General features: G+C 41.5%; 2 protein-coding genes across 4 annotated transcripts; both read left to right on the top strand.

The window, feature by feature from the left end:
• Nucleotides 1–26,991: 26,991 nt before the first annotated feature.
• On the top strand, nt 26,992–37,208 carry SERPINB12 (serpin family B member 12). Its single transcript, XM_047086173.1, has 7 exons — nt 26,992–27,159; nt 29,937–30,071; nt 30,836–30,976; nt 32,524–32,641; nt 34,547–34,689; nt 35,665–35,832; nt 36,804–37,208. Exons 1-7 carry the CDS (start codon nt 26,992–26,994, stop codon nt 37,206–37,208), a joined length of 1,278 nt encoding a protein of 425 aa, XP_046942129.1.
• Nucleotides 37,209–52,016: 14,808 nt separating this feature from the next.
• SERPINB13 (serpin family B member 13) lies at nt 52,017–61,748 on the top strand. 3 transcript variants are annotated; one of them, XM_047086488.1, is made up of 8 exons: nt 52,017–52,098; nt 52,261–52,442; nt 52,945–53,001; nt 56,942–57,070; nt 57,486–57,603; nt 59,008–59,150; nt 59,360–59,515; nt 61,335–61,748. In XM_047086488.1, the coding sequence occupies exons 1-8, from the start codon at nt 52,017–52,019 to the stop codon at nt 61,746–61,748; spliced, it is 1,281 nt and encodes a 426-aa protein (XP_046942444.1). The 3 variants fall into 3 exon arrangements, with proteins under 3 accessions (XP_046942444.1, XP_046942445.1, XP_046942448.1); XM_047086489.1 differs by lacking the exon at nt 52,017–52,098 and adding an exon at nt 55,460–55,462 and having other exon boundaries at nt 52,278–52,442; nt 52,945–53,028; XM_047086492.1 differs by lacking the exon at nt 52,017–52,098 and having other exon boundaries at nt 52,278–52,442; nt 52,945–53,013.
• Nucleotides 61,749–71,907: the final 10,159 nt, after the last annotated feature.

Below are 71,907 nucleotides of genomic sequence, written 5' to 3'. Positions count from 1 at the left end.
CTGGGTGTCGGTGGGCTTCTCTCTTCACTCGCTGTCGTGAGATGCCTTATTGCTCGTCTAGGAATATGAGAAGTTTTGCATGTGTCAGAATCTGCTGGGAGCCTCGTGGAAAGTGCACGTTGGACGTGCCACCCCTGTGGGTTCTGATTTATCATCTGAGGCGAAAGCCAAGAAGAAGTATTTTGAAACAAACACCGCCTGTGACTCTGAGGCAAGTTTCAAGGATCCCGCATGGAGAAGCTGTGTTAGCCCCGTGGGGTCGGCGCTTCTTCACAGACGCCTGGCGTCTCGGGTCCCCGCGGTCCCTAAGAGTGGTGGTCTACACCAAGCGGACCATCAGGGGGCCGTCTTCTAGTCCTGGGGACCTTCTGTCGTCTCTACGAGCGTCTTCCCTTCAGCCGGATGCTGGTGTCAAGTTCTATCGGTCAGTATCGTCAGTCAGCAAGTACTTATCAAGTTGCTGCAGATGACGTAACACATCACGCTCCTAGACTCAGGCCCTCGCTCAAGGATTTGCAGAGACAAGTGTATAATTAAGTGAATTATGTTCACAGAAGGGCAATAATTGGAGCAGTAGTTTTCAATGGGAGGGGTAGGTTAGAGAAGGGGAGAATGAGTTGGGAAAAAAAACGGAGGTATACACTCTCAACAGTTCGGAGACTCAGATCATATTTAATAAACATTTGCTGATTAGCCTCTAGGAGCCAGGCACGTCCATACGCGTTGCTTTTGTTCTAAGAGATAGAATGAATACTGGGGTGCCCGGGCGGCTCAGCTGGTTAGGTGTCTGACTCTTGATTTCTGCTCAGGTCATGATCTCGCGGTTGGTGAGTTTGAGGCCTGCATCGGGCTCTGCGCTGACAGGGAGGAAACCTGCTTGGGATTCTCTCTCGCCCTTTCTCGCTACCCCTCCCCTGCTCACACTCTCTCTGAAATAAATACACTTAAAAAAAAATACATAGAATTATTACTTAAGTCCCTATGAATAAAACTCATACTTATGAATTCATAGTCTTCCCATTGGCAGAAACAGCCGCTAATTCTTTATAATCATTGGGGCTCCACAAAGCACTTTAGACCTAAGTCTTTCATTACAAAATTGTAGCCTGAAGGGCATAGCATGCTTGCCCAAATATGCAGTGGTCTGCAAGGGCTTTGCCAAACCCCCAATACTGGGGGGAGTTCAATGTTTGTTGGTAATAATCCATGCAGACAAATAGATTAAGAACATTTCTCCTTTGTCCTTCGATTTTCTCTCACCTGGAAGATCCTGGGATCTTTCAGCTTGGATGCTGAAGCCTTTCTTCAATTCTAGTCAACACGCAGGTTAGTAATTTGTGCCGACTTGACAAGGAGAAGGAAAAACTTCCAAAGATCTAGGCTGGGTCTATGGTTCATTCCTGAACAGTATATGATTTTCACTATTAAGTAACACTGTTTTATGGATGCATAATGCAGGCATATGGTTTTTGAGGCAAGACAGACTCTAGAGTAAGAAAGACATGAGTTTGAATCACACTATTTGGAGCTCACTATTTAGACACCTTTAGCAGCTCCCTTAACTTCTCTGACCTATCATTTCCTGACCTGTAACATACAGAGAATATTCCCTATCTCTCATGGAGGGTTACATGAGATGAACTAATAAAACACCTCGTTTAGTGCCTGAGGCTGGGAAACATTCAAGAAATATGTTAGGGGTACCTGGGTGGCTCAGTGGGTTGAGAGTCCGACTCTCGGTTTCTGCTCAGGTCATGATCTCATGGTTCATGGGTTCGAGCCCTATATTGGGTTCTGTGTTGACAACATGGAACCTCTCTCTCTCTCTCTCTCCCCCTCCCTCCCCTTATACTCTGTCTCTCTCTCTCTCTCAAAATAAATAAGCTTAAAAAAATTAACAAATAAAAAATGAAAGACATAAATGTTACTTCTTTCATTTGTCAAAATTAAATACCATTTTATCTATTTCTGACGTAAATAACCTTCAATAAATGACAGATTTAAGAAATTATGTAAATCGTATCTATTAATATTTTATTTCCTTGAATGGGGGAAATGTTATTTAAGTGCAGTTGAGGAACATTTTGATCCAATTTGTGGCACCCAGGACACCGTGGGAGCACAGTTTGAGAACCTCCAGCCAGTGTGGTTTTAGGAATGGTGTTTCATGTGATACGGATATTTGCTTACTCTCCAGTTTTGTCTTTCACCCCTCCCTGTCTTCATCCTCAAGATTAGGGTTGTTTGAGATTGAAGAGATTATCTCCACGGTAGATGCAAATATTCTTGCGGCCTGGTATGAACGAGTTTGCTAAAGGGCTGGTGCCACGAAAAACACTGTGCTACCTCTAAGGTGGCACAAATTCTGCCTTCTGGGCTATGTTTGCAAATGAGGATGATTGCAAAATAAGGACAATGGCAGCAACAGAAATAACAGCAACAATGGCAAACCCTACCACCATTCTTGCTTTTTTACCAGGATATGTTTGCAGTGTACCCCCAACCCTTCCTGAGCCTGAAAAAGTTGACCTTGGGAGTAACAGAAGCTCCTTATAACACAAATTCTTGGTATAGAGTGAGTCTTCATGCATGTTTATTAAATGAATGAATGCAAATTTGAGTTCTCATGGTGGAGGGTGTGTAAGAAGGTTGAATCATGAACATGGCTTTTGATGAGATCTTTCAACCCTGACATCTTGGTATGATCACTGGTCGATCCAGTCATTGTCCTCACATTACACTCCCATATAAACAAATATGACACCCTATTATACTTCACCCCGACTTCAATTTCAGGTCTGAAATTACAGAATGTCAGGGCTGAAGTTCCCATTGCACAAACCCTTAATTTCACAGATAATTAAATAGAAGCATAGTTTTAATCCTTTTGAAGACATGTTAATCCAGATACCTCATGGCTCTAATAATGAATAGGTGCTGGTCTTCGCTGTTGACCCAGAGCTGGGGTTGTAGAGGTTAGTTTGGCTAACTCCATCTACAATGGCATATTCATAACTTTGGGAACCTCCTACCTCCCCTCTGTAAAATTGGTGGTTTCATGTATTTAATATATATTTATGCACCTTATGACATATGTGACATATGTCTTTTTTTTTTAACCAAAGAAACACTAAGGTTTGGGTTTATTTGGATCTATATAGTAAACACTTACTGGAAAAGCAAGGCCTCTAAGTGCCATTTCAGATTCACTGCTCTGCTTTCCTCTTAGTTACTTGGTTGTCAGGTTCATTCTGGGAAACTCCAGAGACTGCAATATACCAACCACAACTACTGATGATTTTTACATTCTTTTTTTTAATGTTTATTTATTTTTGAGAGAGAGAGAGTTATTTATAATTTCTTAAATTTTTTTATTGTTTATTATTTATTTTTGACAGAGAAAGACAGAGCACAAGTGGGGGAGGGACAGAGAGAGAAGGAGACACAGAATCCGAAGCAGACTCCAGATTCTGAGCTGTCAGCACAGAGCCTGACGTGAGTCTCAAACCCACAAACTGGGAGATCATGACCTGAGCCGAAGTCGGACACTTAACCGACTGAGCTACCCAGACGCCCCTCTTTCTCCCTTTTCTTTCTTTCTTTCTTTCTTTCTTTCTTTCTTTCTTTCTTTCCTTCCTTCCTTCCTTCCTTCCTTCCTTCCTTCCTTCCTTCCCTCCCTCTCTCTTCTTTCTTTCTTTCTTTCTGTTTATTTGTTCTGAGAGAGAGAGCATGTATGTGAGAGTGTGAGTGGGGGAGAGAGCAGAGAGAGAGAATCCCAAGCAGACTCCACGGTCAGCACAGAGCTCGATGTGGGACTTGATCCCATGAATCATGAGATCATGACCTGAGCCGTGATCAAGAGCCAGACGCTTAACCAACTGAGCCACCCAGGTGCCCCTTTATATTCTGTCTTGTGTTTTAATTTTCTCAAAGCCATTGTTGAGGTCAAGCTTTTGCTTTATATTTCCATTTTAAACCATTCATCTAAATTGTGATTTGAAATTTTAAATTTCAAAGCATTTTGTTTCCAAAAACTATTTGAAAAATGATGCTAAAGTTGTAAAAATATGGTTTTGAAAAAATATTTTGATATAACTGAGAAACTCATTGGAGACGTGAGAAATAGTGATCTGAAGACCTATTTGACTGAACATAATTCTGGAAGCAGGTGAACTGATTTGTAGGACCTTGTGGTTCTTTGTGTCATCAAAAGCAACTGTAAAATTCATAGTAACTTATACTCTATTGCATAAGGAGATAACTCATTAGAAAGCAAAACTAGTGTGGAGACCTGTAGGGACTTATCAAGTGAGAGTACTCTGAATTTTTCATACTATGCTCTCCCGCCTTATTGTGAGTTTTTTTTTAATTATTTATTTTTTTTGAGAGAGAGAGAGAGAGAGAGAGAGAGAGAGAGAGAGAGAGAGAGTAGGGGAGGGTCAGAGACAGAGGGAGACACAGAATCTGAAGCAGGCTCCAGGTTTCCAGCTGTCAGCACAGAGCCCAACATGGGGCTCGAACTCGTGAACCACGAAATCAAGACCTGAGCCACCCAGGCACTGCCCTTATTGTGCTGTTAATTACACAAAAGGATTAGATTTTCCAATCATTTACTACTCAAAACAAAAATTGTTTTGTTCTGTGAACTTTCATGAACAAGCATGGTGTTGGCCAGCACAGGAGAGCTGGACTCTGTAGACTTTGATTGTACTCTTGTACTCTTGTAATCTGAGGATTAACTCTATTGGAATTCACAAGCTTTCTTTCCCCACTCTTTCTTCTAGCACAAAGAATAGATGTTGAGGATATACACAGCCAAGTAAAATCTCCAGTAATTTGTACTCATTCATATTCTAATACAGAATCTTTGTACTTAGTCATCCGTATTTGTCTTTTGAATTTCTTTTCCAGACTGGTTAAGACTTTGCAATCGCACATTTGTCTTACTGGGCTTCTCCTGCTATAATGACTGGGTGGTTCAGGAAGGTAAGTGCCTCTGATCAAGCTGATTTGGAAACTGAAACTGTAAAACATAGATTCATCCATACCACATTATGACCAACAAACCAGAATAGGCCAGAGTCACATAATCATGTGGGACACCCTTAGATTTTCTATGAACAGAGGCAATGTCTCAGAGAAATGACAATCTTTTTCTTAAAAAATTTTGGATGAGAGGTTGAAACAAAATGTAGATAAGCTATGCTCAATTAGGTTTTTTTTTTCTTTAATGGTTTACTGATTTTAAGAATGGCTTCTTGGAACACCATCTTATAAATATAGATGAAATACTGAGTAGAAAAATCACTATTTTGAAACAGTTACTGTAAAAATTGATCCAAGCAAGAATCACTAATGGGTGCTAAAATTTGAAAATATTTGGTGAAGACCAAGATAGTTATAGTTTCAAAAGATCTCTTTCCTTTCTGTTTTTATAACTGTAAGAGATGTCATTTTTCTTAAGAATTATGTACCAAAATATTTAGGAGCAAAGGGGCATGATGTATGCAGCTTATTCACCCATACTTCAAAATAGATGTCTGTGTGTATATAAGTATATATACAAGAGGAAAGCATTATAGAGCAAATGAGATGGAAAGTTAATGATTGGTAAATCTGGGTAAAGTATATACAGTTATTCTTTGTAACATTCCTACAACTTTCTGCAAGTTTGAAATTAATTCTAAATAAAAGTAAAAAAAAAACCATTTTCCTAGAAAAGTTATAAAGAAAAAACAGACTTGATTTAATAAAAATTAAAAAATCTATACTTTGAAAGTATAATCAATTAAAGGTCAAATGACAGCAATGGAAAAACACAATAGATAGAGTTCATATATGTTTCTGATATCAAATGAATATCTGTAAATTAAGAAAATATAGGAGCACTTGGGTGGCTCAGTCGGTTAAGCGTCCAACTTCAGCTCGGGTCATGATCTTGCAGTTCGTGAGTTCCAGCCCCATGTCGGGCTCTGTGCTGACAGCTCAGAGCCCGGAGCCTGCTTGGGATCCTGTGTCTCCCTCTTTCTCTGTCCCTCCCTCCTTGTGTTCTGTTTCTCTCTCTCTCTCAAAAATAAATAATAAATAAAAAATTAAAAATATATAAATAACTCAAATATTAAATGTAATGCATACAAAAATGCACTTAACAGAAAAAAATAAATGCCAATGAATGTGAATAGATGCTTAATTTATAATGAATCAAAGAATTAAAACGAGGGTAATTTCATGCTTACCACTGTTAGCCAATTTATAAAAATTGATTATGTTAGGGAAAATTGAAGGCTTCTTTATTTTATTTATTTATTTATTTTATTTTTGAGAGAGAGAGAGAGAGAAAGAGAGGGCAAGAGCGCATGAGTTGGGTAGAGGGGCAGAGGGAGAGACAGAGGACCCCAAGCAGGCTCCACACTAACATGGTGGCCCATGCAGGATCGAGTCAGCCACTCAACCAACTGAGCCACCCAGGTGCCCCCCCTAGGGCTTCTTTTTCTTCTACTCTCATGAAGAAAGCACGAATGGACTAACACTTCTATATTTTTCCACTCCTGACTCATTCTACTCAATGAAGATTGGTTAGATTGGACAGAACCTGATCTGCATTGGGCTAAGCTAATCACTATATTACATTGCGAGCTCCCATGAGCTAGACACAGGGTGGAGTACATTATATACATACATTATTTCAGTCAGCCCTTAAAACAGTTCTATAAAGTTGGTACTATTATTATTTCCATTTCATCAATATTTTAGCTTTATCATATATTAAAATTAATTAACCATAAGAGAAGTAATTCCAACCACAGGAGAAAGGGTTGGTAATTTACCAAATAGTGCTGGACACACTGGCAAGGTAGTTAGGGGTTTTGAGTATTTATTCATATTCCTACCCTATATCATAGACCAAAATAAATTCTTGATGGACTAAAAATAAAAGGTGGGGGGTGCCTGGGTGGCTCAGTTGGTTAAGCATTTGACTTTGGCTCAGGTCATGATCTCGCAGTTCACGAGTTCAGGTCCCTGTCTGTGCTGACAGCTTAGAGCCTGGAGCCTGCTTCAGTTCTGTGTCTCCCTCTCTCTCTGCCCCTTCCCCACTCATGCTCTGTCTCTCTTTCTCTCTCTCTCGCTCAAAAACAAATAAACATTAAAAAAAGTTAAAAAAAAAGAAAAGGTGAAGAGAAAAACCTACAGGAAAGTGTAGGTAAGTTATTACCTATTCTCTGGAAAGGGAAAGACTTTATAAATAGAAACGACAAGAAATTATCAAGGAAGAGATACACTTATCACATTAAAAGACCTATTTATCAGGGTCAACCGATACCTACCAACATCACGGACTGACTACCAACTAGGACTTATTTGGAGAAAACACCTAGGGCGATGTTAGAAAACGAGCATGCTGAGGTATGCAGGGTGACATCGAATGTACTCTTGAGTCTCTCCTACCAAATGCTGGGCTCCTCCAGGGAAGAACTGTGTATTCTGCTCATCCGTGTGTCCCTGGTGTCTTGTGCTGACTTGGGCCACCATGTGCATTCTGTTCTGTGTTTTCAGAGACTGGGAAAACAAAGGAATGGTATTCATGTGTGGCCAGAGAAGCATGACAGGAAGGTACAATAGCGTGTCCTAGACCAGTGACATAGATGGGTCATGAGAGCGCTGGAACAGTTTAGTGCTCTGAAGCACTTTGATTGACTGAGTTCTACGCCCATACTTCTAACTTCCCTAGGAATGTGGATGGATTGTGGGATTATTCTACTGTTCCCAATAAATTGTCATTAAATTTTGGGAGACTAAAGCAACTCAACAAAAGTCTGCTTTTCTAGACAGCCAACTAAAAACGATCAAGTCACCACATCATCTGAATTACATATTATCATATGGAAACCCCCTTGTGCATGGTTTAGAAAAAAAGCCCGTGAAAATAGATTACATTTGTGGAATTACATTTACATATTATCATATCGAAACCCCCTTGTGCGTGGTTTAAAAAAAACCCATGAAATAGATTACATTTGTGGAATTATATATAATGACTAATCTTTAGTAATGTTTTATTACTATTATGTAAAAATAGTATTGTGTCTTTGCACTTAAAAGATGAGGTTTAGAGCATGTGGCAGCCCATTTGGCTGAGTCGAGTGAAGAAGAGGGATGAGCCACGGAGTGGTAATGTCACTGGGGTTTGCATTTGCCCTTCCCTAATGACTAGTGATGTTGGGTGTCTTTTCACGTGCTTACTGTTCAGTTTGCATATCTCCTCTGGAGGAATTTCTGTGGAAGTCATTTGCCCATTTAAAAACTGGGTGATTTATTTTGTTATTGTTGAGTTGTAAGTGCTTTCTGTACAAATCCCTTACCAGATAAGTGATTTGCAGACATATTCTCCCATTTTGTGGCTTGTTTTTTCCCATTTCTTGATGGCGTCTTTTGCAACACAGAAGTTTTTAATTTTGGTGAATTCCAGTGCAGCTGTTTTTCCTTTTGGTGCTGTTTGTGTGTGTGTGTGTGTGTGTGTGTGTGTGTGTCACATGTAACAAACCACTGCCTAACCCAAGGTCATAAAGATTTATTTCTATTTTTCTTGTAAAAGGTTTTTTTTTAAAGTTTATTTTGTTTACTTATTTAGAGAAAGAGAGAGAAAGAGTGCACATGAGTCAGGGAGGGGCAGAGAGAGAGGGAGACAGAGAATCCCAAGCAGGCTCTGTGCTGTCAGCAGGGCTAGAACCCATGAACCATGAGATCACGATAACCTGAGCCGAAACCAAGAGTCAAAGTCTCAACCAACTGACCCACCCAGTGCCCCTCTTGTAAGAGGTTTTTAGTTTTAGCCCTTACACTTATGTCTGATCAATTTTGAATTAATTTTTGTGTATGGTGTCAGGCAGGGTCCAACTTCATTCTTCTGTTTGTGGAATGCTCTGGATTTAGTTTTGACTAACAAGAAAAGATCTCATTGGTATGATGGAAGCCCCGGGCAAGCCCTCTTGTGAGGGCAAAAGTCAAAGGTCAAAGGTAAGGAATGCAAGGACTCTGGGAGTATGGAGCCAGACTTTCTAAATACATATTTAAAAACTCAACAAAATTATATCCTTTGCTCTGAGACATTAAAAGGGATTGTGGCTCCAGAGGACTAAAAATGAAATTCTGACTCCATGAGAATCAGGAAATCTGATGAAAGGAGAAAGAAGACAACATTTAAGGAAACATGCACAGCTACAAGTTTGGGTGATGAGCTCAGATTTTAACGCATCATGTGCAACAGAAAATAGGCAGCACATATAATCCAAACTGAATGTTGTGTAAGCTAGTGAGAAAAATTCCAAGAAATCTAATGCCAGAATGAAGTAAAGCTTGAAGAAATGAGGGAAGAGTGAGGCTGAAGTACATTCCCAGAAAAAGTGCAAAAGACTGTAGTTTGTTTGCCTTTAGGAAAGGAAGTGGTGGATTGTTGGGTCACCCAAGAGTTTTCTAAGAACAAAATCTAGTAAACAAGGAGGGCGGGAAGAAACTTTTGGAGGTCGTGGAGATGTTTATGGCATAGGTTACAGTGATAGGTTCCCAAGTGTGTACTTATCTTCAAGACCATCACGTTATATACATTAAATATGTACAGCCTTTTTTTTTGTATGTCAATTATAGCTCAAAAAAAGTGATTTAAAAATAAATTAGTCAGTGTGGAATTAAAACATGAAAGAACAAGTCAGGTCAAAAAGAATTTGATTTCTTATTGTGATCAGATTTCTTGAATTATTGAGCAGGGGACAAATGTGTTTTGGCTTCGGCATACAGATGGGTCAAGGCTCTTGTCACATCACAGATGAAACAGAGAGATCTGGTCTTCCCCGATCCCTCTGCCACCAACTGTGATTTGTGGCTCTCTTCTTTGCCACCTTAACTTCGACTATTGGTCTCTTTTCTTGTGGCACCAAAATTTGGTGTTGACATATATTGTGTGGCTACTTGGACATTATTAATTTTTTTCTTATTTTAGAGAGAGAGAGAGAGTGAGCAGGGGAGAGGGGCAGAAGGAGAAAGAGAGAGACTCTCAAGAAGGCTCCACACTCAGCACAGAGCCCGATGTGTGACTCGATCCCACGACACCGGGGTCATGACCTGAGCCGAAATCAGGAATCAGACACTCGATTGACTGAGCCACCCCTGGTCCCCTGGACATTCCTTTTATCTTCTGGTGTTGAAGAAACCAGAAGGCTCAGTGAGTTTTGGTGAAGAAACTAAGCCTCAGTAAGTTTTGCTGACTAGGTCAATGTTACACAATGAGGAAGGCTGACAGAAGAATTTCTGCAAATATACTGATGCTTCCCTCAAGTTTAAGCATAATTATTAGACTGAACTGATAGATATATTTTCTGTTCTTGGGGTTTTATACATAGCCACATGCCCTTAGACTTACTGGTTGCTGCCTGTGGATCTCACACTGTCTGAAACGAGAAAGTTCATTTGAGACAGATACAATGAGGTAAATCCCCTGACTTGACCCATAGTTATTTATTTACTCTTTTCTCCAAAGTCCAAGGTAACTGAGAGGCACCTGGATGGCTCAGGTGGTTAAGCATCTGACTCTTGATTTTGGCTCAGGTCAGGATCTCATAGCTTTGGTGACCTTGAGCCCCGCATTGGGCTCTGTGCTGAGTGGGGAGACTGCTTTGGATTCTTCTTCTTTCTCTGCCCCTCCTCAGCTCTTGCTCTCTCTGTCCCTCTCAAAATAAATAAATAAATAAACAAACAAACAAACAAACAAACTTAAAAATTTTTTTAAAGTCCAAGGTAACTGAATTAAATTTTATAGGAATAAATTCTCCTTGAGAAATTTTCCTTCATTTCTGGCCAATATTTAAACTATGGAGACTCTTGGAAAGGCTGGGACTAACAGCTGTTCTCTCTGTGGAAAAAAAGAGACTCAAGGTTCCGCATTTACCAGTCACTTCTGCACCCCTTGCATTGTTTCCTTTTTGTGACCATGGCTCTTCTTAGGGGCTCCCATAATTGCCGATAGTAGCGACAGCCAAGGCCATTCCAGAAGCTCAGTCAGAGCCAGTAAGAAGGTGCGAAACTAAAAATCATGCTTTCTTACTTCCTGTGCAATTTTTCAGCACACCTACAAATGCTCTAAAAAATCTATTAAGAAAAGGGAGGGAAAGAGGGTGCACATTCACACTTCTTCGACAAAACTGAGTAAACGCCAGGAGGTGTTGCATGTTACAGGGTTTTCACCAGCATCGTCTGTAGAAATAGGGAGAGGGTTCTAGGATGTGGGAGAACAGAGGGCATCAGGAAGGGATTGGGTGGGTGGGGGGGACACCAAAGACTTTGCTTTCTCCTCTGGCTGTGTCAAGAACAAATGTTTGTCCTCTTCATCTTCTTCTCCTCATCCTGTCCCCCTCCCTCCACTTTCAAATTAAATGCCAGGAAAATCCTGTCATTCAATTTGAGTATTCACACTGATGTCTACTGCACGGCTTTTCTAAGTGGGTTATATTCTCAAAGCACACTGGGAAACAGATGGTGGTGGAGTGGTCGTTCTCTGAGAAACCCTCATGGGGGAGGGTAGAACCAGCTGGGTAACTTCATGGATAACTCCTGTGTACACCATTTCTTTTTAGTCCAATTCTGTGCGCTAATATAACTAGATGAATTGAGGCTTTTCTCCTAAGTTTTGCAATGGCATATCCTACGTACATCATGGCCGGCTGCCACTGGACATGGAGAATTGCAACAGGGGGAGGAGCCACGAGGGAAAGTACTAGAAAGGTAGGCTCCAGCTTGTCTTTGGTGTTCTCTTAGGAATATTCTGAAATTAGTTGGTCACACCATGTCCCCACCTCCACATGAGAGACCATCTGAAAGACGCTTAAAACCTGACCTGAAAGAAACTTAGCCGGTCTAAAGAGTCATTTGTCTAATTGTGCAGAGTAGTGATTGGTGTAGGAGGAGTGGTAAAGAATCCTGACCTTTTTCATGGTTCTCTCAGGGATTTTCTTAGGAGGGAAAAGGTTTGGATACCAGGTTTTAGGAGAAGAAAAACTGGTTAGGAAACGACAGTGTAATGGCACCTCCTTCTCTGGTGGAATTTCTGTGGAGTACATTTGACATGGTATAGTCAGGTATAAAAATGTTCGGAAATTTTATCCATTAATTCAGTACTTAGATATTTATGCTAAGGAGACCATCTGAGATTCAGATAGGCAGACTAAAACCAAATATTTTTAGTAGTACTATTTATGTCAGTTGGAAACCACCTAAATGTTGAATTAATAAAAGAATGGATGAGTAATTGATGGCACATTCACATAGTCATTAAAAGTAATTCTTATGAACAGAATTTCAAAATATGGAGACATAATTAGGGTGAAGTATTAAATGAAAAAAAAAAGCAAGACATACAACTACAATGTGGTGAGAACTCAACTATGTAAAAACAGAATGTATAGAAAAAAAGAAAATTGTGATTTGATGGGCTTATCACTATCTTTATATTTTATTTACATTATTAAATATCCTCAATTTTCTCAAATAACATGTATTATTTAAAATTCATTTGTAATCTCCTATCCCAAATTTCTGGCCATCTTTCTAATTCAATCAAAGCTTTTAGCTTTTACAGTTATATTCCCAGTGACCATATTATTCTGTGGGTTAAATATGACTTACGGGAACCCAATTTCATATTTGCAGCAAGTCAACTTCATAGATTGTCTGATTCTTGGTTTATAGGTTAGGAGTTCACAACTTTAACAATCCACAGGACTGCAGGGTTTTCTTTGGTAATGAGGTGAAATCTTCATTTTTGGTATAAATACAGATAGCATTTGCTCCACAAATTATGATTCTCACTGAGTCATGACTCAGGGGTGGGTTTTCATGGAACATCGAGTATACTGTCCTCAAATTACATAGAGAGGAAGGGTCTTTCTAAGGAAATTCAATGCTAGAGCTTTGCTGTAAACTGCAAAATGAATTGAACAGCCTCTAAATAGCTCAAAATTCCTCCAAGGATGTGTTATTTTCCTTAACAAAATATGAACCATATTTTGAAAAAGACCCAATGTTTTTTGATGATGAAAGGTACTATCTGGTGAGTTTTGCAGGTGAAATAATTCCTTGGAATAGCCTTACTCAGAGACAAAGAGAAGAACCAATGGGGAAATAGGTCGGGTGAGCCTAGGGGAGAAGGAATGAGGAGCTAAGGAAGACAGAGATACAGACAGGCAACAGGGGAAATTTGTTCATTTGTTAAGTTTTGTCTGAGGTGTGAGAAGAAAAAGTAGTAGCTGGTAAGGATGCTCGGTGAATCGTCCTAGATAGCTCTGGATTGTAACGTGACAGGGGAGGTAACAGACACACAGAGAACATAGCTTTCAATACCCGATTCTCCTCTGTCAGCGACACATTACTTCTCTTCATACTTAGCTCAGACAGTAGAGCTCTGTCGCCCTCAATCCATTTGCTGGGAGTGGGTTGGGACACACTGTGAAAAGCATTCCCTTTGGGTTTTGTGTGTTCCATTTACAAACTATGAACTCATGGAGTTTCAGAGTGCTGAAAGGTATCTAAGTTGTTTGGGGAGAATAAGGAACGGAGAGAGAAATCCAAGCCTTTCTAGCAGCGCTTTCTAAAGGCTTCCTCTGTAACCTCTGGTTTCCTGAAAATAGCAGGCTGTGAGACGACTTACAAAGAGAAGCTGTGCCAGTGGAATGTTCTATTCTAAAAGAGCGATAACAGACTTAGAGGTAATTACTTTAATTTAAAATTCATTGAGTTAATGACCATAAACATGTGTCTTTCCCCCCACTCTGTCTTATAGGCTAACCATTGTGATTCATGGTCATAATTAAAAAGCGCATAGAATTACTTGCTCAACACCTGTCCTTACCAGTTTTCATAGGCGGTAAGCCTCGGCTGCTCCCTCCTCTGTGTGATAACTGAATTGACTTCATCAGAGCACAAACCTTCGCTGGGGACAGTTCTCACCGGCTTCCAGGTATGTCCTGGGGAGGCGGGCAAGCAGTTGGTGGTGCAGGTGTCTCTGAGGCCAGTGGTCGCAGCGCTGAAACTAGATGTTTGAAGATCTTTATTCCTGGCATTGGGGGGAAAGGGAGGTGTTACTTTATCATCACATTCTCCTGCTACTTTCTACCTTCACGACTGCGAGCAACTTGATGTGTCTGAGTCCTAGCTTTCCTCATTTGTCTATTAGGAAAACAATGTCTTCCTCCTTGACTTATTGGAAGAACTGAGTGAGGTAATGGATGCGGAAGGGCCTGTGACATATTAGGTCCCTTGTAAATGTTTATGACATCTAGATGCAGGTAAGACAGTCCGGGATGTAAGTTCCTCCTGCACTAGCTGTCATGAGTGCAGGGGCAATCATGTTCTTGCTCACCGGACAGCCAGTGCCTGACACATAGTAGGCACTCAGAAATAGTTATTTACTGAATGGATGTCTGGGCTATTCTTTTACTGCAATATTCAAGGGATCTAGAGTTTTGTCTGGGGTTGAGGTCAAATCCAAATACATACTGAAAAAAAATTGTAAATGCTTATTTATTTATTTATTTATTTATTTATTTATTTTAACATTTATTTATTTTTGGGACAGAGAGAGAGACAGAGCATGAACGGGGGAGGGGCAGAGAGAGGGAGACACAGAATCGGAAACAGGCTCCAGGCTCCGAGCCATCAGCCCAGAGCCCCGCGTCGGGCTCGAACTCACGGACCGCGAGATCGTGACCTGGCTGAAGTCGGACGCTCAACCGACTGCGCCACCCAGGCGCCCCAATGCTTATTTATTTTTGAGAGAGAGAGAGAGAGAGAGAGAGAGAGAGAAAGAGAGAGAGAGAGAGGTTGGGGGAGGGGCAGAGAGAGGGGGAGATACAGAATCCAAAGCAGGCTCCAGGTCCTGAGCTGTCAGCACAGAGCCTGACACGGGGCTCGAACTCATGAATGCGAGTTCTTTTTTTTTTTTAATTTTTTTTTCAACGTTTATTTATTTTTGGGACAGAGAGAGACAGAGCATGAACGGACGGGGGAGGGGCAGAGAGAGAGGGAGACACAGAATTGGAAACAGGCTCCAGGCTCTGAGCTGGCTCAGGCCCGACGCGGGGCTCGAACCCACGGACCGCGAGATCGTGACCTGGCTGAAGTCGGACCCCTAACCGACTGCGCCACCCAGGCGCCCCTCATGAATGCGAGTTCTGAGCCGAAGTCAGACATTTGACCAACTGAGCCAGCCAGGCAACCCCCCCCCCCCCAAATGCATATTTTTAATTTAAGAAACTGTATTTCTTATCAGTATATTATAACGTTTGTTCTATGTAAAGAGAAGTTATATATCTAAGGCTATAAAAATTTCATAGGTGTTAAAAATTATGGTGCTTTATCATTTAAAGCGAGGACTGGCAAACTTCTTAGTAAAGACCAGATAATAAATATTTTTGATTTTGCAGGCCATATGGTCTCTTTACAACTCTTCAGCTCTGCCATTATAGCTGGAAAGAAGCCACAGACAGTAGTAAATGAATGGGCACGGCTGTGTGTTTATAAAAATTTACTTATTAAAAAGAGACGTGGGCTGGATTTAACCCAAAGACTGTAGTCTGTGAACCTTGATCAGGATGTTGAAACCCTGGTTTACAATTACGGAAGAAATAGACAGATGTCATACGGATTTTGTTAAGAAGTAAAAAAACATTTATGCAGTACTAATTCTATGTAATTACACTAGTAATACTAACATATTGTGTAACATATTAGGGCAAGGAAGGCCGCATTGTTATTCCTATTTTTTGAATAGATGAGAAAATTGAAGTTCGAGAGGTATTTGCTCCAGATGTCAGGCTAGTAAGATTCAGAGCGGGATCTGCACCCTCCGATCGCAAACGTGCTGCTGGTTCCGTGTTGTATTCTTCGCCATCTCGTAGCTTTGACCCTCTGCGGTCCCTGTGTCTCTGTCCCATTGGGGCAGGGAGTGGTACTGATGCCAAGCCTGGAGCCCTTGGCTTGGGATCTAGGAGAACCGAGGGCTTTTCTGGAAAGGGTGATTGATATCTTAAGAGTAACTGCAAGTGCTAAAACAAGCTTGGTGTGTTTTCATCTTTATTATTGTTGCTTTTTGTTGTTTTAGTGGTGTGTGTGTGTGTGTGTGTGTGTGTGTGTGTATGTGTGTATTTGATTTTATATGCTGTTACCCAGGCTTTTAAGTTTGGAGGATAAAACGATGCATGTGAGGTCAGCAGTTTACGTAAAAGATCCATTTTTCATTAGATTCAAAGGCCTCTATGCTGATATTTTCCCCAGACACATTTTGTTTCCTCGGTGATGTGATGTAAAATTAGAAGAAAAAGAGACTCTTGACAATCTTTCAAAAACACTGCCTTTATGGTACCGGAGAATTTTAATCATATTGTGTTGCATCACCAGCTGGCAAAGACTTCGGTGAATCGTTCTGGCATTCCTGAATTTTTAATCTGGGCAGAAAATGACTAGTTAGTAACGAGTTAAAAGATTGGTTCATAACTCATGATGCGTTGTAACATACCTAGGAGGAGCCGTCCGACTCTGCCCTTGATGAAACTGTGTTCTCACAGCCTGCTGACACAGGAAGCCTTGCCAGCTTGCCTTGCAGTGTCGGGTTAGCGACCTCCAACATTCCTTCAAACTCTAGTGTAATTTGCTGACACTTTAAGTCACTGACATTAGAGAGACTGACTTTTTTCACTCACATGAGATTATTACGTGTGCAAAATCGCACACGATGCTTAGCACATTCATTGTAGGTGCTCAACGGATTCTCACATGCTCCTGAGCAATTTATTACCGTACCTGAATATTTAGCTACATTTAGTGGCAGATTTCATCATTGCTGATTGAACAATCACACCACACCAAATTTTTAGGCTTGTAGGGTACAGTCATCTGTAGTTAGACCTTTGTTGCATTGTATCAGAAGATAAACAGGCGATTATTTGAGAGGATAAACAGATGCCATCCTAGATGAAAGATATTCAAACAAGCTTTGAATCTGCTCAGGCACCCAGAAGCCCAAAGTGATGCGAATATCAGCGCCAATGACAACAAATGTGACAACCAGAGATCCACACCCTGGATTTAATGTAAATAGTATCTTTTTTGAAAGATGATGCTGGACAGCAGCCGTGTGAAGTACTGATCAGCTGGAATGGAGTATTAATTGATTACAAGTTAAAATTTTCCAGCCTTTTGTAAGTCGTAATCAATGACAAAATTCAACTGAAAAATGATGGTTTTTAGAATTTTGTGAAAAAGTTTAGAGAAAAAACCCACAAGCATTTTTTTCAAATGAAAAAAGGAAGGGAAGAGAATTAACCACATATTTGCTTTCTACATTCACTATTGATAATTGAGAGGCCCTCTCGATGATCAGTTACGGATTTCCATTGGTCAATATCTTGCCTTGTAAAACTGGCTTGTACTTACTGCATTTATACACTACCACTAGCTGCATAAGCAGCTTATATTCTCCATATAGATGTACGTACGTTATCTATAAGCAGTTTATGTTCTCCATAATGGCAATATCCCTACTTTAAAAAAGTTTTCTTTTGAATTTCTCTGTCTCATATAATCATACTTGTGGGGCTGGAGCTCTGAAATATTATTGTCTGTCAAGATGTTAGGAAAGGAAGACGAAGCTGTCAAAAAGGGAACCAGGCCAGAGAGGAGTCCTCGTTCTGTCCCTAAATCTTGTCAGTTCCACAGTTTTCACTCTTCCTAACTCTTCCCTAGTTACAACCTTTGTTCCCGATTCACCGACCCCCATGTTTATAGCCACAAACAAATCAGGACTGCAGAATGTTAGAATTAAAAGCAACATCAGAAGCTATCTGACTCAGTTTGAAACTTTGTTTGTTTTAGTGCTGGAATATATTCGCCCCATGAAAACTTTATTAGAAGGCTGATAAGAAAAAAAGGGAAAAAGGAAAGAAGGGGGCAAAGGAAGGGAAGGGAAAAAGAAGGGAAGGAAGGATGGACAGAAAAGAGGGAAGAAGGAAGGAAGGGAGGAAGAAGAAAGGGAGGGAGGAAGGGAAAGGAAGAGAGTGAGTGTCTGGGGCTCTAAAATTCCTTGAGGAAATAAATAAGATAAAGAGATGAGCAGATCACAGGGTGTGGAGATGAAATTGGACGGACTTTCTGGAGATACTGGCACACAGTTGATCAGTTCTTAGCTTCCTAGCAAAGTAGTTTTCTTCTGGAAAGCACCCCCACCTGGTCTATCAGTAGATCTTGATAATTTCCATCCTCTGATTGGTATTCAGCTATTCTAGTTGATAAATTAAATAGTAACCCCCATTTCCACCCCATGGCTGCTGCAGGAAAGAAAAAGAACATTGAGAATAGCTTAACATACATTTTGCAGTCAAAAAAAGGTTAGAAAAATATAGAAATGGGAGTATAAGAGAATGTCCAGGATAATGGTTATATGAAGTATAATAGTTCTCTTCTTCTCCCTCTAGTATAGGAATTTGGGTTGAAAGGTGTAGGTCAAATGAGGCATCTCAAAAGAGACCCAACTGGAAAAAGCATAGAAAATACAAACACAGTAAGTTAAGGGGAGCCTGAATGGCTCAGTCAGTTAAGCGTCTGACTCTTGGTTTCAGCTGGGGTCATGATCTCATGGTTCATGGGTTCAAGCCCTGAGTCAAGCCCTGCGTCTCACGTCAGGCTCTGTGCTGACAGTGTGGAGCCCTCTTAGGATTCTGTCTCTCCCTCTCTCTTTGCCCCTTGTCTGCTCTCTCTCCCTCTCTCTCTCTTTCTGAAAATAAATCAATACACATTAAAAAAATAAGCATAGTAAGTTAAATATTTTAGTGGAAAGCATAGAAGGTTTAAATTTGTTTGAAAATACATATACCACACACTTCTCCTTTTTGTTCTCTTTAATCAATCAATGACAATTTTACCCTGGATTCCCAAATGGCTCTTGGAAAAGTGCCCTCGTGGGAGGGGCAAAGTTCATATATTTCCATTCCCGACGGGGTGTGGATTGAAACTCACCCAGCCAGCTGTTAGCAGCAACTCTGAAGGCAAGAAGGTAACTGCGAGCATTGCCTAATATCGTTTTTAACAATGCATATTGCACTGGAAAATTATTTCAAATTACAGAAAGCCAAAAGAGATCTGGCTGAAGCCAAAGGATGTGCCATTTTTATTATTAAGTCAATGTCTTTTAAAAAAGAGCAGTTGGTTTTATGATGTGTTGAATTTCTTGTAAATGTGGCAATACTTGCTAGGAGGTATTAGCAACATCTGTTCCTCGGTTCATCTTCTTCGGTCCCCCTGCACCCGGTCAGCTGTTTGATGTACCTGCTTGATTTTCTTAAAATGTGGATGTTTGGATAGTTTTAAAATCTTTACATACTTGGCAGATTGTATTTTATCTTTTTGTTATTTCTGTAATAGAAAATGATGCAATATTTAGAATATCTATTTTTAAACATCACAAGTAGGATTTTTTTTATTTGTCACCATTAAATATCTGAATTTTAAGCAGATTTTTGGACTGGCGGCTCATTCAACTTTAGCACTGGTCTCATCCTCAGTAGCTTTTCTAAAACTACTACCTTCACCAGGAATAGATTGTCAGATTGTCTATATTTTAAATAATATGAGCTTGCATTTCTCTTTTGCACCATAAATTGGAAATGCTTTTTTTTAAAAAAATGTTTATTTTTGAGAGAGAGAGACAGAGCGTGAGCAGGGGAGGGGCAGAGAGAGGAGACACAGAATCCGAAGCAGGCTCCAGGCTCTGAACTGTCAGCACAGAGCCCGATGTGGAGCTCGAACCCATGGACCGTGAGATCATGACCTGAGCCGAAGTCAGATGCTTAACTGACTGAGCCACCATTTCCAGCCGCCCCTGGAAATGTTTTTGATTGCATCTTTCACAACTATTTCTTTGTTTTTCCATATTGTTTGTCATTTAGTTAGCTGTAACCAGATCTGAGTATTTATTCTAGCAGTAGACCGTCTACCTGTGTAAAGTTGGAATTTCATTCTTGGGTTATTAATAGTTTTGTGGACATTATGAATATCACAAGACATGAAATATTCCGGGGATATAATTTTTTCTCCCTGCTATATAGTAAACAACAATTATCCCCCAAGATTTTTTTTGGGGTGTTGGAAAACCTATCTTGTCTAAACGTTTATATTTTCAATGTAAAGGAAACCAATTTTCACAACTGAACTATTCCTAAAACAGTAGAAAGTTAATCAAAAGTTGATTCTGCTATGTAACATCTGTATTGATAGCCGGTGCCTGCAGAATGTATGCAGAGTAAATATGAAATACAGAATTATCATCTAATATTTCAAACATTCGAATTATTTACAATGAAAAAGGGGCAGATGTTAGCAAATAAATCCATAAAAGCTTATTAAGTGCTCTTATTGTGCCACGATTTATATTCTTTACTGATGGGGTACAAAGATGAATATAAGGGGCGCCTGGGTGGCGCAGTCGGTTAAGCGTCCGACTTCAGCCAGGTCACGATCTCGCGGTCCGTGGGTTCGAGCCCCGCGTCGGGCTCTGGGCTGATGGCTCAGAGCCTGGAGCCTGTTTCCGATTCTGTGTCTCCCTCTCTCTCTGCCCCTCCCCCGTTCATGCTCTGTCTCTCTCTGTCCCCCCCCCCAAAAAAAAAGTTGAAAAAAAAAAACCAAAGATGAATATAAAACATGGAACCTGCCTGGAAGAGAATTATGCTTTGGAAGCAAAGACAGAAATATAAAAAAATAATTCACCTCACAGCATGATAAGGGAAACAGAAATATGAATGTCGTGTGTTTAATATCTTTACACCTCTGCTATAATTGCAAGATTAGAAAGCACGAGGAAAATAAAGACAATTGATTTGTCAATAGTGTGAGAGAAAAATTCAAATTTATTGTTGAGACTCCAGAATGTCATTAATGATGCCTGATTTTCTTCCCTCTGCACGATAACTTTGAATTTGAGAACCCAAGTGCTTTTGCTTCATTAGAGGTTAAATAATGAATCACTTATTTGGAAAGAACTGTAGGCAAAAATATGGTGATATTCTTATTGATACCAAAGTTAGTTTTTCCTTTTTCTCCTGAATAAAAATTGCCAGTGAGCCCCTGATTTAAATTTATGGTGATATGGTAGGAGGTGATACTGGGGACAGTAAGTACGAAATGACCTAAGTCAGGTCTAATTTGGGATAAAGTTGTTTGCAATCACGAAGTTCCCATCTATTTCTATGACACAATTGCATGGATTTTAATGCAACGTGTGGGAGATTTTTAAGTAATTGTTCAGTGTAGAGAAGCGATCTCTCAGCAGATTAGAGGAGTCTTGGAAGGACGCACTGGAGCTCAAGATGTTCCTTGGCAGAGAGGTTGGTCAGAGCGGTGCTGACGGATGCCCAGTGGTGGCCGCTGGTCAGAGACACCAATGAAACCAATAATACGTGTTTAATTATTTTATTATCCTTATTTTACATTATTATCTTCTTATTTATTAGAAGAACATCTTCCTGTCATGAAACTATGTGGTGGGTTAGTCGAGCCATGGTCCTGCGGAGCACAGGATTATCTGCTCCAACGGCGGAGCGTGGTGTAGGAAGAAAGACGGTGGCTTTGATGTTGGACTGAACGGCCAGATTTGTAGACCAGCTGTGTCACTTAATGATTGGATTTAAGATGAAGATAATTTCTAACTTACAGGGTCGTTGAGAATTAGAGACGTTTGTGAAATGCCATGCATATTGCAGGCGAATTAAATGGTAGCTATTATTATAAAGTCATCATAGGTGGGATAGTATTAATTCCTTGAGCTGAATAGATTTTTGAAGGACCTTATTATTTTAAAGATTATTTCAACTCTGTTTGGAAATAATGATGACTGAAGTAAATTATGTACAAGTTTTTCAAGTTTTGGAGTATTAAGAAGCAGCTTACATCAGCAATCAGCCTTTGGGCTTAGACTTAGCTGAACTAACTTCTTTGTGTGGTAGATGTTTTCCAGAGCGGATGTAAAGAACCTCCTGTTAATGCTTAGGGAACATCCTAATTGCATCTGGAGACTACATTTCATTGTCAGAAGTTAGTCTTCAATTTTCAATAGCATCCTGGTTCTTGTGTTAAACACAAATAAAGTTGCAGTGTCTGAAAATTTGCTGCCATGCTCAGTAATACATCTGCAGTACATTTTAAAATAATTACACTTTAGAGGGGCGCCCAGGTGGCTCAGTCGGTTAAGCGTCCGACTTCAGCTCAGGCCACGATCTCACAGTTCGTGAGTTCGAGTCCCAAGTTGGACTCTGTGCTGACAGCTCAGAGCCTGGAGCCTGCTTCAGAGTCTGTCTCCCTCTCAGAGCTCATGCTCTGTCTCCGTCTCCTTTAAAAATAAATAAACATTAAAAAAATTTTTGAGTAAAATTAAACTTTAAATATATATATAATTTATGTATAAATATATATACATACATCAATATACAGAAAAGTCATATATAACCGTATTATTATGGACCCTTCCTGTACAACTTCTTTCACTCAACATTGTATTGTGAGATCCATGTTACTATGGGGTGACTAGAGTTCACTCAGACCCATGGGTGTGCGTATTCCGTTGTAGGACTCGTAACCCACAAGCTGTTTATCTTACTGATGATGGACATTTGGTTTGCTTCTGAGTTTGGGCTGTGACAGAAGTGTTTCTATGAATGTATTTGTGCACACAGTTTTTTAAATCTGAAAATGATTTTGCATCTCTGGAAAATATCTGTTATGGTTACATTTTAGTATGATGATGATTAGATCTCTACTGTCCATTTATTGGTAAGTTGGTCCCACTTGTAAATCCAGTGGATTTCGAGACTGGTTTAGTCCTACTGTTTTCAGATTAGTACTGATGTAAAGGGGTTTTTGGTAAGGACAAGAAAACTGACCTTAGAGTTCTTTTTATTTTACTTTATCTTTTGTTGTGACAACATGACATGACTTTTACTGCCCACCAAAGCTTATCTCTAGTGAATAAAAACAGTGTTAAGTGGACTTAAAAATGTTAACAGTATTATATTTTTAAATTGGCTGTTTGAATATTATTAGGATAATATTCAAATAAGTCTTGATGAGGGCTGTTTAAAATTTTTTTCCTACATAATACTCTTTTGCCTTTTCCATTTCATTTTGTGAATTAATACCGTATTCTCCTATCTATGCTCTTATATCCCCACTGGAGCTGCTTCTAACGTAGTACGTGCTCTATCAGAGGGTGGATTTCTCAGAGGCAGAGATTGGGTCTCATTCATTTCATCCTTTGATGTGTCATCACTGCCCCCCAATGGGAGAACTTGATAAATGTTTAAAGAGCAATTAGGTCACTGTCAAATTTGGCCAGTTTCTGATTTAAAAACAAGCAAAACGACAACAGCACTCCAAAGGTAATTACCAGATGCCATTTTAATAAAGTTGTTATTATTTATTTATTTACATCCCGATGAGTTAGCATATAGTGCAATGATGATTTCAGAAATAGATTCCACTGATTCATCTCTATGTATAACACTCAGTGCTCATCCCAACAAGTGTCTTCCTTAATGCCCCTTACGCATTTAGCCCATCCTCTCACCGATAACCCCTCCAGCAATAAAGTTATGTTTCTTCTATATTTTAGAGTTTTCTATAACCCCAGGCAAGATTTTCCTATAATAAATGCTCACCTATAGTCATCTAACATATACTGCGACTTTCAGGCTGGTTTTCTATTACTACCATTCTCACTTCTCCCTTGGAAGGCGGGGCAGAATTAAAGCTCCATAGACTCTCATGGAAACTAAGAACCAGTCCATGGGGTAGAAGCAGATAAGGCTCAGAAAAGGGACTTGTTGCTGGGGGAGAACATGATAGTATTTGGAGCCAGGTTGGGAAACTCCTGAGACAAAATTTAGCATGGGCTCCTCGTTCTTTATGCACCAATGGCAGAGAGAGTTTGAGGGTGCACTGCAGCTCCCAGCGTGAATAAGGGTAGCAGCAGAATTAGAAATGGGTACAAAACACCGCATATTCCAGGAGAGAGCAGGCCTGGGCGTGGAGAGGTCATAGCCTTGCCTTTCTCCGGGACAACTTCGTGACTGGGTGCAAATCACTTCACCGCTTCGGGCCTCGGGTTTTTTCGTCTCAAGAAGAAGGGAGTTGGCCTGCATGAGCAATCACGTCCTTTCCACAGCAGGTTAAGACTCCAGTTGTTCAGTTCCATGCATCTCGTGCCAGAAAGGAACACCCCACCCCTCTGATGCCAGAGGCACATCCACACAAAGAAACAGGGTACAGTTGAGCAAATGGCTGGAACATTTTTTAAAGAGCCAGATTAGGATAATGCAGTTTTTAATCCAAATCTCTTCTTTTCCCTTAGTGTTGTGTCTCTAGGCTTCTTTAATAGCAATGAACAAAGAGCCAGACTATCCACTGCTTTTTCCTTTGATGCCAAATGTTTTAGTTAAATATCCACCTTGGTTATACGAACGAGGCTTTAAAAAACATCAGACTACTTTTTATCCAAAATTTTATGATTTAATGAAAGCCTGTGCAATCCCCTCAAACCAGACCACCTTCACTTTATCTGATTTCTCCACTTTCTTAGTAAATTTGTTCCTAAATGGGTAATGCCAGCCACTGTTGTAGAGTGAATATGTTGGATGTGTAGATTTCTGAGGTGTGAGGCATTATTGAATTTCCAGGCATGCTCAGGACATAGGTTTCTTGGAAAACACATAACTGAACCCAGTTTTATCAGTACAGAATGAGAAATACAAGTCATGTGCAAATTTGGCAGGAAAAAAAAAACGTAAGGATAAAAATGGACTGTAAGCTGAACAAGGTGGAAAAACACCAACGTATAGTGGGCGTGTGTTTGGTCAGCCTACCCTATACTGAGGGCAACTTAGCAGAAATAGAAGCTACAGCAGAAACAGTACGTAGATTAGGCCAACGTGTGTGATTCGATTCTTCAATTCTTTACTCATCTGGTATAAAGGGACTGCCAATATCTAGCCTGGAGAGTTGTGGGGTTAAAGCTAATATATGTAAAACATATGTCTGGCATATTTTATTTTATTTTATTTTATCTATTTTATTTTATTGATCTTACTTATTTTTGAGAGACAGAGACAGAGCATGAGTCGGGGAGGGGCAGAGAGAGAGGGAGACAGAATCTGAAGCAGATTCCAGGCTCTGAGCTGTCAGCACAGAGCCCGACATGGGGCTTAAACCTACAAACTGTGAGATCATGACCTGAGCTGAAGTCGGGCACTTAACCAACTAAGCCACCCATGCGCCCTTATCTAGCACATTCTAAAAAAGGTATCTCATGTTATCTTTTTGAATTAGGTTTATAGACTAAAAAGGCCCATATCAAACTGGGATGATTCTAGAACCAACGTACACTGGTCAATGCAGTAACGATTTCTTAATGTTTACTATGTGCCACATGTCTGATGATAAAAAAACACAAACAAGAGGGTTCACATTTCCCTCTAGGAAATACACAATATCCATAGACAAAATGACAAAAGAAAAGACATTTCATCGGAGAGGGATGGTCCAAAGTGAGATCTATGTAAGATTTTCTTTTTTTTTCTCAATGATTTTTAAAAATTTATTTTGGGAGAGAGAGCATGAGCAGAGTAGACAGGGGCAGAGAGAGAGGGAGAGAGAGAATCTCAAGCAGGCTCTGCACTGTCAGTGTAGAGCCCAATGTAGGGCTTGGTTTCATGAACTGTGAGATCATGGTATGATCCGAAATCAGGAGTTGGATGCTTAACTGACTGAGCCACCCAGACGCTCCTATGTAAGATTTTCTTGATACTTCTAGAATAGATTATTGTGGGGGGCAAGGAATCTATCCTCAGGGAGTCACTTCCTTATGTTGGTTCTATATACCTGTGGTTCAGTGTAGAATTTCTAAACTCCCAACATCTTTCAAGATCAATGATCTCTTGAACAATATCAATGACTGACAGGAGCACCTCAAGTCCTACAGGCTGCATGTGGAGTGAGTCAGAAGGATGTGAGGTGACCAAGGACATGGCCCATGACCATTTGCTGGGCATTCCTCAATCCTAGCATGCTGAGGGGAGAGCACAGGCAGAAGACTGAAGCAGAACCGGGAATAGCCTGTGGAGAAGGAGGTGGAATGAAGTTTTCTTGATTGCAAACTTGACTTTGAGGACACGGTTGCCTGTAAATTTGTCTTACCTGAATAAAGGAAGTTCTACCACAAAGTGGGTAGAATTGTGTCCCCCAAAGATTGGTTTAAGTCCTTATCACTGGTACCTGTGAATGTACTCTTCTTGGGAAACAGGGTCTTTGCAAATGTAATCAAGTTAAGATGAGGTCATACTGGGTTAGTGTGGGCCCTCATCCAATGACTGGTGTCCTTACAAGAAAGGGGACATTTAGACTCACACAGAAGACACAGGGAAGAACACTGTATGAAGTTGGAGGCGGAGATAAGTGATACCTCTATAAACCAAGGAACGCTGAGGGTTGCTGGCAACCACTAGAAGTTGGGAGAGAGGCAGGAAACCTTTTTCCTGACAGCCTCCAGAATGAAGTGATGCTCCCAACACCTTGATTTTGGACCTCTGGTCTCCAGAATGAAGACAGGATAAATTCCTGTTGCTTAAGCCACCTGGTTTGTGATAATTTGTTACGGTAGCTCTAGGAAACTAATTCGCATCCCTAAATGAAAACAGACTTCTTTCTGTATCAATAGCAGTATGGACATCAATATCTATGTACCAGGATGACGGTGACCTTAGTTTTCTGGCTTTTAATAACATATTGAATCATTGTATATTACTGTATCACGTGTATTTAAAATGAGAACTGTTTATTTGTTTTCCTCTAATCATCATGTTCTCTTTCTCTGTTTTGTTTTGTCTTTGGTTTTAGACTATCGTCAATTTCAGGATGGATTCTCTGGTTGCAGCAAACACCAAATTTGGCTTTGATCTTTTCCAGGAGATAAGCAAAGATGATCACCATAAAAACTTCTTCTTCTGTCCTCTGAGCCTCTCGGCTGCCCTTGGCATGGTCCGCTTGGGAGCCAGAAGTGACAGTGCACAGCAGATAGACCAGGTGAGGATCCAGTATCTCTAGGTCCACTCCCAGGGTCATACCCTAGTTCCTCCTTGGCAAGCCAAGCTGTTCCCGAGCCTGGGGCTTGAGTGGGGAGCCTGGTCTGCCCCAGAGCTTTCATTTACACCCTGCCTTGCGTTCTCTTCAAGGCTCAATTAAACCTCTGCCTCCGGTATGACACTTCTCCAGCCTCCACAGTCTGATAGCCGTTCTTATTCATCTTCTCCGTTTCTATCTGTCTGCATGTCTGTCCCACTTTCTCTCCATAGTTATCCATACCAATACTGCTAGCAATATATATTTTTTTAAATTTAGAGGAAGAGAGAGAGAGAGAGAGACCACAAACCGGGAAGGGATAGAGAGAGAGGGAGAGACAGAATCCCAAGCACGCTCTGTGCCATCAGCGTAGAGCCCAATGTGGGGCTCGAACTCACAAACAATGAGATCGTAACCGGAGATCAAGAGTGGGACGAGCCACCCAAGTGCCCCACTGCTAGCAATATTTTTTAATGTATGTACGTGTTTTCTTTCTTTCCATAAATAAATATTTAGTAAGCCCCAGTTACAAATCTGGAGGCTAAAGATCATGGCATCCTCCTTGACTCCTCTCTTTCTCTCTCACTTGTCATCAAATTCCAAGAGGCTTTCCTCTCTATACACAACCAGAACGCAGGCACTCCCCACTGTCTCCCTGAGGTCTGACCACCACCATCCCTTATGGATACAACTTCCTCATGGGCTTCCTTGTTTCTGCTGATGGTCTGTTCTCAACCCAGCTGCCAGAAGGATCCTTTGAAAACCTCAATCAGATCCTGTTTCTCATGTGCTCAAAACCCGGACTTCTGATTTCACTAATGATAGAAGCTGGAGTCCTTACAGTGGCCCATGAAGGTCTGGTACCTGAATCCAGACAACCAGGTGACTCCCTCTCTCATCCTGTCCCTCCCCACTCCTCCAGCCACACTGTCATTCAGAGTCCTTGGGTAAGCCGTGCCTATTCATGTCTTAGGGCTTTTGCTCCGTTCCCTTTGCCTGCTGGCTCTCCTCCCCCCACTCCCCCACCCCAGATAACTGATCTATAATTTGCTTTCTCCTTCAAGTCTTTGATCAGAGTTTACCTTCTCAACCAGGCCTACCTTGCTTGACTAGACCAGCAGTCTAATGCTGCAGACTGGCCCCCAACCCTGTAAAATTCCCTCTTACCTTAGCTACTTTCCCCCTACTTGGCACTTCTCATCTTCTAACATACTGCATACAATAATCATTACTATGTGTATTACTTTTCATATGCTTCCTCCTCTAGAATATGATCTCCCAGATGGTGAAGATCTTTATCCTAGAACAGTACTTGGCTTATAGTAGCCATCCAATATAAATTTGTAGAGTGAATGAATGAAAGTGACAAGAACAACTCCCCAGATAAACTATAGGCTCCTGAGGTGGGTCTTATAACTTCCCTGGATCTAGCATCCAACACACAGGTTATATGGGAACCCAGGCCCATACGGAGGAGCTGAATTCTTGGATTAAGGTAGAATGTGTCTGAGCTCATCCTGCTTTATGCGTTTACTTTGATTTGGAATATTATGCCATCAGCAAAACTTAGCTTTAGAGTGTGGTTGGCACCCTCCACGTTCAGTTTCAGATGTTCTTTCTCCAGGCCCTTGGGTTTCACCCTGCTCAGCAAAAGTGTCCTGGGGAGGGCAAGGCATGCATTTGTCTCCTGCCTTTCTGCCCTGCTCTGGGTAACTTGTTTTTTGCTGTCCTCACTTGCTTGATTGGTAGGAAGGTCTAGATCAGTGCTAACAAAAATATAATTCAAATCCCATATATAATTTAAAAAGTTTTAATAGCCATACTAAGAAAGTAAAAAGAAATAGGTGCAACTAATTTTCATAATGTATTTGATTTTATTTAATCCGATGCATCCAAAATATCTTATCAACATGTAATGAATTAAAACTTTAAATGAGATCTTTTACTTTTTTTTTTTCATGCTAAGTCTTCAAAAATCCAATGTGTATTTTACACTAACAGTCTGACTGGCTCAATAGCCACACGTGGTCTCATGGATACCTCCAAATTCATTTAGTTTGGTTACATTCATTCTTTTTAAAAATTTTTTTTAAATCTTTTAAAAGTTTATTTATTTATTTATTTTGAGAGAGAGATCAGGGGAGGGGCAGAGAGAGAAGGAGAGAGAGAGAGAATCCCAAGCAGGCTCCGCACTGCCAGAGCAGAGCCCGATGTGGGGCTCAGACCCATGAACCTTGAGATCATGACCTGAGCTGAAATCAAGAGTTGGACACTTAACCAGCTGAATCACCCAGGCACCCCTTTTTTTTTTTTTTTTTGAAATTTTTGTTTATTTTGACAGAGAGACAGAGAGACAGAGAGCACGATTGGTGGGGAGGAGGTGTGAGGGCAGAGAGAGACTCCCAAGAGGGCTCTGTGCTCTCAGCCCAGAGCCTGACATGGGGCTCAAACTCATGAACTGTGAGATCATGACCTGAGCCAAAATCGAGAGTTGGATGCTTAACTGACTGAGCCACCTGGGTGCCCCTGGTTACTTTCACTCTTAAATGCAGACCCAGGAGATAGCATGCAGTTTCCTTTCCTTCCATTCCACAGCCAAGTAAAACATCCACTATTCTTTAAACTATTGTTGTTTGACTACGTAATCATCATCCCTGTGACACTGTAAAAATGTTGCTGAAGCTATTCAGACTTCCTGCTGTTCGTACTGTCTGAAAGACCCCGTAATCGCCATCATGCAGGTGCTACACTTCAATGAGTTTTCCCAGAGTGAAACAAAGGAACCTGATCCCTGTCTGAAAAGGAAAAACCCAGAAGAACTCGCTGATGGCTCTCTGGAGGGGCAGAAGGAAACAAGGGGGTCTCTGACTTTGCAGGTGAGCCACCACAGACCCCTTCCCCTCTTCTTCTGAACCACTCATTCTGGCTGTGCTATATTTGGCAATGGTTTCTTATTCCCAAACATTACGTTGTGGCCATCACCATCAGCAACAATAGCAATAACCCCATATGACCTCCAGTTCCTTTCTGATTATGTATCTCAGATGTTGTTGGCTATCAGCCAGTTTTCTCAAGAGTAGGATCTGGTATCTTCTGCTCATGAGAAAGACGATTAGATCAGAACCCCATTACGCACCTAGTTGTACAGGCCACAGGTCCCCAGGATGGAGCATGGTTGAAGATGAAGGGTGGTAAGGGGCGTGGATCCGCTGTGGGAGTCTTACCCTCTTTCTCTACTTTTGCCTCTTGTGTTTCATGCTGAAATCTCCTGACACGCAAAGCTTTTACTGGTTGTCTCACAGCAGGAGTGGGAAAGATATTCTCCAGGTTATCCATCCTCATACCTTAGAAAGTTTAAGAAGTGGGTGGAGAGAAGATGGTCTTTTTCTTGTATCTTTTTGAATATAAAGAAAAGTAATGTGCACTGATCTCAAGTGTAGTGTGCACTGCTGAGTCCCCAGATGTATTGTTCCTGGATGACCTTGATAGCAAGTGGGAGCCATGATCGTCTCTTGGGACCACTTCCTGGCCTCTCTTCCTCTCAGATTGCTCCCCCACATGATAACAAAGTGAAATGATGACGTGCCTTAGTGGCATTTCATCCCCCTGACGAAACCACATTTTTTTCTTCTTTTGTTAGGCTGAGTCTTCCAATGACGAGAGTGGACTGCTCAGTTGCTACTTCGGGCAGCTTCTCTCCAAGTTAGACAGGATCAGAGTTGATTACACCCTAAGCATTGCCAACAGGCTTTACGGAGAGCAGGAATTCCCCATCTGTCCGGTGAGTTCGGTATGGCTGGTGATTAAAACTATCATATAGCATACTAATTAAAAAAATCAGTGAGTAGCTGGATTACTCATCTGCCATCTGGAACACAGTCCTCTCTGTCAGGAGGATGCGCCGTGGACTGATGGGCTGTCTGGGGCCCACCTCTTTCTCTCCCACACCTTCCATTGCCCTCCTCCCAGTTTTCAACTTGAGCAGTTTATGAGGCCAGTGCTGGTGGGCGGAAAGAGGGTCATGTAACTAATAGCTTTTGGAGCTTTTTGGTAATGGCCTTCCTTCTTGTGACTGTCTTTCCCCGTGAAGATGCCTAGTAGATACACTTGGTAGGTCCTCTTCCGGCCCCTCCCCAACCCTCACCAACACTTCTCTAAAATCACCTTTCATACCACGATCAGGACACCCCTCGATATAATTGTATGCACCTATCAGCAAAATGATGTAGCAGAAGGAGACTGCATTTGGATCCAAAAAGGTGCTTGGCTTGTCTCCCTGGCTAAGCAGTGTGTATGTAGATCAATATACCTCTGAGTCCTGGCTTCAATTTCCTCTGTCACCACTGGAAGGAGCCACAGACTTAGCAATAAACTTGAGGGGTGTGACCACAGGCAAATGTGTGATACAGTTGGCTAGGCTGGCCTCGTAAGGGGGCAGGCTGAGCACACTTTAGCCAAAATAAGTATGTTTTCTTACAATGGAAATGAGATTTTATATACTGATTTTTCTTTTAAACTAGCTGTATTGAGGTATAAATTCACATATCATATAATCCACCTATTAAAAATGTACACACCAGTGGTTTTGGTATATTACCTTATAACTTTTAAAAAATTGTGGTAAAATATAACATAAAAATTGCTATTTTAACCATTCTTAAAAAATATTTATTTTGAGAGAGAGAGAGAGCAGGAAGAGGCAGAGAGAGAGAGAGAGAGAGAAAGAATCTCAAGCATGCTCTGCACTGTCAGCACAGACCCCATGCGGGGTTCAAATTCACCAACCATGAGATCATGACCTGAGCCAAAATCAAGAATCGGATGCTTAACCGACTGAGACACTCAGGCGTTCCTTAACCATTTTTAAGTATACAATCTGGTAACCTTGATTACATTTACAATGTTGTGTAAGCATCATCTGATTTCCAAAAGGCTTTTATCATCCCAGAAACTCTAACTAGTAAGTAAGGTTTTAATTCTTAAAAATAGAGGAATGTTATATAGCTAAGTCTCTCAAGTTACTTGATATTCATGTTGCAACATCTCCACAAATGGGATGTCCAAGGTAAAGGGTATCTGGTAGGAAAGGCTTGTGCCCTTGTAACTGTGGACTGCTTCATGAACAAGCACTCTGTATCCTAAATTGTCACCACAATGAGTGAAATGCCACTGGCTAATTAAGAGTGGGGACAGCTAGAGACGACACACATCTTGTTTAAATGACTGGGCACATCTCTCTGGTTAGGCTTCTCCTGACTGCCTCACTCCTAACTGTTAGCACAGTTATCTGATTTCATTGCACTATTTCCCTTTATTTCAATTTAACAGGAATACTTAGATGGCGTGATTCAATTTTACCACACAACCATTGAAAGTGTTGATTTCCGGAAAGACACCGAAAAGTCCAGACAACAGATTAACTTTTGGGTTGAATCTCAGTGCCAAGGTAAGAAAGACCAAACACATTATAGCTGGTATTCCTTTCCATTTAAAAGGAGAAAAGTCAGCCTGGTTTCTCAGATGGCTAGTCTGTCAAGGCCAGATGCTCACAAACATGGGCCACGTTCAAAGCCTGTTTTGCAGGTGCAAAGAGTCAAATGCTTAGATGCTATGTTACTTACTGATGCTTCTTTGCTCCATCATAAAAGGTAAAATCTTTTCAGGCAAGCACATGCCAGCAGGATGTTAACTGTTTCCATTAAAAAAAAAGTTTAGTAGAAAGATTGTGAAGAGAATCTAGTTATTCAGAGGGAAATGGAAATGATAAAATCTCAATTTTTATCAACGCTTCACTAAGTACATAGGTGTTTTCTGGGTGAAGGGGGTTTAGAGCTAGTGATGAATAGTGAAACTATGGATTCAATGTAAAATGGAGTAAGTTTAAAAAAATTTTTTTTAAATGTTTATTTATTTTTGAGAGAGAGAGAGACAGAGTGAGAGCGAGGGAAGGGCAGAGAGAGAGGGAGACACACAATCAGAAGCAGGCTCCAGGCTCTGAGCTGTCAGCACAGAGCCCAAGGTGGGGCTGGAACCCACAAACCATGAGATCATGACCTGAGCTGAAGACAAACACTTAACCGACTGAGCCACCCAGGAGCCCCTGGAATAAGTTTTTAAAGTTTATTTATTTTGAAAGAGAGAGAGAGAGAGAGAGAATCCCAAGCAGACTTTGCACTGTCAGCACTAAGCCCAAACCCAACCAACCGTGAGATCATGACTTGAGCCAAAATCAAGAGCCAGACACTTAACTGACTGAGCCACCCAGGTGCCCCCAGAATAATTTTTTAATGTGAAAATCCCCTGTCCAGCCTTTTCTTGGGAGAAGCACCCAAACTCCAAAATTATTTCCTCTCACTTGGTCCGCATGCCACAAAAATTCCCATTCCTTCAAGGTTCCACTCAGTTGCCAAGAGGAAAGTGTGTTCACTAAAAAAGTTCGTATTAAGGCATGACTATCTACTTTTTCCTGGTTAGCCAACTCTTCTGGAATATTGTAAGTGTAGGTGATGTCAACGTAATCTATTATTATGGGGTTTAAGTGGAAGTCTTGCAGTAAAAAGCTCTACTCATCTTTAAGGACTCAGCATGCATTCAAATAACTGATGGTTTGGTACTTGGAGGTGGAATGGGATGGGCACTGAAAATGGATGATTGCTTGACAGCCTGGGATGTTCCAGTCTGCCTCAGGGCTGTGCTACTGTGGAAGGAGCCTAGAGCCAGAAGGCCCCAGGACTGATCTCAGCTGACCTTGCTTATTTTTGGCTGTGTAGCCTCACCTCTTGCTGGCTGTGGTTTATTCCTCTATAAGAAGGGATAACAATACCCACTTCTCGTGGTTGACGTGGGATGGAATGAAACAGCACACGCGAAAGCCCCTACCAAATAGGTTTTATGTCCTGGTCTAGCACATTTACATGCATTTTTGTTTATATTTAAACATATATATACACTCTGCTGTGATGAGTGCTTAAGACAGGAAGTTTCCACAATAGTTCTGTTTCTCCAGGAGGTTATAATATAATCAGGTGGCAGGGTCTACTCTGAAAAGTATATCATGGCATAGGATAGCTGATGGCAAGTTCCAACCACAATGATTCAGTGAATCAAAGCAGACTCAGTGCTTTAGAATGGGTCCCTCCTTGGGTTGAGTGACAGTTCCTTCCCTATAACTCCCACCCTCACCTCTGCCCGCTCTGGGACGATGAATGGTGTAGTTTTCTTGGGTTCGTTCTTGAATCAGACATGCTCTATCCTTGAGGATGTTAAGTGGCATTAAGAATAATCTGTCTATGTGAATCCCTCTGACACAATTCAAATGCTGGATATTCTCTGGAACCTTTTTTTTTTTAAGGTAAAATCAAGGAACTCTTCAGCAAGGATACTATTAACAGCGCAACTGTGCTGGTTCTGGTGAATGCTGTTTACTTCAAGGCCAAATGGGAAAAATATTTTGACTGTGAAAACACAGTGGATGCACCTTTCTCTCTAAATGAGGTATGATATTGGAACACACGGTTTTCTATATATTCTGCTCATAATTGCCACTAAGAAATTATGATTTCAGTATGTACTCTCAACTTGAAAACTTCAGGTCTGTGGGTTGCAGCATACAATATAATAAGAATACTTTGTTATTAGCAAAAATCAGTACCTGAAGTTGTTGAACATCTTGGTGCCAAGATGAGCATTTTCCACTCACTGTGCTGAGCATTTTCCACTCACTACTTCATTTGTTTCCCAAAAACGACATTACGAAAGTGGGTATTATTATTTTTCTCATTCTAGGAGAAATGGGGGATGGGGAAGAATGCAAGGGTTAGGTTACTTAGCTAAATTCATGCATTAGCATTCACATCTGTGAGTATTTGTCTCAAAAACCCACGTTCCAAGCCACCAGACTGTAGAATGGAGTAAAGGGAAGGATCAGACTCCAGCCTGTCACCTGTTAGCAGGCACTGTACATCCTCATCTGTAGACTGATGACCCCGCATGTCCACAAGGTGTTTGGGATGGTGCCTTTCTGTCTGATGGAAGCCTATGGAACAAGTGTTGTTACTTAGCATTTAGATGGTTATCATTTAACCAAGGCTCCAACTGGGTGGGTCACACAGGCCAGAAAGGGCAAGATGAGGCCAAGAGACTGGGTGGTGCAGGCAGGGAAGGTAGAAAGCTGGTGGGGCTTGTTTCCACTGGCTGGACTGTAGGTAGATGCCTGGATAGACAGTTTACCAACAGGTGGGCTTGGCAGCTGAAAAGCCTATTAAAACCAAGGGGGAAAAAGTGTTGGTAAAGGAAGGGCTGACTGATCAGTGGGGAGAAGACTGTTTAGGTTGGATCACTGGTGTGGCTCAGGGCCTCTGGTGAAGACCCTTCTCATCGTAATGGAGCCCTGTTTTCAGGGGTGATGGGGCCGTGTGAGTCTGTGAGCTACTCTGGCAGTCCCGTGACTTGCCATCTTGTCCACTACAGAATGAAAAGAAGACCGTGAGGATGATGAATCAAAAGGGCCTATTTAGGATTGGCTTCATAGAGGAGCTGAAGGTACAGATCCTTGAAATAAGGTATACCAAGGGGGCGCTCAGCATGTTTGTCCTGCTGCCGGCTTTCTCTGAAGATAACTTGAAGGGCCTGGAAGAGGTAAGTCTTCACTTTCAAGTGTCTACGAAATATTTCATTGTAGATCTTTGGAGAGCGGCCCAAGTTACCATTTACTGTCCTGAGGAAGGATGGCACCTTGGCTCTCAGAGATACCAAAGAATATATAAGAATCTGAATTCGTGGAGATAGGTCTTCCTCTGGTGTTTAGAAAAGAACAAATACCAAAAAGGTTGGCTAAGACTTTCCTCTCCAATCTCATAGTCTTCTACAATCTCCGGACCTATGAATCCTTTTCTATGAATTACCTGACTTCTGGTCTCTTGCTCAGACTATTTTGCTATGGCTCACGGAACGACCCTTTAGCTGAACTCTGTTTTTGGGTGCATGTGCCTTGACAGAGAGGAGATACTGATACCAGAATAGATTGCTTGTGAGGTGGGGAAGCCTGGCTACATATTGTTCCATGTGGGAGAGAAGGAGACAGAGGGAGAGAGAAAGTGAGAGAGAAATACCTGGAGAGTGACTGCAATAATAGCCATTATTCAAAATTTATTGTGTGCCAGCACTATGTTAATTCCTTTACATACATTATCTTGTTCAGTCCTTGCAAGAGCCTAACGGCATTATTTCCGTTTTATAGAAGAGGGGGTTGAACTTCACAATGTCAAGGCTTGGCACCCAACTTGGTCAACTGAGCTTTGCTGGGCTTCGGCACCCAGACACCAGTCTGTCAGACACCAGAGGAGAGAAAGCTTAGTGTGGGGAAAGGTTAGGGAGGGAGCAAGGGCCTTAGACACAAGAAGACAAAGAACTCAAACTGTCTTGTGACTTCTAAAGAGGAAAGAGACTTGCTTGGAGGAATTTAAATGAAACAGGAGTATTTTGAGGCTTAGGAAAGAAACTCGAAGATTGCTACTGGCTGTTGAAATAGACTCAAGCCCTTGAAGTAATTGGGGCATCCTTTTCAGGCTTATAATCTGACCCTGAACATTATCTTCTCCCTCTTGTAGCTTGAAAGGAACATCACCCATGAAAAAATAATGGCCTGGAGCAGCTCGGAAAATATGTCAGAAAAACCAGTAGCCGTCTCCTTCCCACAGTTCACCCTAGAAGACAGCTACGATCTGAATTCTATTCTACAGGGCATGGGCATCACGGATATCTTCGAGAAAAGGAAGGCTGATCTTACTGGCATCTCTCCAAGTCCCAATTTGTACCTGTCAAAAGTTGTCCATAAAACCTTTCTGGAGGTGGATGAAAATGGCACCCAGGCAGTAGCCGCCAGTGGGGCTGCCAGCATGGAAAGGTCCATACCATCCTGGGTGACGTTTAATGCCAATCACCCTTTTCTCTTTTTCATCAGACACAACAAAACCCAAACCATTCTCTTCTATGGCAGGGTCTGCTCTCCTTGAAAGGAGCATGCTGTCTAGTGCCTGGGACCTGGAAGAAAATGGCAGTATAGTCTTCCCCTGGCGAAATGTGTGCATTTGTGTTCTTGCTAATATCCAAAGCTGATGGAATCCTATCACAGCTCCATGCTCTCTTCCTCCAGCCACTGGCTCGTGTGTGTCCTGATCCTTCTTTCACCCTGTAGCTGACTTTTAACTATGTGCATTAGTATCAAAGGCCCTTGCTCCCTCCCTAACCTTTCCCCATGCTAAGCTTTCAAGAATATAATTCACCCTCTGTCACGGGCAGGTCAACATAATGGGGATGGTACTGACTTTAAGTTCCCTACCTCGTTATGAAGGAATTCTGAAAGTCCAAATCATTAGACCACTTCTAGGAGATGACAAACTCAGAAACCACTTTAACATGCGTGGCAAGAAGAAATGTTTAAGTGGAATGTGTTTTGGAAGCTCAGCTCTATTTCTATGGCTATTAAAACCATGGCCGGTCGCTGGGCAAGATGCCCTGCCTCTTTCTTGTCCATCTTCTTCTACTGCCTGGAAGATGCCCTGTGAGGTGCTTCTCATCTGGCAGAAAGTGGGGCCTGGGGTGGATTTAAGTGGGAGCTCAAGACATAAGCCTGCCCTGACCAGCACTCATTCTGTGCAGGAGGATGGTGTTTGTTTTGTGAATCTGACGTTGACCCAGGAGAACCACAGTGCATTTAAAAATTAGTCCCGGCTTTCCTTATCGAGTCTCCTAGGCCATTGTCATGAAGCACTGTCCTCTGTGTCTTCTTCACCCCCTTCCTCAGAGAATTCTCCTCTGTAGTTAACCCTAAATACTCAGCATGCAAGGTGGGGGAGGGGAGCACTGCCCTTACTGCTGACTGCTGGACTCCCCGTCCCCCTATCTCTGTAGTCTGGCCACCTGGAAATAGACCTGTTTCTTCCTGGAGACCTCATGCCTGGTTACAACCTGAGAGCAGGCCTGGGTCTGGGAATGATGCATGTGGAAACCTTTGTCAGGAAGGCCCTTGGCTTCGTATCAGGCTCTAGTCTACTGAAAGCCTGATGCCTGAGTGTTCAAGGGTCCAGGACCCGGGACCTTAATCCCCTGATACGTCTGTGGGAATTCTTATTCTTGGCCTTAGCAGAATGCTCTGGAATGACTACTAACAACGCCTAACTCAAAGACCTGGACAGTCATTAGAGCTCCGTTTCCCTGCCCTGCCCTATGGCTCCCTCTTCCCAGTTGCCACTGTGTTGGATAAGTGTGGCTGTATCAGTTTTTGTAGGGGAAGGCAGGCTAACTTCGCCTGCTGTCATGCGGGCCCCCTCTCCCCACTTCTCATCTACATTAATGGTTTCTTTGTGCTGTGAACAACTAGTTCCATGTTGTCCATGCAGTCTTTTCATTGCCCAAGGTTGTCTGTGGTATACAAATTCCTCATTGGTTATGTGAGACAGTGTGTGGTGGCTCCTCCAAGTCCTTTCCACGGAACGCACGTCTCCTGGGTCAAGTTTATGTCAGATAATCAGATACAAAGTCTCTTCTGTGGTTCCTTTTGGGGTTGATGTTTTGATGACTCTAGGCCTGATCTGGTATCACTGCTGGATACTGAGTTGGATAACTATGGCCCCCATGAAGGTTTGGCACTGTCTGGCATTGCTTACGTTTTTATTCTTTCCCTTGATAAACACATCTTCTCATTTGTATTGGGGTTTCTCAGAATTTTAATCACAAAGGGAAAATGTAACTATTTACAAAAATGAGAAAGAGTGAGATTCTTAAACTTTTCTGTATATCAGTAAATATATTCTTTACTAATCTTCGATTGATTAAAATGTCTCTTCTTAGTAAATAAAGCACTTTGTCATTAGTTAAAATACGTGCAACATGTTATGTGCCAGCTGACTTTTTTAGTGACAGAGACCTAACTTGAAAATTTTTTTCATCCAAAAATATAGAAATACACAATCTACAGAACTAACAATTCATCTCAATTATGTAGGAAAGATATATCTTGTGCCAGGAAATCTTTCCCACCTTTCCACCATGCTTACATATGAGGCATACACAAAAGATGAAGGCTTACAACAGCTCTAAAACCTGGGAGTGACAGCCAATGGATCATCAAATTTGGAAGACATTTCTGCTGACTACAGGTTAAGAGCTGGATGGAAAGCCTAGTCAAGGGCTCCCTGTATCATGCCACCCATGTGTCAGTCTGCTTTGTTCCCTCCCACTACTGCCTCCCCTGGGGTTCAGAAACATAAGAGCTGTGCCAATTTAAGTTCCAGACATCCATCTCTACTTTGTCCTTGCTGCTGTCTCCTAGCCTCTGTCTTTCTTTCTTTTTTTTTTTTAATGTTTATTTATTTTTGAAAGAGAGAGTGAAAGTGAGGGAGGGGCAGAGAGAGGGAGAGAGAGAGACAGAATCTCAGGGAGGCTCTGCGCTGTCAGCTCAGAGTCCAATGCCGGGCCCCATCTCATGACCATGAGATCATGACCTCAGCCAGAATCAAGAGCCCTATGTTTAACTGACTGAGCCACTCGGGTGCCCCTAGCCCCTGTCTTTCTTATCAGTTTTTTCCTTTCTGTAGCCATTTGAAGACTGAATTAAACTCCCCCAGTACAACTCATAGGAAGTGAGGACAGGTATTGGCACTTTCCCCCCAAGGCAGTTTAGTCTTCACAAGCAGAGTAGTTTTGGTGGGATAAAGACAGAAAGAACCCTGCTGGCAATGTTGTTGGGTTCATATATTTCATTTACCTCCTCCGTTCAGAGTGTCAGAGAGTCAGATCATACAGGGAGGCGAGAGCTTTCTGACAGTCCAGTGAACTACAGTAGATGGAAGCCTATAAGAAACTGGGAATTATGTTAAAATCAGGAGCTCTGGACTCTTCACTCTTGCACCAGTGAGAATGACCCTTTAATATGGCAGTCAGAGGCAGAGAGAAAATGCAAGTCCATGCTCTATAATTGATAGAAAACCAGCCAGAACCTGCAAATCGGGGACTGAGCTCCTCCATTTCTAGTTCAAGATTTCCTCCACCCAGCAATGTTGACAGGTAAAACAAATGAGGCCATGCAGATTCAAAAACAAATGATTCATCTACCCCGACTACAAACATTCTGGGAAGAGAACCATGAATGTGTAGTACCCAACAGGCTCTCTAGCACTCTCTAGTTCACAGGCTCTGTATGTTCTATTTTATTTCAACCTGGGCCCTTCTTATGATTTCATACATTATCTAATGTATATTTCCCCTTGAGCTGGAGCAAGCCAGAACATGTGTTGCTTCATCCCTGATTGATGCTTCCTTCCATTGGATGTATGGCTTTCTTTCTTTTTTTTTTTTTTTACAGTATCATTAACCTTAGGCGGAAGCCTTATGATTGGGATGATGGGTGAGGAATTTGTGTGGTTGTCTCTGTGGGTTTCTTTGTTCTGTAGTTGAATGCCAATGTCAAATATATTCTTCATCCACATTACTTGTGTTGTATTCTTGTTTTCCCCAATCCATTGTCTTATTCTTTTACTTTTTTACTCAATAAATATAACACAAGGTGCACCTGTGTAGCTCAGTTGGTTGAAAGTCCAGCTCTTGATTTCAGCTCAGGTCATGATCCCAGGGTCATGGGATCAAACTCCATGTCCACACTTAGCATGGAGCCTGCTTGAGATTCTCCCTTCCTCTCCCTCTGACCCTCTCCCCCACTTGTGCCATCTCTCTCTCCAAAACAAAATAGCTAGCTAGCTAGCTAGCTAAAACATAAGATTTATCCCAACATACGGCACACACCTTTTACCCATTCATTCTGTATACTTAACATTTAATTTAGGAATTATCATATTTTCATTGACTGTTTCCCTCCTAAATAATGTTACCCATCAGGTGCTTCGAACAATGTTTTAGCTACAGGTGAGTGAAAGGATTTGAGAAGCAACCAGATGCACAACAGTGGAGCTGGTAGAAACCCACACACCTTTTCTTGACACACATAGGTTCTAAAGAGATCATCCCAGGTTCCAGGTTAAGGAAATAGGGAAAAAATATATATACCGCTGTGAAAAAACAAACTAATGCCAAATAAGGAATAAATACATCATGCTATAGAAAAAAAAAGTGAGACTTCAGAAAATGATTCGTGGCAAGAACCAGAAGAGAACTTCAGAAAACTTTTTGGTATGATTGACAGATTTTAGGAAGGCATGCATCTATGGAATTGGAGCAGAGATCTATGAAAATAAACTGTGATGAGGTGTGAAAGAATTTGAATGAAATATAAAAAGATTTCCAGGGGACTAAAAATATAATATCAAAATTTAAATAGATTTTAGAGGCAGTAAAGAAGCAGAACTGATGCACTGGAAAACTTGATTAGTGATGACTAGGGTGTGTTTCAGCATTTGTCTTAGAATATACAGGAAATAATAAAAGGGAAATCTGCAGCTGTAGAAGACCTAAGAATTGTGTTTCTGAGAAAGCAAGCATATTAATTGGCATGAAATTAATAACCAAAGACACAATTAAAGAAAACTTTCTTAACATGGATAGTCACCTGATTACATAGATCAATTTCCAAGAAAAGTAAGCAAAAATTGGCTTGCTAAACAATTATAAAAATAAAAGGTTGAGAAGATAATTCTCTTAGCATTTGGGCAAAAAAAGAAAATCGTTCACTTACAAAGGATAAACAGAGGGTCCCCAGACATTCCTGTTGTATTAAATTTCTGAAGACAAGGAAACCTAGTCTACAGGTTTGAGGGGAAACATATGATTAAAGAATTTCTTGCCCAATCAAGTTGCAAATGCAACAGAAAATCCTTCCTGGCTGTATCTCTGTATATGTGAGCATTGTATGTTTAATAACCAACACCTAGCACCATGCTATAAACAACAAAGGAATTGAAACTAAATTCATGTTGCTTTGAGTAGAATCCAATGTAGTCAAAGGCTCCAAAAGGTAAGGTAATTGTAAAAATATGATTTCAACTGACAATCAAAGGAAGAAGAGAAATACTTGATTTTAAATTCTAATTATGTCCCCAAACTGTTGGCAGCTGTGACTCTTCCCTTTGGCACTATTTTTTTGTTGTTGTTATTGCTGTTGTTAATATCATGTCCAGGCACGGATGAATTTCAATATCCAGAATAAGACTACAGTCATGAAATCTCTGAATTGGAAGAGTAATAGTTCTTGGTATTTCTTGAGTACTTATGTGCACTGGTATTGATCAAAGACCTTTATGTGTGTTAACCCATTTAATCCTCTCAATCATCTTCAGAGCCAGGTTATTATTAGTGTCCATAGCTAACAGGTGAGGAAACTGAGGCACAGAGAGAGTAACTTACAAAGTCACCCAGGTTGCAAATGGTTGAACTAGGATTTTGAACCAGGCAGTCTGGCTGGATGTTATAACGTGGATTTGTAACCACTGCCCAATATATCCTTTCAAATAGAAATAAAGAATACAAGACGTCATTTACTTCCAATTTTTTATTTTGCAAGCATGAACTTTGATGGTCAAGGACTTACTTGAGAGGAAGTTTTGGGTTTCAATGTTCTTTGAGCCTCAAGGTGGAGAATTTAGAGGTCAGGGGGAGTACCAGGTGGGCCACCATCATGGTGGCAAGTTTGAGTAATTCAGTAGGAGGATTTGGGCAGGTGTGCATTTTCCTGGCCCAGCCCTGTGCCAGGCATTGAGTGGCAGAGGTCTTTGCCCCCAGCTGTAAGTGGGTCCACTTGAGACACAGGGGTAGAATCATGTCCCCAGGTAACTGCCACTGTCACCAAGATGGCCAAGTTCCCACTCATGGGGTATAAGCTGCTAGCAGCCTTGCCAGGAAGCACATGCAGAGTCTCTCACTCCTAAGTTGCTAAAGCAGGAGGTGGTAACCACAAAAGAGCATCCACAGACAGTCTAATGAGGAATCTCAAATACAGAGATAAGCATGTGACATAGATTACCAAATGTGTGAAGGAAATAACCGCATGAAAGAATTCAGAAATCAACTTTGATAGAGTTAATAGATCAAATAAAATACATTAAGAAATATAAAATAAAAATAGGAAGTTAAGATTTTATTTAAAGCTCCTGGAAATAAACTTAATTATTACAAGAGGTCAGTAAGCTGACTGAATAGCAGAATGAACACAGCCAATGAGTCAGCTGGAAGACTGAGCCGTGAAATTCTACAACACATAGAATAGAAGGATAAAGAGAAAGAAAGCACATTTAAAATACTGTAGTTGAAGGAGCTCCAACATTCATTGGTGAGCATTTCAGGAACAAAGAGAGCTGAGGGGAGGAAGTACTCCAAGATATAGGACAAGAAAAAAATACAAAATTAAAACAAATTCACACAGATTGGAAGGGCCCATTGAAAACTACACTTCACACCGTGGCAAAATTATGGAAGATCAGGGAAAGAAGGGAGTATTCTCAAAGATTTGTGAGTCAAAAGAGATAGAATTCATAAAACAGAATGAGAGTCAGATAGAGTTTAGGTTGCTCGTAGGCCCTGCAAGACGACACAGGGCAATATTTTAAAATTCTGAGAAAAAGGAAATGCAATTAGAGTGTGTACCATACAAACTGTTAGTAAAGGGGGACAGCAAAATGCATGAGCAGGGACTTGTAGAGACTGTCTGTAAGCTAAGGAATGTTTAGAAGTTCTACTGCAAAAAAATTTTAAAAGATGAATCAGAGAAGAAATTGTGAGCTATGAATAGCCGTGATGCCAAAAAAGAAAAAAAAAACAAAAACAAAACAAAAACAAGAGTCAAATGGGATTAAAGCTTAAATTAGAATTAATTATTATTTTTTAAAAATTTTTTTTCAACGTTTATTCATTTTTGGGACAGAGAGAGGCAGAGCATGAACGGGGGAGGGGCAGAGAGAGAGGGAGACACAGAATCGGAAACAGGCTCCAGGCTCTGAGCCATCAGCCCAGAGCCCAACGCGGGGCTCGAACTCCCGGACCGCGAGATCGTGACCTGGCTGAAGTCGGACGCTTAACCGACTGCGCCACCCAGGCGCCCCTAGAATTAATTATTAAAAAAATGAAGATTCAGACGATCTCAACATGAGAAGTGGGAGGTGGTAGGGTTGAGGAGTGAAGAGGGATTCACTTTAGACGTTATGTTTAACATTTGTGTTAAAAAAATTTTTTTTAATGCTTGTTTATTTTTGAGGGAGAGAGAGACAGACAGAGTGTGAGTGGCGCGGGGCAGAGACAGGAAGACACAGAATCTGAAGCTGGCTTCAGGCTCTGAGCTGTCAGCATAGAGCCTGACGCGAGGCCCGAACTCACAAACCATGAGATCATGACCTGAGCTGAAGTTGGATTTGGTTAACTGACTGAGGCCACCCAGGAGCCCCTAATATTTGTGTTAAACCAAAGGTTGACCAGTTGAAGAACTGAGATAGGATACATACTTGCTGAAACGTTAGGAGAAAAAAGAATGAAAAGTACTTGATCAATTCAAAAAAATGTGATGAAGAAAAAAGAAACAAGAAAGCATAGTGTATACAACATGTAAAACAAGGTGGTAAATAAGTCCAAATAAGACTAGGTGCTAGAATGATCTTGAGGTTCCTGAGTTCGAACCCTGCGTTGGGGTCTGTGCTGACAGCTCAGAGCCTGGAGCCTGCTTCGGATTCTATGTCTCCCTCTCTCTCTGCCCCTCCTTCACTTGTGCTGTCTCAATCTCTCTCTCTCTCTCTCTCTCTTTCTCAATAAACATTAAAAAAAAAAAAAAAAGACTAGGTCCTAGATGTTGTGGATAAGTTAAATTGCACAGTTACAAGACAGACTGCATTAAAAAGAGAAAGGTTTATTTACAGACTATTACTAGGACATAGTAATAACAATAGGAAGATTAGAGTAATGATAGAGAAGAGGAAATACCAGAGAAACATTAAAAGAAGGAAAGTGAGGATAGTAACAATCAGATGAAAAAATTAATCAAAGCCTACATCAGTAACAGGAACAAAGATAATCATGACACATATTTCTTTTTGTTGTTGTTCATTTCCATTCTGATTTGAAATTATGATTTGAAGCATTCTTCCTGTTCACAATTGCTTTTCAAATGGTATTTAATTCATTAGGTAGTATGCAGCAGCTTTTGGTTTTGGTTTTTGTTTTGTTTTGTTTTTTTGGTTTTTTTTTTGGCTCATGGTTGATTTCTTGGGGATTATTTTCATTAACTGAAAAGTTTTGATTTTCACTATTTTCTTATGGTAGTTTTGCACGTTTGTTGGGCAACTTTTCTGTTCATACTGAAATGTATAGGAATTTTGGGCTAAAAATGACAGGTTACTATAGGAAGGCAATGTGTCTTGGATTAAGAATGCCCAATTCTGTTGGCATAGTTAAGTGCAGCTTGCAAAACAAATGGTGCCTTATTGCTATGCTTGTTGATCTATGTGCACAGATATTTGAAATTAAGTGCCTTCCATTAAACGGGGCAACAGTTCCCCCAGAAGAATAAATATTGGTAAAGAGAGATCAAGTCATTATGCAGAGATTTTATGACCATCTTTCTAAAAAATCCAAATGAGTTAGCTGACAGTTTAGCAAAGAAGAAAGTTCTTCAAGGTAGTTGGCTAGTTATCCAAATTTTTTTTTAAAAGTTGTTTTTACAGCAGTAATAACTATTTGCAAGTTCAACATTCTTTAAAACTTCATAGCACTTAGTTCTACTTGATATTTTCTTCTAGAATATAAATCTGACAAGAGAAGGGATGTTTTACATCTTATTCATTGCTGTTCCTCGGTACTTAAACCAGTTATCTGACATTGGAGAAAATGCTCAAATAGTACTTGTTGAATAAATGAATGAATGGAAAAGCCAAAGACTCTGTTCACAAGAATATCAAAACTATAAAATACCTGAATAAGTCTAAAAAGAAATGTGTTTTGTGTGACGAGTAACACAAATATAGAAATATTAAAAATATATAAACATAGAGTTCAATGAATTGTCAAACAGTGAACATCTATGCCACCACCATCCAGGTAAAAAAAAGTATAACATCATCATTACTTCAAGGCCTCCCTTGCATCACTTTCCGATTTTTACTTTCCTCATCCTCTTCGAAATATAACGGGTATGCCAACTTGTAGCATTGTAGTTTAGTTTTGCCTGCTTTTGAACTTCTTCTTATAAATGGAACCCCACAGTTCTATTCTTTTGCATTTGGCTTCTTTTCTTCAGTATTGTTTTTGATGCCCACCCATTTTGTTGACTCTAGCTTTAGCTCATTTCTCGTCATGGCTGTATAGTATTTTATTGTGTGACTACACCATAATTTATTTCTATGTTCTACCATCGGACGTGTCTTTCAGTGCCCATGAACATTTCTGTTGGGTGTATATCTGAGGTGGAAATGCTGGGCCATGGGATATGTGTATGTTCAACTTTAATAATGTGTTTTGATTAATGAAACTTTTTACCTTTTGTGTAGTCCAATTTATTAATCTTTACTATTAATGTTAATGTTTTTGTTGTGTTTCATTTAGCTCTGCAGGTCATTTAGGGTTGATGTTTTGCATGTGGTATGAGGCAGTAGTCAAGATTTATTTTTTCCCAATGGATATCCAACTGTCTCAGCATAGTTTATGGAAAATATCACTTTTCCCCCACTGCTCTGCAGTAATACTTAAAAAAAAAATCTAGTGTGCAGATATGCACAGACACCTTTCTAGGCCTTTCTTTTGCCCTATCCTTTGCCACACTTTATTAACAAGTCTTGCTACCTGATAAAACAGGTCTTACCTCCTCCTCCTCCTTCTCCAAGAGTGTTTTGGTTCTCTCAGAGCTCTGAATCAGCTTCTCAAACTTTTGAAAAGCAACAAGAAAAACCTCCTGGGATTTCAACCGAGTTTTCAATGATCAATTTTGAGAGAGTTGACATCTTGGCAATATTGAGTCTTCTAAACCATAAATAAAGCATTCCTCCATCTGTTTAGGTCTTCCTAATTTTCCTGTATTATGTTTGATCTTTTCTATGTGGAGGCTTACACATCTTTCATTTTTAGTAGGTATGTGATGGTTTGGGGTACTCTATCAAATCATATACTTAAAAAATTTTTCATTTTTTTGCATTTCATTGTGTTGCTAGTATATAAACATTTTTTTATAGAGACCTTGCATTCAGTAATTTTACTAAACTCATTTTTAAATTCTTATAACATATGTGCCAATTCCTGTGTGAATGATAATTTTATTTCATTTTGGGTCTTGAAACTTAATTATTCAATTGCCATATCACATTTGCTGAATTCTGTTTTTTTTTTTGTTGTTGTTGTTGTCGTTTGTTTATTTTTTTCTATTCTTTCCCTCCGAGCCCTGGTTTAATTTTGAATGGAAGCAGTGATAGTGGCATACTTGTTTTATTTTTCATCACAAAGATAATACTGGTTTTCTATTTCATTCTTTCTCCATTTCTTTCTATCTATAAACTCTACTGAGGGGCATGTAAGATAAACATGTTTCTGGTTCCTAATGTGAAGATGACAATTTCCCCCAATGAATGTGTCAATTCTAAAGGTTCCAATCTAAATACCCAGGGGAATTTTCATTGGCCTTGGTAAACTGATGGAAAAGCGCATCTAAAGGAGAGTATTTGCAAGAATTGCCAAGGACTGTTTAGAAAGCAAAATCAATGAGAGATCTTGGGTGAGATATGAAGACACTTGGTCTTGGTCAGCTTCCCCAGAAGCAGTGCTGCAGACAGGGGTTGTTGTTGGGGAATTTTTTGGATGGGGAAGAGAGGAGAGGGTTTCCTCTCCTTGAGAGAGGAAGGACAGGGAATGGAAACCTGTTCATCAGTCATGTGGTCTCAGCTAGAGATTAGATTCACTCTGACCCTATGGCAGAAGCTTCGGAGGAAAAATTACACCACGAAATTCATGTCCTGTCTTTTTGTATCTTATGCCAGTGTGTCAAACCTGAGGTGTGTGCTGACTGGAGGTGGGGTGCTGCATGGTTCCCCACTGAACTGTCAGACAAAATGGCGGCCAGGTGACAGGAGCACTGGCTGGCAAAAGGAATCTGGTTGGGACCCAGTGGCATCCATTACATTAGAGTCTTGGAGAAGAAGTGTTACATGCCAGCGTCAGTCACAGACTGATGCACGGATGTAGAGGTTGTGTCCAAACTTGGGATAGATGGGAACCCTCTAGCACTCTGGTTCAGGGCTTAATTATTTTCGTCTCCTCACCCAGAAACATTTGAACTGCTCTTCTAATTGTCAATGTATTTTCTACCTTTGGGACAGTTTTGATACTGGGAGGGAGAGGCTGATGAAATAGAAGGTTAGGGAGGGGTGCAATGATTGGAGGTTGTGACATTGAAAATTAGGTTTAGGAGGAACAGGGATAAGACTCCATAGCCAGAGGGAAGAATTTCGGTGTCCAGTAATTTCCAGCAGGAGCAGTTCCTGGTGGTGACGACACCTAAAGTGTGACCATGTGTGTGGACCACAAGAGGAGAGGGAAGATGTCAGGAATGTGCGAGCTGCCCCTGGCACGGACTATGAAGATGTACAGGGGGCAGTGGGGTTAGAGTGAACAAGAAGACCATGCCTAGCAGGGGTGGTGGGGGTAGCTATGGTTCGGGAAGGGCACAGCGAGACAGGGTAAATCTCTAAAGGGAACGCTGAAGGTGTTGAAGGAAGAAAGGCTTGGAAGGAGCAAAGGTAGGAGAGAGACTAGGAATGGGGACTTTGCTTCCTGATCCCAAGATATGAGTGTTTGTCCCAGGGAAGATTGTGGGATGTGTGGTCCCCAGGGGAAAGCCAGGCCTCCCTGTGAAAGTGCCTGATAGAGGAAATGCTTTAGGAAAATGTGGAGGGCTTGCAGAGGTAGCTGGGCCATACAACGGAGTCTAGGGTCACAGAGAAAGGAATTAGAAGACATATGCTGATAGGGAGGTTCAAAAATGGAGCATTATTGCCGACTCAAAGATTTCATACCATCTAAAAAAAAACCTAAGACCTTCACTTTCTTGGCATCCAAGGTCAACTCCACAACCAAGTACTTTTTCTTTCCAAACCTTACTCAACTGGCATGTTTCTCAGTGACAATTAGAAAGCAAAGTTAATTAAATATTGCTTTGAATTTGCTTGAAGAGTTGTGTTCAGGAAAAAAACAAAACAAAACAAAACAAAAAACAAAAAGCAAAGTGTGAGTATTGAGATTGGTACACACTTGACCATGCCCTTAGAAGGTACATCACTAAGCTGCTTCCTTAGGCAGACATGCGGGTGAGAGGGAATAGCTAAACTGTCCTTCTAAGATTTGTTTCTTGGCAACAACATGAATCTTCACACCTTTACCCAAGACCAATGCTGAGAATAATCCAAGCACTGTTTCTTTAATGGACTAGTAGAGCCAGTAGGGATGCCTCAGGGTTAGCAGGAAAAACTGGAATTTGGAGGTGTAATCTCTTATTGAGTTTTTTTTGGAAACAGTGTTGTTTTCCTGAAACAATGAGCTTGTTGGGTGTTACGAATTACTGGTCCTTAGCCCAGTGTTTGGTACATAGTAGACTCTCAACCAATGCTTACTGAATGAACTAAAATGAGGGATTTCATAATTAAAGAGAGAATGCTTGAGAACAAGAGTTGTGAGTGCATGCGTGTGTGCATGTGTGTGTTTAGCGACCTGCCCAAACTTTTCTCACCACTTTTTGTTTTTTTATCTTGTAAGGTAGTTTTATTTCATTTTCTTCTTTTCATTCAGCATCCTAAAATAAGGAGCAACTGCTAAGTTAACTTTATTGCAGAGGCTGGGCTTGCTAGGACACAGCCCCATACTTCCATGGTAAGTAAAGCACGTATTAATTCAGATCTTTGTCAGGCTATAAACCAGTGGTTTCCAACCTTGGCTGCACATCATAATCACCTGGGGTGATAAAAATTCTGATGTCTGGTTCCCACCCCAGCAAATGTTGACTTTGTTGTCTGGGGTAGGGCTTGGACATAGTTTTTGTTTGTTTGTTTCCCAGGAGATTTTAGTGTGTATCCAAGGTGGAGAACCAGTCATCTAAACAATTCTTTCCAAAGGATCCTGAAGATCACTGGGGATGAAAGCCCGCCCTCTGATGGTTTTTCCACCTGAGTCATAATCTATTTAACTTGGTCATTCTCATGCTACTCTTTGGTCTTGGGTTGAGCTCCTGCTTTTAATCTTATTTTGCTGTCTGGCTGATTTTGATCTTCTTATGCTTGGGCCTCCAAAATCCTTTGCAAGGAATTAGAATTTAAACTCTATTCCTCTATGTCTTAAGGTGCACCCTTTGTGAACTACAGTTCACAAAACAGTTGCTGAGATCAAGTGCACAGCTTCATGGCTATGAGTGGAAGAAATAGGAAATGTAATCCTCAGCTTGTCATAAACCGTGTATGCTAATTTTATTAGAGAAATTATCATTGAGAAACCAAAATTGTTTTACTTGAAATGCAAAGATAATGACTAGGGAGAGGCAGGGAGAGACAGAGAGAGAGCTATAAATTAAAGATCTCAACAACTCCTGCTACGTATGCTTCCTGGTTCCTTTCCTAGCCACCTCTGTCTCTCCAAAATCCAGGTAAGTCCTTTCTTTAGCTTCAGCTTAAGACTTCAGTGTTTTGGGAACACTGATGTTTGTTGATTTGAAAGAATTACTTTTATTGTGCGTAATTTTCCTTGGGCTGGTTTTATTTAATTCAGTGCCTACATAGTCATGACAATGTATCATCTTGTTTGACTGTTAAGTTAATTGATTTTATTTCTTTTTAAAAAAGTTTTTTTAGTGTTTTATTTATTTTTGAGAGAAAGAGAAAGAGAGAGAGACAGAGACAGAGAGAGAGAGAGAGAGAGGAAGCACAAGTGGGGGAGGGGCAGAAAAAGAGGGAGATACAGAATCTGAAGCAGGTTCCAGGCTCTGAGCTGTCAGCACAGAGCCTGATGTGGGGCTCGAACTCACGAACTGCAAGATCATGAACTGAGCCGAAGTCAGACTCTCAACTGCCTGAGCCACCCAGGCACCCTGATTGATTTGATTTCTGAGTTAACTCGTAAGGAATCCTTGTAAGGAAACTTGGGGTTGAAATGGAAGTTTTAACAGCAGATGTGGAATGCCTTCACAGGGATGGGCCCTTGATTCAAAAACCCCTCAAAGTATTTTGGCTTTCAAAAAATTTTCTTCCACACTAATCTCATTCTTGTTTTAGGATTTTTCTTAAAGCCTTCATTCACTAGTTGTAACATAGCTGGTGGTGAAGAAAGCATAAAATGTGTTGTAATTGCTTATTTTAGTAAATAGTAATTGCTCTTTAAAATTATTTGTGTGTGTGTGTGTGTGTGTGAGGTTACAAAAGTAATATGAACTCATGGCACAAGCCTGAAACAATATAGAAAAAGTAGAGGAAAGAAAACACTTTTGCCTCTACTTAATAATCCATGGCAAAGAGATCTGTCATTGCCCTTTAGGGAAAATTCAGACAAGACTCCAGTTTTCATGCAGTTAGGGACTGGGGTTTAAGATAGTTAATCCACCCAGTCACTCTCTGCACTAGATTTCAATCAGTTGAGAAATACAAAGTACCTGGAAAGGAGCCACTATGGACTTTATTATTTTAAGGTTGGTTTGGAGACCTGAGATCAGCAGGAATTCTCAGGCCCTTCACTGGCCTGGTCACGGGCCAGCAGCTGGGCGATCGGAAGGGAGCAGGCAAGGGCTGGGCCCGCCTGGGGGGAGGAAGCAGTGGGCAGGCAGACTCTGGCAGAGAACAAGAGAAAAGAAAACCATTTAGGTGTCAACCCTGATGCCTAGGGAAATGAGAACAGAAACACCGGATGATGCCAGATTGATTCGCATCTCCTGTCCAGAGAAGGCCAAGGAAAGGGGTGAGAAGCAGGTAGCAGTGACTTTTCCCTAGGAGGATGAAAATCTCTGTTTCCTGAATCAATGCACAGACAGGAAGAGAAGCAGGACGGGTTCCTGTGAGAGAAAGCAATTCAAATAGGTGAAATGAACTTGTTTGGTTTTGACTGTTGTTGCTGTTCTAGATCTTGCTGGGATCTTCATGGATTCGCTTGCTGCAGCATACACAAGGTTTGGGTTTAATCTTTTCCAAAAGCTGAATAAGACAAAAGATGGCAACATCTTCTTTTCCCCCGTGGGCATTTCAGCTGCCATCGGCATGCTCGTCTTTGGGACCCAAGGAGCCACCCCGGCCCAGTTACGGAAGGTAAGGAAGCTGTCCAGGCAGGCTCGTCTCTGGGGGCAGCCCTCCGGCATTACCCTGAAATGGGGCTAGGCAACAGAGAATGCACGTGAAGGTACAGGGCAATTGCAGGTCTATGAGGGAAGTCCTCCTCCCTCTCCAAATATCGCCAAGCCATCTGCTCCCTGGTGCTTGAAATTCCTTTGAGGGGGTGCGGAGTGAGTGGCCTTGTCCAAAGTCTTTAACCTCATTACTAAAGACACAGCATGAAGAACAAAACCTACTGGAAGAAGTTGTGTAATCCCCACTAGCCTATAAATGACGCATCAAAGATCAGTACATGAAAGGATTAACCAATGTAGGGGAGATCAATGGGCAATCCAGACCTGTGCATGATTTTGCAAGGAGAGAAATGCTACCTGTCTACCACTGAAGTTTCTTGAACAAACATTCAATACCCCCGGACTGATTCTATGTGAGGGTTTCTCTATTCTGACCACAACCATAATATTTTCTGTCCTTCCAGATGCTCTCTTCTGAAAAAGAGGCAGGGAACTCCAGAATCAAAGCCGAAGAAAAAAAGGTGAGGAGATATGTGTTACAGTCTTCAGTAAGTCTGCTTTGTTGATATGGGCTCCCTGGGAAAATGTGTAGGAGGGGTAATAGTTTATGCTTGTTTTTAATCACTGCAGCCAAGTAGGGTTGCTGGTATTATATAGTAACAAACCCTTAATATTAAGAGGAGATTTTAACTTTATTTTTTAAAAATTTTTTAATGTTTATTTCCTTCTGAGAGAGAGAGAGAGAGGGAGAGAGAGAGAATGAGTGCAAGAGAAGGAGACACAGAATCCGAAGCAGGCTCCAGGCTCTGATCTGTCAGCACAGAACCCAACACGGGGCTTGAATCCACGAACCGCGAGATCATGACCTGAGCCGAAGTCGAATGTTTAAACCGACTGAACCACCCAGGTGCCCCAAGAGGAGACTTTAACTTTAAAGCACCTTGACTACTCCGATGTAAATATGCATGGACTGAAAAGTCCCTATGGCAGAGTGAATGGGTTTAGGAGTTAAACAGATTTGAGTTCAAAGCCTGACCCAGTCACTTAACCAGCCATGCTACTTTGGGTAAGCTATTCATTTTCTTTGGGCCTCTATGAAGTACCCAGTGGAGGTCTGGAACATACTGCTGACTCACCCAGTAATAATGGCGGTAGTAGGCGATACTATCACCACATTCTATTTTTATTTTAAGCTCCCTTGCTGATATTTTACATTAACGATGTATTAGCACAGGACCAATGACTTCTTAGGGTCACTTCTGGCTCTAGGGTTGTAGTATTGCTCGTCAAAGGACAATCTGCTCGAACATGGGAAAGTCCAGAGGTCAGGGCTGGCATCTGGGGATGGTTAGAGCTCTCGGGGTGGGGGAAGGCACATCTACCCTGACAGTAGTCATGGCTCGGCACCAGATGCTCATAAAATCATGGCTCCTATCACCCAGCAATCCGAGCTGTTCATTTCACAGTCCCACATGGCCAGGTTGTCTGGTTGGCTCTGGGGCATATGTGGAGAGTCAGGCTTCCTTACAAAGTTTGTGTAACAGAACTGGGTCAGATAGCTGCTCCACTGTCCACTTGACCACGGGGCACAGCTGTTTTCAGAGCACTCTCCCTCCCAAGCACGGTAGCCTGGACAGAATCTTTGCAGGAATTAGAAAAAGGAACGCCCCCTTGGGGGGTGACGGTTGAATTTCGGCTTTGTGCAGGGCACAACCTGTACAACTCTACATAGCAACTCTGTCCACCCCTCAGGACTTTTCTGGGACCCACAGAAGCATGAAGGAGAATAGAATTACTGACTGAAAGGACATTAGGACTGAGGCATGTCTTGGAGGCCACATGCTCTAATCTCCTCTTTCAATAGATGAGAAAGCAATGAGTACAGTGATTTGCTCAAAGACATGCCAGATGCACATTTCATTATCACATAAACTTAGAGTGTTCTGAACCTCGCTTTTAAAAATTGAAGATAAAATTTTAAGATATCATGTACAAAAGGTATTAGGAATTCTTATTCACTTCTGCAATTCTGAATAATGCAATTCTGAATACCTTTTAACTCTCCCTTCTAGTGTAAGAAATAAACTATTGAGGGGGCACCTGGGTGGCTCAGTCGGTTGGGCGGCCGACTTCGGCTTAGGTCATGATCTTGCAGTCTGTGAGTTTGAGCCCCGCGCCGGGCTCTGTGCTGACAGCTTGGAGTCTGGAGCCTGCTTTGAATTCTGTGTCTCCCTCTCTTTCTGCCCCTTCCCCATTCACACTGTCTCTGTCTTTCAAAAATGAATGTTAAAAAAATAATAAAAAAAAAGAAATAAACTATTGACAAATTAGCTAATGCCCCCAAGTACTTTCCTTGAACACATTCCCAGCCTTTCCTGAAAGAAGAAGTTCCACTATCCTGAACTTGGTGTTTGTTATTTCTGTATTATTTCATTGCATGTATTTTTTTTAATTTTATTATTCTTTGAAACCTCATTATTTTGGGCTCAGGATTGTATTTATAAGATTCATTTATTTTAGGTGGATACTTGTAGCCATTGATGATTCATTTTCATGGCTATTAACCCATTGATCCTGTTCATAGGTGATTTCTTTCTTCCTTGCTTCCTTTCTTCCTTCTTATTAAAAACAGATGACCCTTCTTATACAAGCCTTGTAGTTTCCCTGGATGAGAGTCTCTCTAGTCCTGAGCTTTCAAATATGGTAGCCACTGAATTGGCTATAGAGTATTTGAAATATACCTAGTTCAAACTGAAAGGTGCTGTAAGTGTCAAATATACATCGCATTTCAAGATCTTAGTATGAGAAAATAATGTTGAAGGAAAACTGTTTTACTACTCACAACACTTCTAACACCGAATGTGTGAGTTTCCTTATATTAAACAATTTTGACACTAACTGCATGAAGTCAGTGCAGACCCCACACGTTGAAGAGCTCCATTCCACAAGACTTGCCCTACTTCAGATGCTAATTGCAAGGAAGTAGGTTCCCAGATTATTCACACTTCTGCCCAACTTGGCTACAAATCAGAGGATCCCATTATCCCCTACTCAAATTTGATAATTTTCTATAATGGCTCACAGAACTTAGGGAAACACTGGTTTCTTGTAAAGAATACAAACCAATAGCCAGATGAAGAGGTATATAGGGCGAAGTCTCAGGTTTTCCCAAGAGTTTGGGGTGCACCGCCCTCCTAGAACATGGATGTGTTCACCAACCCAGAAGGTCTTTAAATGCTGTAGTTTAGGGATTTTTATGAAAGCTTTATCATAGAGGCACTTTCAGTGATTAGCTCTACCTCCAGCCCCTCTCCTTTCCCTGGAGGATGGGAGATGGGACTGAAAATTCCAAGCTTCTAATTATGGTTTGGTCTTTTCCGATGACCAGCCCCCATCCTGAAGTTGTTAGAACAAAAGATGCCCCTATCACCCAGGAAATTCCAAGGAATTTAGGAGTTCTGTGTCAGGAACCGGGATCAAAGAGAAAATATCAAAAGAAAAGATGCTTCCTAGCACCCAGGAATTTGTAGTCAGCAAATTACAAGGTTTAGGAGCTCTGTGTTAGACACCGGAGAAACAGACCAAGTACACATTTTTTTATCATGTCACAGATATAAAACATCTTGTTAATTTTTATATATTATTTTTGTTGAAATAATATATACTTGTATATTAATATATATATATAATTATGTATTATAGTTATGTCAAAATGATGTTCTAGATATATTTGGTTTGATAAAATATACTACTACGTTTATCTGCTTTTTACTTTTAAGAAGGTAGTCACTAGAAAATTTAAGATTATATATGTGGCTGGGGCACCTGGGTGGTTCAGTTGGTAAAGCATCTGACTCAAGAAAGGATCCTGAGGTTGTGGGATCAAGCCCCACATCAGGCCCCATGCTGAGTGTGGAGCCTACTTAAGATTCTCTCTCTCTCCTCTGCCCCTCTCCCCCACTCATGCTCTCTCCCTCTCTAAAATAATAAAAACTTTTAAAAAAAGATTATATATGTGGCTCACATTTGTGGCTTGCATTATATTTCTATGGGGCAACACTGGTCTATAGTACGTATCTGGAAGGTAGGGTGTATGTATGTTCAACTTTATTAAATATCACCAAACTGTTTGCCAAGGGGATTATACCAATATCTGTACCACTTGGCAGTGTATATTGGCCCATTTCATACAGTTGTACAGAGACAGTGGGACCTGAAACCCCACTGGCCTTGAAGTCACCAGTCATTGATATTCAGGGATAGTTGACCCTTGAACAACATGGGGTTGAATGGCACAGGTCCACTTAGATGCAGATCTTTTTTTTTTGATAAATACAACACTGTAAATGTATTTTCTCTTCCTTATGATTTTCTTAATAACATTGTCTTTTATTGAGCTTACTTTATTATAAGAATACAGCATATCATATATATAACATATATATTGTTTTGATTTTGAAGATTGAGAAGACAGAAGAGATACATCACCAATTCCAAGAGTTTTTGAGTGAGATAGGCAAATCCACTAATGGTTATGAACTAAGAATAGCCAACAGGCTCTTTGGAGAAAAGACATACCTCTTCCTTCAAGTAAGTTTAGCTGTATCCACCACATCTGTGAGTGGTATTCATGAATGGCCGATGGCCCATTTAGGACTGTGGGTCCTGGAGGCATACTGCCTGAGCTGACTGCCTGGCTCAGTCCACATCACTGGGTGTCCCCCTGCCTGTTCTCCAGACATTCAGGCCCTTTGGGAGCTTCTTTTTAATTCTGGTAGTCTAAATCTGCTTTTTGCCTTAACCCTATTGTACCTGCCAAAAACGTGCCTGGAAGTACTCAGAAGTGATTTTCCCAGGTCCTAAGACACCCTGATAACAATGTCAGCCATCTTTAATGTACAGACACATTTTTTAGAGATGTTGGAAATGGATAAACTGAAATTCCTTTTTTCAAAATAAATTGAATTTTCAACCTCCTTCTATTCTTTCCCTGTTCCTCCTAAAGAAATACTTAGATTATGTGGAAAAATATTACCATGCTTCTCTGGAACCTGTTGACTTTGTAAATGCAGCAGACGAAAGTCGAAAGAAGATTAATTCCTGGGTCGAAAGCCAAACAAAGGGTACAGTATGGATGGGTCATTCATCGTAAAATGCTTCTTGAGCACCTGCTCTGAGCTGGACACTCATAGGGTGCCAGGGTGCACAAGACTTTGGGGGGTTCAGACTTGAGATAAGTTTGTTAGGGTTAGAAGGGCAGGGCTGGGCATGAGGAGTGGGAGAAGACACTACAGAGAGTGGAATAGTCTCAGCAAATGGGAGAGAGCTAAGGGGGCCCCAGGGAGGGACCACAGGAAGCCAGCTCCATAACGGAGAATGATTTGAACATGGCTGTGCCTCACAGTATCTTCGGGACTCCTGAAACTGGACCCGTGTCTGTGTTGGGTTCACATCTTTTCCTTTATATGAGAGCCTTTCTTTCTTAGTCTGGGTCTGTAAGAGGAAATGTCATAGAGTGTCTCCTTTCTCTTGTCAAGTGAGAGACATTTAGCTCTCCTCCCACCAAGATCTTTATGGCCTCCAGCTGGGGCTGCCTGGCCTTCATCTCCACTAGAGCATCATGCTGGGACGGTAACAACTTTCAGCCCCATCCTCAGCACAGAACTTGACAAAGCCTCACTTCATGCTCTCTCCTTATCCCCTAGTATGAGCCAAACACACAAGAAATACCAGAGAGGACTATTTAATATGGAAAATACACTTGTGGGGGGGGGGCAATAGCTGATACTTTAGTGTTAGAATTTCAGAATACATTTTTTAAAATTCCAGTTATCAGGAAGACATTATTATTTCACAATACAATTTTTCCATCTTTATACTTAGACCAAAAAATAAAATAAAATTTGAAGAGCAGGAAAAAAGGAGCGTCTATCAAAGGGTTGACTGATGCCAATATTCTTCAGAATTTAGTGTGGGAGGGGCTAAACCCGGAGACAAAAACATCAGTTTCTTTTCCAATAATATAATAAATCCCTAAGTTTCGGGTGGTAATTATATCAAATGGGTAAAAATAATAGCTTACACTTACTGCGTGCTTCTTATGAGCTGGAGAGCGCTCCAAGTGCTCTACACATATTAAGTCATCTACTCCTCATAACCACTCCATGAGGCAGGTTTTATTCCTGTTTTGCAGATGTGGAAACTGAGGCACAGCGAGCTTAAATAACTTGCCCAAGATTCCTCAACTGGTAAGAGGCAAAACTGGATGCTAACAGAGGCAGTCCGATCCCAGAACCTGAACGCTTAACCATCATACTTCATTTTATCCAATGGGACACATGGGCTGTGGGAAAAGCGAGGGCCTCCCTACAACTCTGCCAGCAAACCCTTTGTTGGCAAGGCCCTCAGGTGCTGGCCTGGCTGAGTTTTTAGTGACGAGTCAAGTCCACCTTCATCATATCTGCCTTGCCTAGCACTTGTGATTTTGAAGATGGGCCAACTTTGTTGTTGTTGTTGTTCATTTGCAGAAAAAATCAAGGACCTGTTTCCAGATGGTTCTCTAGACAGCTTCACCAAGCTGGCGCTGGTGAACACAGTTTATTTTAAAGGGCAATGGGACAGGGAGTTTAAGAAAGAAAATACCAAAGAGGAAGAGTTTTGGCTGAATAAGGTATGGCCCCTAATTTATTTATGTGATGTGTTGACACGTGGAATGTACAATCTAAAGCCCTACTTGAGCGAACAAACGTGGTAGACAGCAAATACTGACTGGAGGCCCTGATCTTTAGCACTATTTTTGGGGGAGCCAATCACTTTGGTGGGCGAACCTGGCTGTCTTCCGCCTCCTCTGACACTGCACGCTCTATTGCTTTGTTGCAGAGTGCGAGCAAATGTGTGCCAATGATGACACAGACCTGTACCTACAGCTTCACTTTCCTGGAGGACTTACAAGCCAAGATTCTGGGAATTCCGTATAGAAACAATGACCTAAGCCTGTGTGTGTTGCTGCCCAATGACACAGATGGCCTGGAGAAGGTAAAACCTTGCATCTCCCCAGTCTTGCTTTCATCTCCTGAGGCTTTGTGTCCCAAAGCTTGTTTCTGGGTAAGCTTGGAAACAGGACTACTGATCTGGAGCTGGTGTCGAGCAGACACTCTTCCTTACTCTGTGCAGCAGCTACAGACGGATGTCTAAAAAGGGGCATTAAGCAATATCGGGTTTCATGAAAACAACCAATACTGAAATAGCTGGGGATGAGCGAACACGAACATTTAAGGTCATATGGGAGTTCCAAAGATCAGACACTATTCTGAGAAATGGTTGATCTCTGTGCACCTTTTCCCCAGAAAAGAACGGCATTTGCACATACAGCAAATTTTGCATCCTGTTCAATAGGCTATGAGACCTCCTGAATTTCTTTCTTGGAACTTTAATTTCTTTTTATTTGTTTTAAAAAAATTTTAAGTGTCTTGATTTATTTTGAGAGAGAGGGCACAAGTGGGGGAGGAACAGAGAGAGAGGGAGAGAGAGAGAATCCCAAGAATCCCAACAGGCTCCTCTCTGTTAGCACAGAGCCCGATGTGGGGCTCTCAAGACTCATGAACATTGAGATCATGACCTGAACCAAAATAGAATCGGTCGCTTAACTGACTGAGCCACCCAGACACCCCTGATTTCTTTTTAAAGATTTTATTTTATTTTTTTTTTGGAGCAGTTTTGGTTTACAGCAAAATTGAGAGGAAGGTACAGAGATTTCCCATTTCCTCCCTGCCCCCACATACACAGTCTCCTCCATAATCAACGTCACTTACCAGAGTGGTAATTTTTTTAATCCAAAGATGAACCTCCATTGACACATAATAATCGTCCCAAATCCATAAGATCTTTAATCTTGAACCCTTTGATTTAGTCCCCCTTGATTTAAACCTAGTCTAAGATAGCTCCAAAAAGAGGTCCAGTACATGGAAATAACTCGATAAATGATGGATGCTATATTATTATGATACTAGATGCTGTTCTCTGGCTGTGAAACATCTCTAGTTGCTTTGCATGTTGGAAAAATTTGGGATAGCAGAATGGCAATATGTATGAAAGCTTTAAGAGTATTCATACTCTGACTCCAAAATTCCAGTTCAGAAGAAACAAAATTGCCTTTCTGAGTCAAATCAGTAATTTCTGCATTAAATATACTAAGATACCTAGTTCGAAATTCATCACCACCATCATCATCATCATCATCATCGCTATTTTCAGATCCACAGTATCTATCAGCATCTATCATGCTGCATACTTACTAGACGATTGTAAAATGAGTGCATGAATGTTTGGCAAAATTTATCAGCTCGATGGAAGTATTATCTATCAGTCTGAAGATATTTAGGAGAGATACACACCTCTGAAAAAGTTTACATTAAAACAAGTAACATGGACATTCACTGTAATTGCAACTATGTAAATATATACCATGTAAGTAAATATATATATTATGTAAGGTATATTATTACATATTTATTACAGGTAATTCATATAAATATATGACTTACTCTATATAAGTTATACATTATGTATGCATAAAAGACTACAGGGGAATAGTAAAAAATGAAATAATATGTGGATTGATAGAATAATTAATACCTTATTTCTCATCCTTAAAAATTCATTTACTACTACTGAGTTTTCACATACATAAAGATGAATAAAGAAGTGTAAGACAAGTGCCTGCTATAAAGACAACGGTCTAGTGGAATAACATTTCTTTTGTGCATTATTAAAATTAATCATTTCTAACAGCTTCAAATCAGTGTTACAGTGTTCTAACTTTGTGTTGATAATCATACCACTTTTTCCTGCATAGATTATAGATCAAATAACTCCAGAAAATTTAGTAGAGTGGACTAACCCGGGGCATATGGAAGAAAGGAACGTGACCTTGCACTTACCGCGGTTTGAAGTGGAAGATGGGTACGATCTGGAGGCCCTGGAGGCCATCTTGGCAGCCAGGGGGCCGGCAGACGCTTTCAGCGAGTACAGAACGGACTCTCTGGGGCTGTCCTCACACTCCGGGCTGCAGGCGAAGAAGTTCCTGCACAGGGCCTTTGTGGCGGTCACCGAGGAAGGGACTGAGGCTGCAGCAGGCACCGGTGTGGGCTTTGCTCTCACACTGGCGCCGGGTTATGAACATTTTCATTGCAATCACCCTTTCCTGTTCTTCGTCAGGCACAATGAGTCCAACAGCATCCTCTTCTTTGGTAGATTCTCTTCTCCTTAGGACAGTCATGGCCTTGGCGGAAAACCAGTGTTAGAGTATCAGTTAAGACTACGGACATAGCCCATTCTTTAAGAAAAATTGTCTTACTTGCTTGCATTCCAATCTTACCATCAAAATCAATGACCCGGTGACTGTAACAGGGTGCGTGTGTTTATAATTCTCCTTAAAGCTGAAACGTCCTTTTGTTTGTGCTCGGTAAAAACCAAGTTAAATCGAGGCTCGGTAATAATCTGTTGATTTCTTCTGGAAGTAAATCAACCTCTTGTGGTTTTGTGTACTAATGGCGAGAAACAGACTCTTCAGAAAAGACACAGACTAGTCTTTCTGGGAGTCCCTCTAGTTCCAATAGTTTGACGTAATACACAAATAAAACAGTAATTAAAAAAATTTTTTTAACGTTTATTTATTTTTGAGACAGAGAGAGCATGAATGGGGGAGGTTTTTTTTTTTTTTTTTTAACGTTTGTTTATTTTTGAGAAAGAGAGAGAGCATGAATGGGGTAGGGTCAGAGAGGGAGGGAGACACAGAATCTGAAACAGACTCCAGGCTCCGAGCTGTTCGCACAGAGCCCCAAGCGGGGCTAGAACTCATGGACTGCGAGATCATGACCTGAGCCAGTCGGAAGCTCAACTGAGCCACTCAGGCACCCCTAAATAAAACAGTAATTTACTCGATTCATGTGTTACTTTTTTCTTTCTCGGCAAGTGCAGCAAAGTGCATAGAAGAAAGAGGATTTAGAAGCACGTCAGCAAAACATAAATTCAGGCTTAAAGCCAGGAAAAAATAAAACAATGTATCAGACAAAGGATTCCCATATTTTCATCTTCTCTTCTAACGGAGCATATTATCTGTTGTCAGTTGTGTAAGCCTTTTGATACTGTGAAATAAAGGCGATTTTGAGAAGATAAATATTGTAGCCAATCAATTTTTTTTTAACAGCTCTATTGAACTGTAATTTACCTACTATAAAATCCACGCTTTGGAAATTTATGGTTCAATGATTTTTGGTAGATTTCTATAGTTGTGCATCTGTTACCACAAACCAGTTTTGGAACATATCCATCATCCTACAATGTTTCCCTGATGCTTGTTTCCATCCCCAATCCCAGGCAACTATTGATTTGTTTTCTGTATTTGTAAAATTTTCTTTGATATTTCATATAAATGAAATTGTTAAATATGTAGGTTTTTTTTTTGCATCTGACTTCTTAGCATAATATTTTCAAGGTTCCTCCAAGTTGCAGCATAAATCAATACTTCATTCTTTTTATGGCTGAGTAATATTCTGTTACGTGGATATTTCAGATTTTGTTTATCCATTCATCAACTGATGAACATTTATATTGTTTCTGCTTTTTGGCTATTGTGAATAGCACAGCTATGAACATTTTGTATACAAGTTTTGTGTGGACACATATTTCCATTTCCCTTGGGTACATACCTAGAAATGGGATTAGTGCCTTTGTGTTTGTCATTTTGAGGAACTGCCAAATTGTTTTCCAGAGGGGCTGCAACCATTTTACAATCTCATAGCAATGTAGGAGGGTACCAATTTCTACTCCTCTTTGCCAATACTTGTTACAGCCAGTCTTTTTGATTTTAGCTGTCCTAGTGATTGTGAAGCAGTATCTGACAGTTTTATGGCGTCTTTTGAAGTACAGAGTCTAATGTAGCAATATTATCTTTGAAGGATAATGTTTTTGGTGTATCTAGGAAACTCTTTCCCTAATCCAAGTTTACAAAGATTTTCTCCTGTTTTCTTCTAGAAGTTTTAGTTTTAACTCTTCCGTTTAAATCCATGGTCCATTTCTGCTTGTGTGTGTGTGTGTGTGTGTGTGTCTGTGTCGTGAGGTAAGGTCTAGGTTATGATTTTTTTTGTATACAGATGTATCATTATCCACAGCATCATTTATCAAAAAGACAATTCTTTCTTCACTGAATTGTCTGGGTACCTTTATCGAAATCAATTAACCATAAATATAAGGTTTTATTTCTGGTGTCTCAATTTTGTTCTGTTGATTTATATGCTTACTGATATGACCATACTGCATTGTCTTGATTACTAGAACTTTGTAGTAAATTTTGAAATCAGTGAGCGTAATTACTTTGTTCTTTTTCAGAATCCTTTTTGGTTAGACTAGGTCTTGTGCATTTTCATGTAAAATTTAGAATCAGTTTGTCAATTTATTTAAAAAGCCTACTGGAATTTTGATAGGAATGGCATTAAATCTATGGACCAATTTGTTCAATACTGAATTTTCTAATCCATGAATATCAAATGTCTCTCCATTTACTTAGTAATTTCATTTCTTTCAGCAATATTTTATAGATTTAAGTGTACAAATCCTTTTTTCATTGAATTTATTTTGACAATTTTTGATGCTATGGTGAATGGAATTATTTTAATTCGGATATCAAGTCATTAGGTTGTATACCTTAAATACGTACACATTTATTACACATAAAATAAGAATAAAAAGAAGCATGAAATAAGATGTTTAAAGGAATTTAAAAAGGAATTTAAAAGGAGTGTTAATGGGTATTTTGTTGAGTGATATTTTTCTTTTTTAATATTTATTTTTGAGTGAGAGAGAGAGAGAGAGCGGGTGAGGGGCAGAGAGAAAGAGAGGGAGACACAGAATCCGAAGCAGGCTCCAGGCTCTGCGCTGTCAGCACAGAGCCTGATGTCAAGCACAGAGCTTGAACCCACGAACCATGAGATTATGACCTGAGTCGAAGTCAGACACTTAACCGACTGAGCCACTCAGGCGCCCCTAAACTGAAGTTTATTTAAAAAGGCAAGGAAGCAAGGGAGGAGGTGATTCATCTGAGTTATGAGTAATAAGGCTTTAGAAAGTACAGTGGCTCAAAATGCAGGTCGGGATGTTCTGATAAGAAGACAGATATGACAGAGGTGTCACTAACCACAATGGCAGTTCAGGATCTTAACTGGTGCTTGTCCACCAGCCTCAGTGATAGAGCCTCCTCACTCCACATATCCTTGACCAAGCATCCAGGATCTCTTTTTTTGGTTTCACAAATGTCCTCAGTGGAGCTGGGCATGTCTACAAGTGGATGGCCTTGGGACAAAAAGCCAAGTGACCCAGTTGAGCAACATCCTATTTGGCAAACAGCAGAGGAGCTACTGGTGAAGCCCTTTCTGGTGCCAATCTGGGTGAGGTTGCTAACCATTAGTACGAAGTAACCACAGTACTAAAGGCCCTTGAAAGGTGACATGTTCTGGGCTTAGCCAATCATTGTTAACTCATCTTCCAGCCACAGTAATCTGCGTAAAGGGTGGGAATGTGGTCTGGGACTTCACATAAAGATGGGAGGAGAGAAGCTCTCTTGAGGGTTACTAGCTGGAAGATAATCTAGGTATTAGCTGAAGTCAAACACTAGTCTTCTCGTGACATAGGAAGCTTTCCTTTACATAGAAGATGAGATCAATACTGAAAACAAGTGAACTGAAAAAAGGAGACATCTATCATGTATCTACCTGCCTACTTACCTATTTACCTACCCACTTACCTACCCACTACCTACCTGTCACGTATCTATGGAGAGAGAACTTGATACACTGTTTTCACCACTCCACCAAAAAAGCAAAACAAAACAAAAAACCCCTGAGTTTTGTTACTGGGTGCCTGAAGAATCCTGAAGAATATATAGCCCCCTTAGACAAAAGCTTGAAAGATAGCAGGGAAGTTGGGACCCATGTTTTTGGGGATGCCTGAACTCCTAGTTGTTTTGAGGGATTGATTAAAAATATTTTCATCTGCTGCAGATATTGAGAGTGCCAATGGCACAGCCGACATGCTGTAAGAGAAGAGAAATTTCTCAAGAAGAGAAAACTCTCAGAGTTCAATCTTAAAAAAGATTCCACTTAATTGTTTTGCAAGTCAATCTTTTGCTTCTTGTTCTCCGAATGAATTGGATAATTCACATCTGCTTGAAAATAGATAGGCTGGCTAAGATCTCATTGGAAATATAATCGCAGTAGATCAAACTCTATGCATAGGAATGTGTTTACAGGGCGCCTGGGTGGCTCAGTTGGCTAAGTGCCAACTTCAGCTCAGGTCAAGATCTCTCAGTTCTGGGTTCAAGCCTTGCGTTGGGCTTCTGTGCTGACAGCTCAAGCCTGGAGCCTGCTTTGGATTCTGTGTCTCCCTCTCTCTGTCCCTCCCCTGCTCATGCTCTGTCTCTCTGTCTCACTCTCTCTTTCAAAAATAAATAAACATTAAAAAAGAAAGAATGTGTTTACAAATAAACACAAGCTCATCAGAATGAGCTCGGAGCTCTATGCACAGGGAAAAAGACACGTGAGATGACTGGGGTTTCAAATATTCTCTTATGCAAGGCATTTCAGGACACTGTCATTTGGGCTTTCATGGTGGTGGACTGCATTCGCACTACTAGTATTTGGGTCAAATGTAAACTACTGCGTATGTTACATTCTTTGGAAGCGACCTGCTTTTCAGGGAAGAGCAGAATGGCTGAAGGAGTGGGTTGATGTTGTGGATGCGTGGACTATGGGGAATCAAATGGGAAGATGCTTCTGAATGAAGACTCAGGAGTCCGATTACCCGAATTTGATTCCCGCCTCCAGCACTGACTGACTGTGCGACTTCCAGGAAGCCATGTAACCTTTTCTATTGCAATTTCCTCATCTGTAACATCGGGAGATAATTCAATAAGATAATGCCCTGTCTGGTCATCGCAGAGGTTAAATAAGACTATTTCTACACAGTACTTAAGAAAATGCCTGGCACTTACATGGTCAATAAATGTAAGCTGCTGCTTCCTCCTCCTCCTGTTTCTCTTTCTCTTCCTTTTCCTCTTCTCTCCCTCCTCCTCCTGCTTCCTTGTTATTGTTCCTCATCGCTCCTCAATCCTCTATGCTGCTACTGTTCATAGTCATCGAATACAGTGATTCTATCAGTTTGTGTCCCAGGAGGCACAAGATGGCACATTCCATTTACTTCGGATTTTTGAAGACACTGTTTTCTACACAAACCTTTTATTTGGAATAGTTTTAGATTTAAAAAGTTGCAAAGATGGTGCGGTGAGTTTCCATAAACTCCTTGCCCTAATGTTATCATCTCACATCACTAGGGCATGTTTGTCAAATTGAAGAAATCAATGTTGGTACATCAGTCACTGTGGCAGGCAGCATTCTACGATTCCACCTGGTGTCCTAGTCAATCCAATACTAATGTAGGTGTTGCTGTGAAGGGAATTTGCAGAAGCAACTGAGAATCCAAATCAGTTCACTTTAGGGAAGGGAAATTACCAGGGTGGGCCTGGTCTAATCCCATGAACCTGTAGGATCTTGGTCTAGAGCTCAGAGACAGGGATGTCAGAGGCAAAGCCTGAGGGATTTGATAGAAGCAAAATTCTCTTGCTAACTTTGAACATGGAGGATGCTATGTGGCAAGGCCCTGAGGGTCTTTAGATGTTTACAGTGACCCTTAACTCACAGACGGTAAGTGGGAAACTCAGTCTTGTAAGTGCAACAGATAAATTTGACCAATGACCCAGCTGAAGTGTATTCTTCCTCAGAGCCTCTAGAAAGGAACACAGCCTGGCTGATACTCTGATTTCAGCTTTGTAAATCCCTGGGGGTAGTCCCTTTGTAATCCCTAAATGGGATTTGGTCCCATTGTGCCAGGACTTCTGATCCATAGAGCTGTGTGGGAATATTTTTGGTGCTTGATTATGAATAGAAAATTAACATAATTGCTATTGGCTAAACTCCAGGCTCTACCTGGATGTTACCATTAATTTTTTCATTAACGTCCATTAGGTGTTCTAGAATCTAGTACAGGAAATAACAACACGTTTCATTGTCATATCTCCACAGTCTCCTCTGATCTGTGACAATTTCTCAACCTTTTCTTGTTTTTCATGACCTTGGCAGTTTTGAGGGGTACTGGTTTGGTATTTTGCATTTGGGGCTTGCCTGACTTGTTTCCTCATGGTTAGACTGGGGTTCTGGGATTTCTGAAAGAATATCACAGAGGTGAAGTGCCTTCTCATTACATCATATGAGGAAGAACCTGACATGTACGTGACATCACTGGGGATGTTAACCTTGATCTCCTCCTTCAGGTAGAGCCTGTCAGATTTCTACACTATAAAGTTGCTATTTTTCCCCTTTTGTACTCTATACTCTTTGAAAGCAAGTCACTAAGTTCCATTTATCCTACTGGCGGTGGAGGGATTAAGCTCTATCTTCTGGAGGGGAGAGTATCTACTTCTGTTATTTGGGATTTTTCCATAGGAAGGTTCAGAAGAGACTTAAAAAAATTAACAGTTAATTGGCTTGACAGAGATGCAATTTACATAAAATAATTCACCTACTTGAAATGTAGAAGGTGAATCTTTGTAAATGTATGTATCCATGAAAACACCACAACCAAGATGCAGAATATTTCCATTATCCCTGCAAGTTTCTCTTCTTTTGCTTCCCGGTCAACCACCAGCCCAGCAACTGCTGATCTGCCTTCAATCACGTCAGGGTCGATTTGTCATTTCTAGGGTTTCATTCGAGTGGATTCAGATAGGATATCCTCTTTTGTGCCCCCTTCTTTTTGCTCAGCACTGTGTTTTTGAGATTCATCAACGTTGCTGAGGTGTCGGTAGTTTGTTACTCTTTACTGACAAACACTATTCTGTTGTCTGAAGAAACCACATCTTGTTTACCCACTTACCCACTGATGGGCTTTTGGGTTGCTTCCGGCGTTTGGCCAGCATGCATAACACTACTATGCACATTTGTGCGCGTGAGTCTTTATGCAGACGTATGTTTTCATTTAGACATTTGGAGTGAAATTGCTGCGTCATATGATACGTTTAAATTTCTAAGAAATTGCCAAAATGTTCTCCATGTTCCACTCCCACCAGGAGCGTATGAGCAGCCCAGTCGCTCTGCATTCTCACCCGTGGTTGGTGTGGCCGGTCTTCTCCATCGCACACATTCTAATGGGTGTGCAGGTGTTCTCTCACTGTGGTTCTCTTCTTTGGTAAAGTGTCTGTCCAAAGCGTTTGCCTATTTCTATTACATTGTCTTGCCGTTGTCGATTTCTAATTGCTCTTAATATATTCTGAATACAAATTCCACGGCAAATATATGGAGTGCTTTTCTAACTCTCTTCTTTCATTCCGCCCACCCCCCGCCGTCTGCCCAGGATCCAGTTTATTCTGCCTTGGGGAGAGTGGTGGGTACCACCCTGTGCCAGAAGAGGGAGGGCCTGAGGGTCAGGTAAGGCCCGTGGCAGGATGAGGGTGGCAGGGCATGGCGCTAAGCCCCTGGAATGTGGTGAGGCCAGGCTGGGGCCCCAGAGGCGGCGGTGGGAGGACGGCGCAGATGCCCCTGTTGCCAGAGCGGAAGGCACTGGCTGGGGCTGGGCTGGGGCTCCAGGGCTATGGACCCAAGCCACACAGGCACCCCAGGAAGCGGGGCACAGGGTCATGTGACACGGAACGTGACACAGAGGCACACAGCTCAACAGTAAGCACACGGACAAGCGGGCAAAGATTCACAGGCCAGAGGGACACCCAGCCGTGGCCGAACACGTGGATAAAATGGCGGTGTCATACCAGACCACCAGGGACACAGGGCACAAGAGGACATGTGGCCTCGATGGCCACAGAGGGCTGACCTAGGCCATGGAGTGCAAAGGACAGGGTAAGGGGCCCTTTGGGCATGACTGCACAGCAATCATGGTAAGAGGGCGGCAGGGGCTGGGCTGGAGGCGCCTGGGGGTTAGCACGCCGCGCAGCCCCTCTGGGGCTCAGCCCGTCTTGCACACTTACCTAAGCTGCTTCCACCTCATCACAGACGACCAACAGGATGGCCACGTCCAGGCTGGCCCTGCCCAGGCGGGGGTCAGAGCCCTGGCAGAGCGCCTTGAGCCGCTCACCGCTCCCGGTCTGCAGGCGCGCTCGCACGCGGTTGAAGCTGCGCGTCCCCTCGTCCCGCATCCGGGTCTCGATGATGCAGGGACGTGTTCACGCGAGAGCTGGGAGCGCCCGGTGACCCCGGGTTCCGGGCCTCCTTAAATTGACCTTTCCACACCAGCTGCGCGGGGGTGGGTCTTGACCGAGAAGCGGGTGGCCCGGTGAGGCCCTGGCTTGTCCCCTTCAGCCCTTGTTTGCGCACGATCTCCGTGACCCCCGTGGAAGCATCCTCTGGAGTCGGGGTTGGGGCACCTCTGGTGGTGGGTGAACTTCACCGTGAACGCCTCCGGGAGGCGCCGGACCACTTGGGCCTCAGCCACACAGCAGGCGGCGCGTGCTGTGTGGTTGCTAAGGGACAGAGGGTCCTAGCCCGCCGGATGGAGGCCTGGGGCGAGACCGTCGCTGCACGCAGTCCCCAAAGCCCAGGTAGGCCACTGCGGGCCCTCGTGTAGCTGCGGCTGCCTCTTCACGCGCCGGGTGGTGGGGAAGGTGATGCAGGACGCTAAGGACACCCGGGATCCGGGCCCCGGAGACCCTCGCCCGGCCTCCCGGCTTCCCGGCCCGCCGTGGCAGGACGCCAGTGCCTGGGGGACCCCGCGCCCCATGCCCGGGGTCCCTGCCGGGCGCCAGAGAGGCGGCGCCCCCGCAGTGGGATGGGTTACATTTTGATGAAGTCCAATTCGTCGCTTTTTTTCTTCTATGGCTTCTGGATTTTCTTTTTCGTTTTGGTCTTACTTAAGAAATCTTTGCCAAAAAAAGAGGTTAGAGTGGGAGAGAGCCAAAGCATAAGAGACTCTTAAAAACTGAGAACAAACTGAGGGTTGATGGGGGGTGGGAGGGAGGGGAGGGTGGGTGATGCATATTGAAGAGGACACCTTTTGGGATGAGCACTGGGTGTTGTATGGAAACCAATTTGACAATAAATTTCATAAATTGAAGAAAAAAAAGAAGAAAAAAATAAAAATGTTGAGCAAGAATTAGGTAAAAAAAAAAAAAAGAAGAAATCTTTGCCTATCTCAAATTTGCTAAGACCATCTTCTGTGTTTTATTTATTTTTTTCCCTAGAACTTTTATGCTAATAGCTTTTACATTGAGGTGTATGATTTATCTTGAATACGTTTTTGTTAAGTAAGGGTTAGGGCGCATTGGTTTTCATGTGAATTTTCGGTTGTTACAGCATCATTTGTTGAAAAGACTCTTCTTACCCCAATAATTGCTTACCTTGGAAACTTTGTGACATATATATGTGTGGGTCAGTTTCTGGTTCTTCTGTTTTATTTTTCTTGTAATTTTTTTTAAACGTTTATTGATTTTTGAGAGACAGAGAGACAGCGTGAGTGGGGGAGGGAGAGAGAGAGTGAGACAGAATCGGAAGCAGGCTCCAGGCTCTGAGCTGTCATCGCAGAGTCGGATGCAGGGCTGGAACTTATGAACCAGGAGATCATGACCTGAGCCACCCAGGCGCCCCCTCTGTTCGTTTATTTATTTATTTATTTATTTATTTATTTATTTATTTTTAAGTTTATTTTTACTTATTTTGAGAGAGACAGAGTGAGTGGGGAGGGACAGAGAAAGAGGGAGGGAGAGGATCCCAGGCAGGCTCTGCAGTGTCCGTGCAGAGCCCAGCCTGGGGTTCAAACCCGTGAAATGGTGAGATCATGACCTGAGTCCAGGCTTAACAGACTTGAGCCACCCGGGCACCCCTGGTTCCATCAGATGTCAGGACCGCCCCATCCTTGTCCTGAGGTTTACTCTGTCTAATAATAATAATGTAGCCACTCAAACTTTCCTATGACTGGCGTTGGCATGGTGTATTTTTTCTATCCCTTCATTTAACCTAGATGTGTCCTTGTATTTAAAGGTTTTATTTTTATTTTTTAAAACTATCATATAATGGGATGCTGTGGTTATCTTCTGGAGGTAGAATGGACCCCCCTCCAAAAAAATTAGTTGGACATTGAGACTGATGATGCCAGGCATGCACGAAGAAAGTATGACGAGATTTATTACTCAAATACTGAGGTTCCGGGTTTCGGTGCCAGGAGGGCTTTACTGTGGTTAGGAGTTGGCCCTGGGTAAGAGCTCCTTAACCTGGTTGTCAGGGCTTGCTTGGTGCCCTGCACTTCCTGCAGGTGCCGAGGGAGGGAGCTCTAGGGCTTTGTTACCAGCGAGCCCAGATGTGGGTCCCAGGGAGAGA

Source organism: Lynx rufus, unplaced genomic scaffold, assembly GCF_022079265.1.
Source record: "Lynx rufus isolate CCGP_SWC_20201006 ecotype Redwood Valley unplaced genomic scaffold, mLynRuf1.p SCAF_20, whole genome shotgun sequence".
NCBI classification, from domain to species: domain Eukaryota; kingdom Metazoa; phylum Chordata; class Mammalia; order Carnivora; family Felidae; genus Lynx; species Lynx rufus.
Note: the sequence above shows the minus strand (reverse complement) of the source record. Positions and strands in the feature narration are given on the sequence as shown.

Coding starts and splice junctions, on each gene's coding strand:
- SERPINB12 (XM_047086173.1), top strand. CDS start 26,992: ATGGATTCTCTGGTTGCAGCAAACACCAAATTTGGCTTTGATCTTTTC. Junction 34,690..35,664: donor CACCTTTCTCTCTAAATGAG/GTATGATATTGG, acceptor TGTCCACTACAG/AATGAAAAGAAGACCGTGAG. Junction 35,833..36,803: donor ACTTGAAGGGCCTGGAAGAG/GTAAGTCTTCAC, acceptor TCCCTCTTGTAG/CTTGAAAGGAACATCACCCA.
- SERPINB13 (XM_047086488.1), top strand. CDS start 52,017: ATGCCTAGGGAAATGAGAACAGAAACACCGGATGATGCCAGATTGATT. Junction 52,099..52,260: donor AGAGAAGGCCAAGGAAAGGG/GTGAGAAGCAGG, acceptor TTGCTGTTCTAG/ATCTTGCTGGGATCTTCATG. Junction 57,071..57,485: donor AGACATACCTCTTCCTTCAA/GTAAGTTTAGCT, acceptor TTCCTCCTAAAG/AAATACTTAGATTATGTGGA.